The 71,067-nt window shown below is 47.5% G+C and overlaps 2 protein-coding genes and 2 pseudogenes across 2 annotated transcripts; 1 reads left to right on the top strand and 3 right to left on the bottom strand.

Annotated features, from left to right (window-relative positions):
- The first annotated feature begins 5,364 nt into the window (after window positions 1-5,364).
- On the top strand, window positions 5,365-10,149 carry LOC105602072 (protein-tyrosine sulfotransferase 2-like; annotated as a pseudogene).
- A 6,971-nt stretch (window positions 10,150-17,120) lies between these two features.
- Window positions 17,121-19,784, bottom strand: ERICH4 (glutamate rich 4). Its single transcript, XM_012190433.4, has 2 exons — window positions 19,584-19,784; window positions 17,121-17,800 (listed from the first exon to the last, which is right to left on the bottom strand). Exons 1-2 carry the CDS (start codon window positions 19,755-19,757, stop codon window positions 17,579-17,581), a joined length of 396 nt encoding a protein of 131 aa, XP_012045823.2. The 5' UTR covers window positions 19,758-19,784; the 3' UTR covers window positions 17,121-17,578.
- Window positions 19,785-25,389: 5,605 nt separating this feature from the next.
- LOC114117897 (cytochrome P450 2B4-like) lies at window positions 25,390-37,572 on the bottom strand (annotated as a pseudogene).
- Window positions 37,573-38,854: 1,282 nt separating this feature from the next.
- LOC114117992 (cytochrome P450 2B11-like) lies at window positions 38,855-55,188 on the bottom strand. The gene is made up of 9 exons (XM_027978349.3): window positions 54,996-55,188; window positions 48,018-48,180; window positions 47,721-47,870; window positions 46,256-46,416; window positions 44,659-44,835; window positions 44,044-44,185; window positions 42,321-42,508; window positions 41,870-42,011; window positions 38,855-39,910 (listed from the first exon to the last, which is right to left on the bottom strand). The coding sequence occupies exons 1-9, from the start codon at window positions 55,164-55,166 to the stop codon at window positions 39,720-39,722; spliced, it is 1,485 nt and encodes a 494-aa protein (XP_027834150.2). The 5' UTR covers window positions 55,167-55,188; the 3' UTR covers window positions 38,855-39,719.
- Window positions 55,189-71,067: the final 15,879 nt, after the last annotated feature.

The following is a 71,067-nucleotide window of genomic DNA, read 5'->3' as shown; positions in this document are numbered from 1 at the left end:
TCTATGCAGAGTACATCATGAGAAACCCTGGACTGGAAGAAACACAAGCTGGAATCAAGATTGCCGGGAGAAATATCAATAACCTCAGATATGCAGATGACACCACTCTTATGGCAGAAAGTGAAGAGGAACTAAAAAGCCTCTTGATGAAAGTGAAAGAGGAGAGTGAAAAAGTTGGCTTAAAGCTCCACATTCAGAAAACGAAGATCATGGCATCCGGTCCCATCACTTCACGGGAAATATATGGGGCAACAGTAGAGACAGTGTCAGACTTTATTTTTTTGGGCTCCAAAATCACTGCAGATGGTGACTACAGCCATGAAATTAAAAGACGCTTACTCCTTGGAAGAAAAGTTATGAGCAACCTAGATAGTATATTCAAAAGCAGAGATATCACTTTGCCGACTAAGGTCCATCTAGTCAAGGCTATGGTTTTTCCTGTGGTCATGTATGGACGTGAGAGTTGGACTGTGAAGAAGGTGAGCGCCAAAGAATTGATGTTTTTGAACTGTGGTGTTGGAGAAGACTGTTGAGAGTCCCTTGGACTGCAACGAGATTCAACCAGTCCATTCTGAAGGAGATCAACTCGGGGATTTCTTTGGAAGGAATGATGCTAAAGCTGAAGCTCCAGTACTTTGGCCACCTCATGTGAAGAGTTGATTCACTGGAAAAGACTCTGATGCTGGGAGGGATTGAGGGCAGGAGAAGAAAGGGATGACCCAGGATGAGATGGCTGGATGGCATCACGGACTCGATGGACGTGAATCTGAGTGAAGTCCAGGAGTTGGTGATGGACAGGGAGGCGTGGCGTGCTGCGATTCATGGGGTCGCAAAGAGTCGGACACGACTGAGCGACTGATCTGAACTGAACTGAATCTAGCTAAAAAATCAGCATATGTTTCATTGGGTCCCTGTCATATTTTAGTATAGCTACCTGTAGGCTTCCCTTGAGGAGTAATTGGATCCCAAGCTTCAAGGGCCACTGTTTTTAATTGTTTATGTAACAAGGGAAGGCACTGTATTTGAGCTTCTATAGTGACAAATTGTCCTGTACCAGTTAGCATTTCAAAAGTAATTTGATTTGGGGGAGCACCAGCTCAAGCATTTCTGCTAGCATCATCTCTGTTCTATATCACTAAACCACATCATCCACTGAAGATATTCTCTTGATTTAAGGAGAGCTTTTATTAAAGTTCGCCTGCTGCTGCTAAGTCGCTTCAGTCGTGTCCGACTCTGTGCGACCCCAAGAGATGGCAGCCCACCAGGCTCCCCTGTCCCTGGGATTCTCCAGGCAAGAACACTGGAGTGGGTTGCCATTTCCTCCTCCAATGCATGAAAGCGAAAAGTGAAAGTGAAGTTGCTCAGTCGTGTCCGACCCTCAGCGACCCCATGGACTGCAGCCCACCAGGCTCCCCCGTCCATGGGATTTTCCAGGCAAGAGTACTGGAGTGGGGTGCCGTTGCCTTCTCCAAACTTCGCCAATCATGGGTAATAAAATTTCCAATAGAGGATGTTATAGAATTTAGAAGTACTTTAGTAAAAGGTGAGCGTGGGCCGTACATAGTTATAGCTTTTTGAATTTGTTGCATGTGATAAAAGTTAATACCCTCATATTGAGGTATTATGTGCCCTTGAGCGTCAGGATTTCCTAAAACTGGAAAGGCGGAGAAACCATTTGCTTCAGAGACCTGTGATTGCAATGCCAGCAATTCAGAGAGCCTCTGTCGTGAAGGAGAGTGAGTAGATAGATTATTGTTATTCAGAAAGGTGTTGTTGGTTTTAATGTCAAAAGGTGTCTTAGGGGAGTTGTTGCCAGAATCATTAGGTTCTAGCAAGGGAGGGACTTTGAGATTTGTGCCCACTGGCATGGGAGGAGCGCTTGGAGCAACCAGGGCAGGGCTTGTAGGAAAATTCTGAAATATTTTTATTTTGTTCTAATTGGGCCTTTCGTAAGGTTTCATCGTCTAATTCTTATTCATGTAAAAAGTATTCTGCCTGTTGCTGAATATCAGGAGGGCTAGAATTACGTTGAAATGGCAAAATCACGGCTTCAGTGAGAGCCCATAGAGGCCAAAAATCTATTGAGATATTTTTTCCCTGTCTGGTGGCACATTCAACATTCTCTTTGGCCTGGTGCCAAATTTCTAAATCAAAACTACCTCATCAGGGAACCAAGGGTTACACTCAACTGCTGTCTGAAGGCAAGCCTCTATTTGCTGAGACAAAACTGAAAATCCCTGAAGTTTAAATAAGTGCTGAAGTAAAGTGGAAAAGTGATAGGGCTTTCCAGCCATTTGACCCATGTCTAAGTACTTACCAGCCTCATTAGGCCACGGGGTCACTCTGTCCGCATCTGCCACGTGTACCAGGTACCTGTTCTGGGCACCACTTGTTGAGGTCCTTTAATGGACCAGAACCTGGTGGTCCAGAGTCGATGATAAGAAAGAAAAAGAGAGAGAAAGAAAGAGGCTGATATTCCTTGGTTTATGCAGAAAACCAATAAAGTCCTTTGACACAGGGCTGTGTCACTCACGAAGGCACCTGGCGCCCTCTCAAGGCGGGGTGAAGGCACAGGGCACCTTCTCAAGAGGGTCTTAGAAGCCTGGGCAGAAGAGTGAGCATGACAGGTCTCTGCGCTCCAGAGAATTAGCCTGAGAGAGAGAGACAGAGAGACACGAGGATCAAAGCTCTAATGGAGCAAAGTTGTTTTATTCAACATTGTGTGGGTATTTATACTGTCTTACAAGATAGCTATTTTCAGCAGAGATAAAATCAAAACTTACAAGTTATCAAGGAAACATGAGGTCATCCATATGAAAGAGAGAGGGTTGTAAATAATCACTTTTACCGCATGGTTCATAAAAAGGAAGAGGGTCATAAATAGTTACTTTTCATGGCATGGAAAAACAAACGAAGGAAATGCATGCATTCCTAAGCCCCACCCCCACCCCGCCCAGAGTAGTTTGCTGCTCCACTTAATTCCTGAATATTCAGGAATTAATAAGGGACAGAGGATTCATGACAGATCCAAAACAGCACACAGGAAGCCTCCTGTTAAATGCTTCCTGACAGTAATAAATCTTCTTAGGTTAGATAGTATGATAATTGTTACTAGGAATAATATAGATATTTTAGTGATTGAATGGAGTTCCTAAAAATCTAGTCTACCCTAGTAAAGTGTTATCAGTCATAATTCTAGTTATTATCTGAAGGTGTTGTATGTCACAGCAGCAACCAAGCTACTTTGTCAATTGCACTGTAATCAGATTTTAAACATGCCTTTTCTTTTGTCATTATAGACACAGTTTCACTACAATGCCTTTGCAAAAATGCTTCCTCTTCAAGAAGGTATATAAAAAGAGCTTTTGGATAAATACAGGCTTCTGACTTTCAGACCATAATGCTGAACTGAGTAAGAAACTGAAAAATTCTAATGAAAAACCTGATGGCTTCATAGAAAGTTAACAAAAGGACCGAATGCACTGTTTTTATTCACAGGACTGAGTGAATATGGTTATAATTTTTGTGGTTTCTATCTGAAAATTTACTGGCTTATCATTTATAATGTTTCCTTAACTTCTTGGACTTTTATATTTGGATCAAATGCTTTTCTATCATATGCATGCTCTTATGCTACTTTTAGAAATCAATCCCAATTGTTGAGTTTCTGGCCAATTACTTGCATCTAATACGTTTGGGTTACTGTGGTAAATTTCTCCACTCCAAGGGTCTAATTGTTTGGCCCTGAGGAAATTTATCTAAAAGAAAGACTACAGTCATGCTCAGGTCACTATTGAACTTAGTAGATGAAATCCCCTCACCTGGCCAATTTATAATGCCTGCCCTGGAGGACCTGGTGAGAGTGGGCATGGACCACCTGGAGTACCTCCATGGGAAGGCCTGTCACTCATCTTCTTGGGATTCCTGCCCTGGAGGGACACCATGCTGTTGTGTGCCATGCTGGATGCCCACCCCAAGATGCAGTGCTGCCAGGAGACCCACATCATCCCACATGTGCTGGCCATGCACCAGGCCTGGTCCAAGTCTGTCAGGAAGCATTTAACAGGAGGCTTCCTGTGTGCTGTTTTGGATCTGTCTTGAATCCTCTGCCCCTTATTAATTCCTGAATATTCAGGAATTAAGAGGAGTTGGCAAACCGCTCCCGGGGCTGAGGAATGCATGCATTTCCTTCGTTAGTTTTTCCATATGGTGATAAGTAACTATTTACGACCCTCTTCCTTTCTATGAACCATACGGTAAAAGTGATTATTTACAACCCTCTGTCTTTGATATGGATTGCCTTATGATAATTTGTAAGTCTGGACTTTTGATTTTTATCTTTGATGAAAATAGCTACCTTGATGCTGGGAGGGATTGGGGGCAGGAGGAGAAGGGGAAGACAGAGGATGAGATGGCTGGATGGCATCACCAACTCGATGGACGTGAATCTGAGTGAACTCCGGGAGTTAGTGATGGACAGGGAGGCCTGGCGTGCTTCGATTCATGGGTTCGCAAAGAGTCGGACACTACTGAGCGACTGAACTGAACTGAACTGAACTGAACTGAAAACTGTATATATACCCACACTATGTTGAATAAAACAACTTTGCTCCATCAGAGCTTGGGTCCCTGTGTCTTTCTCTCTCTCTCTCTCTTCCTCTCTCTCTCTCTTTCTCTCTCTCTCTCTCAGGCTAATTCTTTGGAGTGCAGAAGCCCGCTGAGCTCACTTCCTTGCCTGGGCTTATAAGACCTTCTCGAGAAGGCACACTGTGCCTTCACCCCCTTGAGAGGGCTCCTGGTGCCTACGTGTGCGGGGGACGACCCGTGAAGGGTTAAGTCTTGGGAGCTGCTCAGCAGGTATGCAGAGCCAGGACATGTTCCTAAGCTCCCTGTCCCGCCACCCTCAAGAATTTTTAATAGCCCTTAAGGCTCCAAGATGTTTGGTTTCGGCAACATTTCATAGAAGATAGATTATCTTATTGTGTATACTTCATAGAAGATAGATTATCTGATTGTGTTCTGTATACAATGGTAAGGGTCTGGTGATTGTATCCTGAGATTAAAAACAATCTTGTAAGTGCCTTAAGTCACGTACTTTATCCTATATATACTGCAGCACAATAAAGCAAGGTATCAGCCATTTTGGTCTGATCCTCTCAACCCCATCTTTTGTCTCTCTTTTATTTTCTTGGCGGGGACGCTCCGTTCTCTCCCTGTGCAGGTGCGACTCTTGCTTGTGCTGGCCGCGGCATACGTGTAGCAGTGCAAGCTCTGTGTCAAGACCTTTATTGGTTTTCTGCATAAACCAAGGAATCTCAGTCTCTTTCTCTCTCTCTTTCTTATCATCGACTCCGGACCACCAGGTTCCGGTCCATTAAAGGACCTCAGCATAAGTCCAGCCAGGAGAAGCTGCAGTTGGACGAGGTGGGCATGACTGATGAGGTGCTGGATGTGGCCATGCAGGCCTTCAGCCTGGAGGTGATAGCCAAGCACGGCAAGCCGGTCAGCATCCTCTGCCGCAAATACCCCTCCACACTCAAGTTTTCTGTCTACCTGTTGCACCTCCTCCCTGCCGGTGGTGCAGGACAGTTGGGCCTCCACGTACTCCATGGTCACCTGCCACATCACCATTGCCAGCTTCAACCTCGGCAGCTACCACGACTACCTCACCAAGTGGAGCCAGGCCATGGAGGTGATGTATGCCCTGTGCATGGAGGTGGGCAAGGACAAGTGCCTGCCTCTGTACTAACAGCAGGTGGTGCTGCACCCTGGTGCGCCCTCTAGCTCATCCTTGACCTCCTCGCCACCATCTGGAGCAGTACTGACCTGTGTGACAAGGACTTCATCAGCAAGCCCAGCACCATTTCCCAGTCCAAGATCGAGTGATCCACAGCCCAGGTAATCACGCCTGTGGATCTGGACTCTTTCTCCAAGTGGACAGGCCACATCCCTGGAGATGTGTCCCAGGACATGGTCCAGGTCCCCCCTGCTGGCTCAGCTCAGCTATGACCCCTGCACAAACCCAACCCCATCATCATCAACAATGCACACCAGGTCTTGAAAGGGGACTGTAATCGACCAGCCATTCTGAAAGGCTGTTTTCAAATGAACAAGAATCACCTTGTTAGGAAAATTTAAATGGAGGTAGTCTTATTCAGGTTTCAGAAGTAGGGGAGCAAGCCTCTGACCAACTTCTGGCCTTTGCCTGAACCCTGCCTGAACTACATGCCTGCCCACAAGCATACCAATTGTTACCAATAAGTTAGATAAGAAAGGGAGTGAGTCTTGGGAATTTCTTAAGCCCCTGGAGACCTGGCCAGTCCCCCGGGGTCTAGGGAATCTTGTGACTTACAAGGTGAAACAAACAGCATTATAAGGTAAAGAAAAACCAGAGCTGCACTTTTGCACATCAGTTAGTGGCCTGGGATTATAAGCGGGAGCCCCCAAAGCTGCAATATGAAGTCTCACCTGTGGGTTGGATGCACCACCTGGGAACTTTTTCCCAACTGGAAACTTTTTCCCAAATTGCTGTTATTTGGGGCTTCCCAATGCTGTTCAAGTCTAGATATAGGTTTTGGCCCAATTTGGTGGTGTAAATCTCTCTCTCTTGTGGTTACATCTCTCTATTATTTCTATTTTTTTGTTTGTTTGTTTAATGACCGTATATTGAAATTGTCACATAACCCACTATTAAATATTGAAATTGTTTAGTGTGTGTGTGTGTAATGAATGATTTCTCTTGTTAAAAAAATCCTTCAAGACTAAAACAAAAGTAAAACTTTTGGCAAAATACACCTTCTCTCTCCTAGGACGCTCATGATTTCCAAATCTCTGCAAATGGTTTTGTTGCCAGAAGAGAAGAAACTGCATTCAAGTGGAAATATGACCTCTAATCCAAGAAAATTGCTTGCTATTCATCGCCAAAACAGGACTGCTAATGGGGAATGTATTTGGATATGTTTGCAAAAGATGAATCCTTGCAAACTTACCTTGAAATACTCTCTCGGGACAATCCAAGGTAAAGAACCAAGAGTTTGGAAATAGTCTGGCTTTTGTTGTTTGGTTGTGTCCAACTCTTTCTGACCTCATGAACTGCAGTACACCAGGCTTCTCTGTCCTTCACTTATCTCCCGAAGTTGGCTCAAACTTATGTCCATTGAATCAGTGATGCCATCCAACCATCTCATCCTCTGTCATCCCCTCCTCCTCCTGCCTTCAGTCTTTCCCAGCATCAGGGTCTTTTCCAATGAGTCAGTTCTTCGAATCAGGTGGCCAAAGTATTGGACCTTTAGCTTCAGCATCAGTCCTTCCAATGAATATTCAGGATTGATTTTCTTTAGGATTGACTGGTTTGATCTCCTTGCTGTCCAAGAGATTCTCAAGCGTCTTCTCCAACACCACAGTTCAAAAGCATCAATTCTTTGGCAATCAACCTTCTTTATGGTCCAACTCTCACATCTGTACATAACTATTGGAAAAAGCATAGGTTTGACTATATAGACCTTTGTCAACAAAGTGATGTCTCTGCTTTTTAATACACTGTCTAAGGTCATAGCCTTTCTTCCAAAGAGCAAGCGTCTTTTAATTTCATTTCAAACTTAGGTATTTTATATATTCCCCCTTGAGAACTTTTTTTAAAGAAATGGATTTGCCCTCCTCCTTAATTTGCAAGACCACCTTGGTAGCCTTGTTTGCTGGGACAAGGCTCACTGCCTGTGCCTCCTCTATTGACTCTTACTTTTAAAATCAAAGAATCTAAGAGTTTAATATATGAGGCTGTCTTTGATTCCTCCTTTGCTCTGATCTCGGGTGGCCTTAGCCTCCAATGGCTTGAAGTGGAGCTTCAACAGACTGAGATCCCAGAGACTGAGGACAAGTCACAGCAGTGAAAGCACTAGATCCTAGCCACTAGACCTGTGGTCAGTGACAAGAGCCCTAGCCCTTCAGGTCTGCAGAAGAGAATTTCCACCAAGACAGAAAGTAGTAAAGCAGGTAGAGTATTTATTAAGAGGAAAAAGCATAGTACTTGTGGATGGACACATGGGCAGACTCAGAAGGAGAGTCCCTGTGTTGCAACCTCACTTCAGTTCAGTTCAGTTGCTCAGTTGTGTCCGACTCTTTGGGACCCCATGGACCGCAGCACTCCAAGCCTCCCTGTCCATCACCAACTCCCAGAGTTCACTCAGACTCACGTCCATCGAGTCCGTGAAGCCATCCAACCATCTCATCCTCTGTCATCCCCTTCTCCTTCCGCCTTCAATCTTTCCCAGCATTAGGGTCTTTTCCAATCAGTCAGTTATTCGCCTCAGGTGGCCAAAGTATTGAAGTTTCAGCTTCAGCATCAGCCCTTCCAATAATATTCAGGATTCATTTCCTTTAGGATGGACTGGTTGGATCTCCTTGCAGTCCAAGGGACTCTCAAGAGTCTTCTCCAACACCACAGTTCAAAAGCATCAATTCTTCAGCACTCAGCTTTCTTTATAGTCCAACTCTCACATCCACACATGACTACTGGAAAAACCGTAGCCTTGACTAGATGGACCTTTGTTGGCAAAGTAATGTCTCTTCTTTTTAATATGCTCTCTAGGTTGGCCATAGCTTTTCTTCCAAGGAGCACACTCCCTTTAATCTCATGGCTGCAGTCACAATTTGCAGTGATTTTGGAGCCCTCAAAAATAAAGTCTGTCACTGTTTCCACTGTTTCCCCATTTATTTGCCATGAAGTGATGGGACCAGATGCCATGATCTTAGTTTTCTGAATCTTGCATTTTAAGCCAACTTTCTCATTCTTATCTTTCACTTTCAAGAGGCTCTTTGGTTCTTCTTTGCTTTTTGCCATAAAGGTGGTACCATCTGCATATCTGAGGTTATTGATATTTCTCCTAGCAATCTTGGTTATAGCTTGTGTTTCATTTAGCCCAGCATTTCTCATGATGTACTCTTCATCTGAGTTAAATAAGCAGGATAACAATATACAGCCACGACATACTCCTTTCCCTATTTGGAACCAGTCTGTTGTTCCATATCCAGTTCTAACTGTTGCTTCCTGACCTGCATATAGATTTTTCAAGAGGCAGATCAGGTGGTCTGGTATCCCTATCTCTTGAAGAATTTTCCATAGTTTGTTGTGATCCACACAGTCAAAGGCTTTTGGCAAAACAGAAGTAGATGTTTTTCTGAAACTCTCTAGTTTTTTTCAATGATCCAACGGATGTTGGCAATTTGATCTCTGGTTCCTCTGCCTTTTTAAAATCCAGCTTGTACATCAGAAAGTGCACGGTTCATGTACTGCTGAAGCCTGGCTTGGAGAATTTTGAGCATTACTTTGCTAGCGTGAAGTGAAGTCGCTCAGTCATGTCCGACTCTTTGCGACTCCATTGACTGTTGCCTACCAGGCTCCTCAGGCGACAGTCCATGGAGTTTTTTAGGCAAGAGTACTGGAGTGGGTTGCCATTTCCTTCTCCAGGGGACCTTCATGACCCAGGGACCAAACCTGGGTCTCCCGCATTGCAGGAAGACGCTTTACCATCTGAGCCACAGGGAAGATGAGTGCAATTGTGTGGTGTGTGAGGGTTGTACCCTCATGGCAGTTTGAATTACTTTCATGGGGCATTTCTTCTGAGTTTTCTTTGGCCAACCATTTTGACTTGCCTGGTTCACAGTACATATTTGCTATATCTCAGGATCCTCCCATATGTGTACACGCATCTCTTAGCCCTGATGGGTTCTACTGAAGAGACCTGTGGGTAACCTGGCCTTAGTTAACAATACTCCCGTTTGACTCCAAGGAGGCTTTTTGTACGTGTGAGGTCAGGGAGGTCTCCCAACTTTGAGAATGAGAAATATATGGTCTGCGAAGGGCCCAGCCTCCTCCCTTAATTGTCCTGCTATTCTCGTCTTGGAGCTTTGGTTCAAAGGGAATAAATCTCCAGTCACTTTACCCTGGGGTTGGGGTGGAGGAAGAGAGGGCATCTATCTCTTGCCTCAGTTCTACTCAGTTTCAGGAATTTCTAGGGTTCCAGTGGTCAGGACACAGCACTTACACTGCTGAGGACCAGGTTCAATCCCTGGTTGCAGAACTAAGTTCCTGCAAACTGCACAACTCAGCAAAACATACAGAAAAATAAATGTATTAAAAAAAAAAAAAAAGACAACAGCTTCCTCACAAGACTGTCCCCAGCCTCCTTTGAGATCCTCCTTTGAGATCCTCCCTGGATCTCAAAATCCCCAAATAGAAATTATTAGTGTGGCAAAAGGGAGAAAAGGGAATAAATTTCAAAGGACCATCAGTTCAGTTCAGTCGCTCAGTCATGTCCGACTCTTTGAGACCCCATGAATCGCAGCACGCCAGGCCTCCCTGTCTATCACCAACTCCCAGAGTTCACTCAGACTCGCGTCCATCGAGTCAATGATGCCATCCAGCCACCTCATCCTCTGTCATCCCTGTCTCCTCCTGCCCCCAATCCCTCCCAGCATCAGAGTCTTTTCCAATGAGTCAACTCTTCGCATGAGGTGGCCAAAGCACTGGAGTTTCAGCTTCAGCATCATTCCCTCCAAAGAAATCCCAGGGCTGATCTCCTTCAGAATGGACTGGTTGGATCTCTTTGCAGTCCAAGGGACTCTGAAGAGTCTTCTCCAACACCACAGTTCAAAAGCATCAATTCTTCAGTGCTCAGCCTTTTTCACAGTCCAACTCTCACATCCATACATGACCACAGGAAAAACCATAGCCTTGACTAGACAGACCTTTGTTGGCAAAGTAATGTCTCTGCTTTTCAATATGCAGAATGTGGCTAATATGTACAACCAGGAACAAAAGCAGCCTACTTCTGAGCTAGGATCTAAGGAGTCATGTGATAATGGACTACAAATCTGAACACAGGGAGTGTGTCAGCATGGCAGGGGACTTCCCAGGTGGCTCAGGGGTAAAGAATTTGCCTTCCAATGCAGGAAATGTAGGAGACACGGGTTTGATCCCTGCATCGAGAAGAACCCATGGGGAAGGAAATGACAACCCACTCCAGTATTCTGGCCTGGGAAATTCCATGGACAGAGGAGCCTGGTGGGCTACAGTCCATGGGGTCTCAAAGAGTTGAACAGGACTGAGTGACTGAGCAGGAATGAAGGTCAACATGGGGACTACAAGTAACAGTGCAGTATAATAAAATAACTTGTCAGGTCTTTGCCCCTGGTCCTGTAATTTCCCAAGTTATAGGACTGTCTTTGGTATTCAGGAGTTCCTGGACCCCTTCAGAGTTCATGCCAACACTTTGGCCCAGCTTGGGGGCCCAGTCATCCCAACGACCAACCTTGCAATTAGGAGATGAAGCTTTGGCCAGCCTGTCATCTAGGGATGGAAGTAAGGGTAGACATTGAGTTCAATATCATGGCCCGTGATTCAGTCACGCCTGCTGATGTGATAAAACTCGAATGAACAGTCTGAACACCAATGATCCGACGCGCTTGCTTCAGCATGGTTGAGGGTGATATGTCTTGCCTGACTCTATGGGGAGAGGACATGGGGGAGCTTGCATGTGGAACCTACCCTGTCTTTGACCTAGAACTCTCCCTTTTGCCGCTTCCAAATTGTGGCTCTTGCTATAATACTAATCATAAGCAGAGTATTTTCCTGAGTTCATGAGTTATTCTAGCAATATACCCAATCTGAGGAAGTCATGAGATTCTGAATTTGTAGCAACTGGGTCAGAAATGTGAGTGGAGGGCTTCCCTGGTTGTCCAGTGGTTAGGAATCTTTAAACGCATGGAAACACGGGTTCAATCCCTGGTCTGAGAAGATCCCACATGCCCAGGAACAACTAAGCCCATGTGCCACAACTACTGAAACTCATCCTCTAGAGCTCGTGCTCCCCAACAGTGAGAAGCAGGAGTGAAGAGAAGCCCCCACGTGCTGCAATTAGAAAGCCCGTGCACAGCAACAAAGACCCAGCAGAGCAAGAATAAATTTTAAAATAAAAATTAAACAAACAAACAAACTGGGACTTCCCTGGTCGGCCAGTGGTTAAGATTCTGAGCTCCCAAAGCAGGTGGCCCAGGTTCGATCCTGCATCAGGGAACTAGATCCCAAATCCCGCCACTAAGACCCAAGGCAGCCAAATAAATAAAAATTTAAAACAAGCAAATAAGAAGACAATGAAGCATGAGAGTTTCATGGCCTCAGGCACTATCCATGTCTCTGATCTCTCAGGTCTCCAATACTCCAGGCATGCTGGACCACCCAGAAGGAGGGTACATTATTATATCTGTACCTCCTTGAAAGATGCTTTATGGAGCCTCTGGTAGGACCTAATAAGAAAGAAGAAGTACAGAGTCCTAGGAGCAAGGCCATGCCTCTAGAGCAATAGGAAAACAGCTCCTGGTTTTTCTGTTTTTAAACAGGGGAACCTCGCGTGCTGCAGTTCATGGGGTAGCAGAGTCGCACACCACTGAGCAACTGAACAACAACAATTTTTCCATGGGTCAGAGTTTGGGGGGATGGTTTCTGGATGATTCAAACACATTACATTTATTGCGCACTTTATTTCTAATCTAATGCTGCTGCTGATCTGTAGGAGATATCAGTCTACATGAGCCAGAGCTTGGGGACCCCTGGGCTAGAGCATGATACAAGCCAGGGACATCTGTGACTTGCTTTCAGAATATCTCAAGCACTTGGGTTTTCATTGATTATTTTTTAGCACAGTCAAGCTTGTCATTGGAGGACTCTTTGAATTTTCAAACAAAGCCCAATGCTGCAGAAACCCTGCAGCATCTCAAAATAAAGCAATATTATAACCCAAAGAAAACAGGTGATTTCAAGGGCAGCTGAGCTAGCCTGCATGAGCCACATCCTTCACAGCCCCCAGGAGATGCACACACGTGACCTCCTGCTGGCCTATCCTGTTCTGTGACCCTCAGCTCCCTCTGAACACAAGTTCAGGCTCTCAGACTGCACTCACTGACCACAGCCAGACAGCCTTCACAGAAGTCAAATTATCAGAAGGAAATTGCTCTGGATAGGAACCAAAGGAGAAGGAAAACAATGTTATGTCCCAAATTGGTGGCCTTAATGCCTTCCGTGCTTTAGTTGCCTGAGACATGTGGAATCTCCCTGAACCTGTGTCCCCTGCATCAGCAGACAGATTGTTATCCACTGTACCACCAGAGAAGTTAAATACAACCTTCATTATGTTGAAAATTTTTATCAAAAGCTTTTTCTGCATCTCTTGAGATGATCATATGGCTTTTATTCTTTTTTTTTTTTGTCTCTTTTTTTTTTTTTTTGGCTTTTATTCTTATTGACTGATTTGCAGATATTGAAAAATTGTTGCATCTCTGGGATAAATCTCACGTGACCATGATGTAAGATATTTTGAATGTATCATTGGGTTCTGTTTGCTACTATTTTGTTGCAGATTTTTGCATCTGTGTGCATCAGTGATATTGACCTGTAACTATCTGTTTTGTGTGTGATGTCTCTTTCTGGTTGTGGTATCAGTATCTGGTTGCTGGCCTCACGGAATGTGTTCAGAAGCATTCCTCCCGCTGCAATTTTTGGGAATAGTTTCAGAAGAATAGGTATTATCTCTTCTCTAAGCGTAGACTTTTGTTTGTTGGAAGTTTTTAAATTTCTGATTCAGGGACTTCCCTGACAGTCCAGTGGTTAGGATTTTCCCTGCCAAGGGCCCAGGTTCAGTCCCTGCTGAGGGAATTAAGATCCTGCAAGCCATGAAGTGCAGCAAAAAATAATAATAAATAAATAACTGATCAATTTCAGTACAGTAAGTTCCTTACATGCAAACAAGTCCCATTCCAAGAGCATATTTATATATCTAAGTTGTTCATAATCCCAACAAATTTAGCCCAGGTACCAAACTAACATAATTGGCTAAATAGCACTGGACTGTAATAGGTCTATAATACTTTCCACACAACTAACAAATAGAAAACAAACACAAAAAATGAAGAAAACATTTTTAATCTTACAGGATGGAGCCTTGAAAAGTGCAGTAGTACAGTACAACAGCGGGCATACAGGGCCTGGCATCAAGTGAAAAAGCAAGGAGAGCTACTGTCTTTCTAGTTGGGAGAGAGGTTATTCCCAGAGAAGTGAGATGCTGCCAGATGTGAGAGTCTGTGCTCCCGCAACCCGGCCCTGACCCGTCTGTCTGTGCCTCCCCTCATCCCAGCCCTGCTCGTCTTGGCTGCTTCTATGTGTTAAGGTGTGCCCCTCAACACACCTTGCTGGGCTGAGCACTTGGAAGGGCAAACCTGGCGCTTTTGTCACTGCTGGATGTAGCTCAATAAGTGTGGCACTGAGGACAGCACCAGAAGAGGGGCTGCTGCCCACACCCACCCAAACTCCCTGAGTGTTTGATGAAGGTGACTCCCCTATAGATGTCACCTCTATGACCCAGGACATGGTCCAGAGCAACTCCCACCCCGACATCAGGAGCTACTGGTCATGCTGTTCGTTTTAAATACTGATGTTTCTATATGGTTGTGTCGGGTCTCCATTCATCATTCAGGATCTTTCATTGCTGCGCACAGACTCTCTAGTTGTGGCACGCAGGCTCCATAGCTGTAGCGCGTGGGTTTAGGTGCTCCTTGGCACGTGGGATCTTAGTTCCCCGACCAAGGATCGAACTCGAGTTCCCTGCGTTGCAAGGCGGATTCTTAACCACTGGACCACCAGGGAAGTCCCCTTGCTGTTCTTGAATAGTAAACATTCCTTCCCAAATCGCCCCCATCGGAGAGCTGTCTCCCTGGGCATCTCTTCTAAGAATGTGGACTTAGGCAGGAGTTAACAGAAGCAGCCCTACTTCTCTTCGGCAGCTATCTGCAGATACCTGCCCATCTCCTGCAGGTGGCGCTGTGACGCATTTGCATCGCGTCGGGGAACACGGATGAACCCTCGCGGCTCATCTGCTCACATCCACATTCCATTTTCAAACATCTGAAATAGTGCGGCGCAAGAGAAATACGGTGGGAGCCACTTATGTAATTTCAAGTTTTCTAGCAGTCATATTTTTAAATGTAAATAAGAAATGGGTGAATTAGCACAAGAAAAGATGCTCAACATCATTAATCATTAGGGACTGACTGCAGCCCGTCAGGCTCCTCTGTCCATGGGGATCCTCCAGGCAAGAATCCTGGAGTGGGTTGCCATGCTCTCCTCCAGCGGCCTTTCCTGGGATAGAACCTAGGTCGCCCGCATTGCAGGCAGATTCTTTACTGACTGAGCCACCAGGAAAGCCCAATCATTAGGGAAAGGCAAAGTAAACCCACAATGAGATACCACCTCACACCCACTAGGATGGCTATCGTGAAAAAAACAGAAAGAAAATAACAAGTGTTAGCAAGGGACTTCTCTGGTGGCCCAGTGGTTAAGACTCTGCACTTCCAACACAGGGGGCATAAGTTTTATCCCTGGTTGGAAACTAAGGTACCACAAGCCTCGGGGAACAGCCAAAAAATAAAGACAATAAAATAATAAAAGAATAATTAAATATTAAAAAAAAACAAGTGTTGGCACGGAGGTAGAAAGTTGGAGCCCCTGTGCACTGGTCGTAGGGATGGGGATCGTGGTCATGGGCGTGTGGATGCAAATGGCATAACCAACAGCACAGCACTTCTCAATTAACTAAACAGAATCACCCACAGCCCAACAATCCCACTTCTGAGTATATACCCAAAAGAATTTTTAAGAAAAGACTTCCCTTGTAGTCCAGCGACTAAGGTTCTGCGCTCGCAATGCAGGGAGCCTGGGTTTGAGCCTGGTCAGGGAACTAAATCTCACATGCCACAGCTAAGATTGGAACAGCCAAATATATATATATATTTAAAAAGAAAGAAAGCAGGGATTTGGACAGATATTTGTACACCCTTGTTCAGAGCAATGCTGTTCACCATCGCCACAAGGTAGAAATGACCCAAGTGCCCATTGACAAATAAACAAAATGTGGTTGTTCATACAATGAAATATTATTCAGCCTCAAAGAGAAAGGAAACTCTGATACGTGTTGCAACATGGATGAACAAACCAGTCAGGAAAAGATACATGCCGTGCGATCCCATTTACATGAGGTTCGTAGAGTAGGCAAATTCATAGAGACACAAAGCAGAGGGGTGGTTGCCAGGGGCTGGGAGAGGGCAGATGAGGAGTTGTAAAACAGGTGCATTTTCAGTTTTGCAAGATGAAAACACATTCACACCACAACGTGAATGTATTTCACACTACTGAATGGTAAACTTTAAAATATGGTTAAAATGGGGGCTTCCCTGGTGGCTCAGCGGTTAAGAATCCACCTGCCAGTGCTGGAGACACAGGTTCGGATTCCTAGTCTGGGAAGATCCCATGTGCCTCGGAGCAACTAAGCCCGTGCGCCATAGCTTCTCAGCCTGTGCTCGAGAGCCCGGGAGCCGCAACTGCTGAAGCCTGTGTGCCCTAGAGCCTGTGTGCCCTAGAGCCGGTGCTCTGCGTCAAGAACAGCCACCGCAGTAAGTCCGTGCACCACAGCTAGAGAGTAGCCCCTGCTCTCCGCAACTAGAGAAAAGCCCGTGCAACCACAAAGACCCAGCACAGCCAAAAAGAATCCATTTAATTTAAAAATACACACACAGGGCTTCCCTGGTGGCTCAGTGGTAAAGAATCTGCCTGCCAAAGCAGGAGACACGGCTTCGATCCCTCATCTGGGAGGATCCCACATGCTGCAGAGTCACTCAGCCCGTTCACCACAACTGTTCAGCCTGTGCTCCAGAGCCTGGGAACACCAGCTACTGAGCCCACATGCTGAAACTACCGAAGCACACGCGTGAGAGTCCATCCTTCAACACGAGAGAAACCTGTACACCGCAACTAGAGAGGAGCCCCCTGCTCGCTGCAACTAGAGAGAAGCCCATGCCGTAAGGAAGACCCAGCACAGCCAAAAATAAATAAATAAATATTATTAAAAAAAAATACAAACACAAAAACAACAGCTAGGAGAAAGGCACCCTGACCTCCCCTTTGGTGGTGATTTAATCACTAAGTTGTGTCTGACCCTTTAAAAATGGGTAAAAGGGTAACTTTTATGTTATGTGTCTTACCACGGTAAAAGAAATTTACAAATAAACAGGTGAAATTAGCTTTAGTCATATTTTTATTTATCCCAACATACCCCAAATATTATCATTTCAAAATAGAATTAACTTTTACAATGATTGAAATACTGAATATTCTTTTTATCAAACCCAGCTTGGAAATTCAGCGTGTGTGTTACACTTACAGCAGACCTCAGTTAGAGCTAGCCACTCTCCAAGTGCTTACTAGCCACCTGTACACATCTCCATCATATTTGCAAAGACACCAAGAGTTTCTCTGCAAACCTCCCACAGCATCTAGAAACACACACACCATTCAGGGGCCCACCCCTCAATCTCATCTCAGACACTTTCAGAGAAAGCACTTGCTCAGGGAGCACATGACCGTACCAAATTGGACATCTGCAGGTCAGTTAGACCTGCAAATCCCTCCCTTCCTGTCTTCTTACATAAATTTGTGTATCATTCACATGTCCATTGGAAGCACACTGGCAGGGCCTCAGATAGTCATCTCAAAGTCAGGGGGGCGGTGGTGGCCGGGAACTGGACTGTAGGCTCCCTCCAGTTTCCCTTTCAGCTCTCTGTCCTCCTCCTCTTCCTCGGTGTTCTCCTCTGCCTCCTCTTCCAGGAAGGCCACCAGTTCCTCCCGCAGTGCCCCCATCTCCAGTCCCAGGCTGCACAGCTGGCCCAGCAGCTGGACATCCACTCGGCGGAGGTTCCCCTGGGGTGGGAAGGGGCAGTCATGGGCGTGCCACTCCAGACGGCAAAGGGTTAGTGTGCCTCTGCCTGGAAACCTGGGTGGGAGCAGCTCCCAGCTCAAGTTCCAACACAGATTCTTTGCCTAACAAAACTTTAGTCAGGGTCCTGAACATTTTCCGGGGCCCATCAATTCTTCTTTGTATCAGTAAAATCCAGTTTTCGCAAGAATCCCCCTCCTTGTATGTTTTGGGCTTCCCTCATGGCTCAGACGGTAAAGAATCTGCTTGCAATGCAGGAGACCCCAGTTCAATTTCTGGGTCGGGAAGATTCCCTGGAGAAGGGAAAGGTAACCCACTCCAGTATTCTTGCCTGGAGAATTGAATAGACAGAGGAGCCTGGCGGGCTACAGTTCATGGGGTCGTAAAGAGTTGGATGCGACTAAGAGACTAACAACACCCTCTTCCATATCTGATCAGATTCCTTGTCCTCCCCACTCCTCCATCCCCCAGGTAATGGCTGATCACCCTGGCCTGCCTTCAGCAAGAATCCTGCTAGATCAGTTTAGCCAGACTCCCTCCTTACCCCTGAGGTTGACTCTTAGGAATTTTTCTTTTTTTTCCCCCTTTTGGCTGTGCCACTTGGCATGTGGGGTCTTAGCTACCCACCAGGGATCAAACCCAAATCCCCTGCATTGGAACCTCTCTGAGGCTTAACTACTAGACCTCCAGGGACACCCCAGCCTCTTAAGGATGTTCTATCCCCTGACCCTGCTCCTTGGCTGTCAATTCCCAATAGCCCGTGCTATATTCAAGGTTCAGCCCAATCTCTCTCCTCTACTACAAAATCCCATTACAACGGGTCTTTATACCTACAGCCTTGCCATCTTTAGCTGCTGCTGCCGCTGCTGCTAAGTCGGTTCAGTCATGTCCAACTCTGTGCGACCCCATAGATGGCAGCCCACTAGGCTCCTCTGTCCCCGGGATTCTCCAGACAAGAATACTGGAGTGGGTTGCCATTTCCTTCTCCAATGCATGAAAGTGGAAAGTGAAGGTGAAGTCGCTCAGTCATGCCTGACTCTTAGCGACCCCATGGACTGCACTCTACCAGGCTCCAATTACTTTTTCTTTAACAGTCTGGCCTACAGCATGTGGGTGGCCCCCTCACTGTGTCCCTGGACTCTGTCAGCCTGCTTCTGTCCTGTCGCCCACTGCCTTGGTCTCTCCATTTCCCTGTCCCCCGCTTTCTCCACCTCTCTGGTTCTCCCTGTGTCTTGAGTCTTAGTCTCCGTCTCTCTTATTAGGTCTCCCCCTCTTGTTATCCGTCTCCATCTCTCTGTCTCTGCTTGGCTGTCTCCCTCTCTGTCTTTCTGTCTGCCTCTATTTCTCTGCCCCTGCCTTTGACTTTCTCCCTCTCTGTCTCTCTGTCTGCCTCTATTTCTCTGCCCCTGCCTTTGACTTTCTCCCTCTCTGTCTTTCTGTCTGTCTCTATTTCTCTGCCCCTGCCTTTGACTTTCTCCATCTCTGTCTTAGATTTAATACGAGCCTGCCTTTGGCTCTCCGTCTCTGCTTTCCTTCTCTTGTCTCTCTCTCTGTCTCTGTCTCTATTACTGTCTCACTCTTCGGGTCGTTCCGTGTCTCTGTCTGTCTCCATCTCACCCTGTCTGTATCTGTCTCTGCCTCTATTTCTCTATTCCTCTCTCTCACTTTCTGTCGTTCAGTCTCTGGCACCTTTTATTTTCATCCATCCCCATTCATTTATCCACTCCCCATTCCCCCATCTCTGATTCCTCCGAACCCCTCACTCACCAGCTCCTCCCAGATCCACAGCAGACTCTCCCTGGCACCTCCAGCGCCAGCCCCTGGGGACGCGAGGGTCTGACCCACCTTCTCCACTGGGGGGACTCCCCTCAGGGCGCGCGGGGGTGGGCCCAGCCCCGGGGGCACCAGTCCAGCCTGCCTCAGCTGCTTCCAGAGCTCCATAGCCTCTGAACTGCGGCAGCCAGTAACAGGAAGTAGCAAGGTCCAGAGTGACCTAGCCCCTGGGTAGCTGGGGGCGGGAGGAGGGGAAAGGGCAGTGGAGGGAGGAGCACCCCCTGGCATCACAAAGTCCGTTCTCCACAGAGAATCAGCAGCTTCGTGTGTGTGTGTGTGTGTGTGTGTGTGTGTGTGTGTGTGTGTGTGTGTGTGTGTGTTTTAATTGAAGTGTAACATCAGGTCTGCTCACAGGGATCCAACCTCAGCCGCTCTGGCCGGAGGTCAAACTCCACCCCTCCCTGCCTCTTCTCAGATGGACCCCTCACGGGTGAGCGGCTGCCCCGCCTCTTCTTGCCCCGCCCCTCCTGGGTCCCGCCCACTGCTCCTCCCCAACGCCCCCTGCAGCCCTCTCCTCCACTTGCCTCTGTCTTCCCCTGGTTTGATGCTTGCCCGTCTTCTCCACTCTGGCCCTTGCAGGGCTTCCCAGAACCTGTGCCTGAAGAGCCAGGAGTGGCTTCCAGGAGAACGATCCCTCAGCCGGAGTTCCTTGGTGTTCAGGCTGCTGGCCCAGGCTGAGCAGCAGTTCTGCCAGCCCTGGACCTGTCCACAAACATTATCACTAGCGATTGAGGCCTCTCCATGAACTGTAGCACACCAGGCTCCTCGGTCCTCTACTACTTCCGGGAGTTTGCTGAAACTCATATCCATTGAGTTGGTGATCAATCCCTGGGTTGGGGAGATACCCTGGAAGAGGGAATGGCAACCCACTCCACTATTCCTGCCTGGAGAATTCCATGGACAGAGAAGCCAGATGGGCTAAAGTCCATGGGGGTCACAAAGAGTTGGACATGGCTGAGCAACTAACATTTCCTAATGCCAGTTACAGAATCTAGGCAGTGACTTACTGTACAAATCTTCAACTTTTCTGTATATTTTCAAATTGTCCTATTAAAATGTTAGGAAGCTATGATGCTATTGGTCTCTGTCTCTTAGTGGAGACTGTTGATTCCTTTGGGAGAGTTCACTGGTTGAGATTTTCAACCGATGGGAGTTGAGTCAGTGCTCATGACTGGTGGGAGAGTGTAACAGAGCTTGACTAAGGCTTTCCCTCCAAAGATGCTGTAAGCAATGGAAAGTAACTCAAATTCATTTAGGCAGAAACAGGAATCTATTTTTCGGAGCTCTGGGGCAGGCCACATGCTGGATTCAGGCTTTAAATGATGTCTTTGTTGTTGTTCAGCTGCTCAGTCATGTCCAACTCTTTGTGATCCCATGGACTGCAGCACGCCAGGCTTCCCTCTCCTTGACCATCTCCCAGAGTTTGCTCAACTCATGTCCATCAAGTCAGTGATGCCATCCAACCATGTCATTCTCTGTCATCCCCTTCTCCTCCTGCCTTCAATCTTTCCCAGCATCAGGGTCTTTTCCAATGAGTCAGTTCTTCGAATCAGGTGGCCAAAGCATTGGAGCTTCAGCCTCAGCATCAGTCCTTCCAATGAATATTCAGGGTTGATTTCCTTTAGGATTGACTGGTTTGATCTCCCTGCTGTTCAAAGGACTCTCGAGTCTTCTGCAGCATCACAGTTTGAAGGTATCAGTTCTTCAGCTCAGCCTTTTTTTATTGTGATGATGTCTTTAGCAGCAGTAGTAGTTTAGTCGCTAAGTCGTGTCCGACTCTTGCGACCCCATGGACAGTAGCCTGCCAGGCTCCTCTGTCCTTGGAATTCTCCAGGCAAGAATACTGGAGTGGGACTCTGGTTTTCTCAATCTCTCTGCTCTCTTTGTCTCTTTTGTTGTCTGGTATTATCCATATGGTGGTAAGAGAGTTGCTGGAAGTCTCGTCCATGGTAGATTATATCATTTTCAAAATGTTTTCTTCCCTCCCACTGGTCCTTTCCTTAGGAGAGGATTTTGTTTCCCTCTTCCCCGCTGATGAGTTTGTTGTGCAACTTGTTTTGGCCATGACTCCTGTTGGCCTTCTTTTGTACCCATAGGTTTCATGGGGTTCCGGGGACTGATCTCTCCCTTTGACCCTTCAAGGATAAGGGTGTAACGGAGCCTCTCTGTGGCTAGTTTACAGGTGTTTCACCATCCCTCATTGGATACCCCTCACTTTGCAAATAGTGCTATTATTAGATGCTCTATTATCTTACTTGTGTGTGACTTACTTTTCTGCTGGGATCCTGACTGACACAGAATTCTATTGGATAGATCTACCACAATTTTTTTTTTGAGGGGCTTCCCTGGTGCTTCAGCAGTAAAGAATCTGCCTGGCAATGCAGGAGATGTGGGTTCAATCTCTGGGTAGGGAGGATCCCCTGGAGCAGGGAATGGCAACCCACTCCAGTATTCTTGCCTGGAAAATCCCTTGGACAGAGGAGCCTGGTGGGCTACATGCAGTCCATTGAGTTGCAAAAGAGTGGACACGACTTATCGACTAAACAGCAAAACAACTGCCACCACAATTTATCGGTTGTATCTCATGCTCTGCTGCTGCTTCTAAGTCGCTTCAGTCGTGTCTGACTCTGTGTGACTCCAGAGACAGCAGCCCACCCGGCTCTGCTGTCCCTGGGATTCTCCAAGCAAGAACACTGGAGTGGGTTGCCATGTCCTTCTCCAATGCATGTAAGTGAAAAGTGAAAGGGAAGTCGCTCAGTCGTGTCTGACTCTTTGCAACCCCATGGACTGCAGCCCACCAGGCTCTTCCATCCATGGGATTTTCTCTTTTACCTTCAATTTTTCCCAGCATCAGGGTCTTTTCCAATGAGTTGGCTCTTCGAATCAGGTGGCCAAAGTATTGGAACTTCAGCATCAGTCCTTTCAATGAATGTTCAGGGTTGATTCCCTTTAGGATTGACTGGTTGGATCTCCTTGCTGCCCAGGGGACTCTCAAGAGTCTTCTCCAGCACCACAATTCAAAAGCATCAATTCTTAGGCTCTCAGCTTTCTTTATGGTCCAACTCTCACATTCGTACATGACTACTGGGAAAACCATAGCTTCGACTAGACAGACCTTTGTCGGCAAAGTGATGTCTCTACTTTTTAATATGCTGTCTAGGTTTGTCAGGAGAAGGCAATGGCACCCCACTCCGATACTCTTGCCATAGCTTCTCTACCAAAGAGCTAGTGTCTTTTAATTTCATGGCTGCAATCACCGTCCATAGTCAGCATCTAAGATCTGTTAGGACTTCCCAGGTGGTCCAGTGGCTAAGAACCCACCTGCCAATGCAGAGGACACAGGTTTGAGCCCTGGTCTCAGATGATCCCACGTGCCTTGGGGCAACTAAGGCCCTGTGCCACAACCACTGAGCGTGCACAGTCTAGAGCCTGAGCTCCACAACAAGACAAGACACCTCAACAAGCCCGCACACCACGACAGAGGAGCTCCTCGCTTGTCACAACTAGAGAAAGCAAAGCCTGGGTGCAGCAACAAAGACCTACCACATACATGAGTAAATGAACAAATAAATAGAATCTTCAAAAAGAAAATATAAATCAGACCATGGCATGCCCGTGCAAATGGAATAAAGCACAGTCAATTTCTCGCCCCCTTCTCTGACCCAGTCTCCCACACCTCTGTGCAAGCCGGTCCCAGCTCTGGGCCTTTGCACTGGCTGTTACCTCTGCCTGAAACACTTTCCCCCCAGGCCCCTGAATGGCTGTTTCCTTCTCATCCATCAGTTCAGTTCAGTTCAGTCGCTCAGTCGTGTCTGACTCTTTGCGACCCCATGAATCGCAGCACACCGGGCCTCCCTGTCCATCACCAACTCCCAGAGTTCACTCAGACTCATGTCCATCGAGTCAGTGAGGCCATCCAGCCATCTCACCCTCTGTCGTCCCCTTCTCCTCCTGCCCCCAATCCCTCCCAGCATCAGAGTCTTTTCCAATGAGTCGACTCTTTGCATGAGGTGGCCAAAGTACTGGAGTTTCAGCTTTAGCATCATTCCTTCCAAAGAAATCCCCGAGTTGATCTGCTTTAGAATGGATTGGTTGGATCTCCTTGCAGTCCAAGGGACTCTCAAGAGTCTTCTCCAACACCACAGTTCAAAAGCATCAATTCTTCAGCGCTCAGCTTTCTTCACAGTCCAACTCTCACGTCCATACATGACCACAGGAAAAACCATAGCCTTAACTAGACAGACCTTTGTTGGCAAAGTAATGTCTCTGCTTTTGAATATACTATCTAGTTTGGTCATAACTTTTCTTCCAAGGAGTAAGCGTCTTTTAATTTCATGGCTGCAGTTACCATCTGCAGTGATTTTGGAGCCCCAAAAAGTAAAGTCTGACACTGTTTCCACTCTTTCCCCATCTATTTCCCATGAAGTGATGGGACCGGATGCCATGATCTTCATTTTCTGAATGTTGAGCTTTAAGCCAACTTTTCCACTCTCCTCTTTCACTTTCATCAAGAGGCTTTTAGTTCCTCTTCACTTTCTGCCATAAGGGTGGTGTCATCTGCATATCTGAGGTTATTGATATTTCTCCTGGCAATCTTGATTCCAGCTTGTGTTTCTTCCAGCCCAGCGTTTCTCATGATGTACTCTACATCTAAGTTAAATAAGCAGGGTGACAATATACAGCCTTGACGTACTCCTTTTCCTATTTGGAACCAGTCTGTTGTTTCATGTCCAGTTCGAACTGTTGCTTCCTGACCTGAATATAGGTTTCTCAAGAGGCAGGTCAGGTGGTCTGGTATTCCCTTCTCTTTCAGAATTTTCCACAGTTTGTTGTGATCCACACAGTCAAAGGCTTTGGCATAGTCAATAAAGCAGAAATAGGTGTTTTCTGGAACTCTCTTGCTTTTTCGATGATCCAGCGGATGTTGGCAATTTGATCTCTGGTTCCTCTGCCTTTTCTAAAACCAGCTTGAACATCTGGAACTTCACGGTTCATGTACTGCTAAAGCCTGGCTTGGAGAATTTTGAGCATTATTTTACTAGCATGTGAGATGAGTGCAATTGTGTGGTAGTTTGAGCATTCTTTGGCATTGCCTTTCTTTGGGATTGGAATGAAAACTGACCTTTCCCAGTCCTGTGACCACTGCTGAGTTTTCCAAATTTACTGGCATATTGCGTGCAGCACTCTCATCCCTCACCTCCACTTAAAAGTCACCACTTCACAGAGGTCTTTATCGATGGCCCTGTGCCTCAGTCACTCCCTATTATATGGCTTGTTTTTATTTGCCTCTTATCAAACACTGTCTGCAATTATCTTGCTTATTCATTTGTTTCTTAACCATCCTCTCACTGACTGGAATGTTGGCTCCATTCCATTCCTTGGTTCCATGGTAATCTCACAACTCAGAACAGTGCCTGCCACATGGTAGGGACTCAGTAAATATTTGTAGAATGAATGAATGAGTAATTCTATCCACAAGACTTCGTAATGAATTTTCCCTTGAGATGTAGCCTTGAACTCCAAACTGAAATTGCCAACACACCACAATACTAGTCTTGAATTCTGCCTCTGTCCCTTACCTTGAAACCTCAGATCACCATCTATTCGATCTTTCTCTTCCCTGAGCCTGCTTTAAAGAAAGATGCGGGGCTCCCCTTGTGGTCAGGCTGGATGATGGGGAGACCACAGAAGGAACTTTCCACAGGAGAGAGTGAGCAGGGAAGTGAGGAGCCTGCACGTGTTAATTCTGGACAGAGAGAGAGGCTGCATGCAAGGACTCAGAGGGGATCTGAGCCTCTTCTTGCCTTCCGCCTCCCCTGCAGGGCAGGAAGCTGACCTGGAACACAGGGGGCAGTCTCCCCAGCCCATTTACCCTTGGTGTAAGGTCAACGTCCTCAGGGGCCTTGTGAGACCCCAAGGAGAAGTTCTGCAGCAAGGAGGTAAAGATGAGGAAGGGCTGGGAGCGGGCCAAACTCTCACCTAGACAGAGGCATTTTCCTGCAGGTGTAAGGGAGAGAGTGTCAATGAGGGGAGCCCTGCAGAGCACTTGGTTGCCCCACCTCGAAAATCTAAGGATATTTGCATGCTCGTTTACATAGATTTACATGCCAAGTACTTCTGATTCTATGTTGGTGATGGTTAGTTGCTAAGTTCTGTCCAACTCTTCACAACCCCACGGTCCTCTGTCCATGGGATTTTCCAGAGAAGAGTACTGGAGTGGATTTCCTCCTCCAGAGGACCTTCCTAGAGGGGTAGAGGGGAGCTGAAACCTCTGGCCCACTCTGGTGTAGGTGGGGACTTGGCTGATCAAATACTGACCTACTTCTGCTCAGTGGATGCGCAGTCCTTGCTCTAAGCTTCTGAGTATCCGCACTCTTCTGGTCATTTTGACCCTCCTCCCAGCCCCCTGGTCCTGCCCACCATCAGCAGTCAACAGAGTCAGCCTCCCAGACGCAATCCCTACACCCCAACCCATGGAGGTACTGTCTAGTCATGCTCACATCATGATTGACAGAGACTTTAAATAACAGCCTGCCCACCTTTACACCCATTTTTCTGACTCTCATGACCACTCCTCACATCGTCCTGCCACACGGGGTCAACTATCACCAATGGGTCCACCATGTAGGTGGAGCCCTGAATATCCTCGACCCACTTTAGCACAGGCTGTGTCCACTGGAGTAACCAAGAGAAGGACCAGCATGTTCCTGGGTTGAGCAAGAGTTTCATCTGCATCTTGTTGACCCGCAGTCTCGTGGGAAGGAAAGGAGCCCAGAGAGCTGCCTTGTGTGTGTGGCAAAGTTCATTACTGTTCGTCCATTAAGTATTCCCAGTACATCTCTTGGTGCATAAACTTCTCTGCCACATTGAACTTGGATGGGATTTCCTTTATCTGGTGAAATGAGGTCTAAACTTGTGCATGTCATGCATTTTCCCCTGGTTCTTCATATGTCAGGAAAGAGTCCCCATTAGCCCCCATTTCTACATGACTGTTATGGTCAGGAAAATAATAACCTTTTAATTTTAAGTTGTTGAGATGTTCAGATTACAGCCAAGCCCTGCCCTGACCTCCACAGAACATGACTTCCTACCCGGCCTTGAGCAAGTAACCTGCCCACCCAGCCAGCCTCTCCTGTTCCACTTTGACAACAGAGAATGATTCAACACTGAGACAGCAACTATTTTTTAAGTGATCAAAGGAGGAAGACAATTTGATCCTCCTGACAAGAGCTGAAAAGATTATTGAGAATACTCAGTGTAATATCTTGGTTAAAAATTTAAAAAGAATTTACTGTAAAATATGGAGGAGAAAAACATTTCCTTAGTTTGATTTAGAGTTGAGAAAAATACATGGTAGACTAGCCATAAAATATCTGGAATAGGCAATAGCCAGCATTCAGCTTCATAGAGAAAATAAAAATATTCTCCTTAAAGTTAGGACTTGGACAAGATTGCTCACTATCTGTGCTATTGCTTCACATGATTCCAGAAGGGCTAGTCCTTGATATTTTGGAAAACATGACATGTGACCTTAACATAAGAAACAATTAAGTCAGAATATCATCATTTACAGCTGCTAACATCAGTTAACTCCACTCCAGTACTCTTGCCTGGAAAATCCCATGGACGGAGGAGCCTGGAAGGCTGCAGTCCATGGGGTCGCTGAGGGTCGGACACGACTGAGCAACTTCACTTTCACTTTTCACTTTCATGCATTGGAGAAGGAAATGGCAACCCACTCCAGTGTTCTTGCCTGGAGAATCCCAGGGACGGGAGAGCCTGGTGGGCTGCTGTCTATGGGGTCGCACAGAGTCGGACATGACTGAAGCGACTTAGCAGCAGCAGCAACATCAGTTATTAGGAAAATCCAAGAGCAAAAAATGAAACATTGTTAGGTATAAAAGTAATATAGGGAATTTGTTCAATTATGACAGAAATACACACCCCAAAAGATGAGTGGATTTCTGATACACTTAGTAAAACAATTTGAAATGCCTTTAGAAAAGTGCTCTGGACTGAAGCCTGTGCTCCCAAAATTTATATGTTGCAGTCCTGATGCCCACCGCGATACTTTGAGAAGGGATCTGGGAGGTAATTAGGTTTAAATTAGTTCAGTAGGGTGGGGTCTCCCTGAGAGGAGCGTGTTCTTAGAAGAAGTGAGACCACGGTCCCGAGGCTTGCGAGTCCACAGCAAGATAGTGGCTGTGTGCAAACCCCTCACCAGAACGGGACCATGCTGGCTCCCTGATCTCAGACTTGTGGCTTCCAGAACTGTGAGAAAATAAATTTCTTTTGTTTAAACCACCCAGTCTACAGCATTTTGTTACAGCAGCCCACAGCTGAGCTGACAAAGAGGTCCTACAAACAATAGCCACAATCTTCTCCCATGTTTCTTAGGAATAAATTTAGCAAAAAATATGCAAAACCTAGTTTTAGAAAAGTTCAAGATGCCACCAGTGGTACAAGGACGAAATGAACACACTGCCTTTTATGCTGCTGCTGCTGCTTAGGACATATCAAAAATGGGCTTCAGGTGGTGCTCATGGTAAAGAATCCATCTGCCAATGCAGGAAACGTAAGAGACACCTGTTAGATCCCTGGGTTCTGGGTCGGGAAGATCTGGAGAATGACATGGCAATCCACTCTGGTCTTCTTGCCGGGAGAATCCCATGAACAGAGGAGCCTTGCAGGCTGCAGTCCATAGGGTCGCAGGAGTCAGACATGACTTAGCGACTAAAACATTACTATCAAAAATGGAGATTTGGCAAAGCATCAGAATCAAAATACAATTTTAGATTAATCCTAGTAGAATCCCAGTGGGATATTTTGGGACTTTGACAAAATAATTCTAAAATACACTCAAGAAAAATAAAATGTGTTACAAACAAAAAAAGGAAGAGTAATGTCCCCTAGAAAACACTAAAATATACATACAGGTATAATATTAATAATGCAAAGAATATTATATAGCTGAAAAAGACAGATTGGAGAGTCAGTGTGAATATGGATTATTACCAAAAAAAAAAAAGAACCCCAAAACAGAAATAGACCTGAGGAGGATAACCACTTCAAATATGATGAATTTCAAGTCAGTGGCTAAAACTGAATTATTTCATAAGTGATGAATACAGAATAACCCTAGGAATGCATATTGAATCAGGGTTAACCTAGGACTGAATATTCCTCACATTTCTGTGCCTTAAGTGTCTCATATATCTCACTCTAGTCTTGCTTGTATTTTTAAATATGAGATCAGCTAACAAGAAACAAATTAAGGAGTTTTCTTTCTTTTTCTTCCTTTCTGTTCCCTTCCTTTCCTGTTACTTTTAATTAAGTTACCTACCTATTATCTATTTACCTACCCACCACCTACCTTTGTGTGTGAGCAAATATTAATAGAACCAGTAAAGGCCTCTGTAGTACTAATAGGTCAGGTTTAGTGGTGAATTACGGACGATTTTCACCTTTACTTCATACTTCACTTTCCGTATGAAAATGAGAGAAATGTCCTTATTTAATCTTGAAAGGAGAGTTGTGAACGCCTTTCCCCATTCTCGCCGCCTGGCAGGTGCTCAGCACTGGACCCTTGGTTTGCCTGCTCTCTGCATGCAAGCATGTCTCTCTGCCTCTCACTTTATCTCCATCGCTGACTGAGTCTCCGTCTTCCTTCCCCATCATACCTCATCCCTATCCTTCCCCCTCACACTATTCTTATCTCTGAAGATGTCTTGCTTTCTCTTCCCTTTAGACTCCTCATCTTTTCCCAAACTGTTCACACAGGGCTTGGAGCTGGATCAAGAGAGGGAGTCACATACAGAGTGGGAGTGAGCAGACATTCCCATGGGGGAGAGAGAGCATGACTGACTTATGGAGAATGGAATGAAGACTTGTGACTTCTTGAACTTGCCCTGCGCATCCAGGAAGCGGCCAGGGTAGAGGGCATCTGGCTTCTCAAAGTGGCATGGGTCATGGAGGGCAGAACTCAGGATGGAGTACACAGGAATACCCTAAGAGGACGTCAAAGACAAATGGGCCCAAATGGCCATCAACAAAGAGCGGCTGAATCCTCAGCAGATAAGGAGCTTCACCTGCTGTGTGGCTCTACAGTTGGTGGCAGGAATGTTGAAACAGTTCTGCCCTATTTGGTCAATAGTGTCCCATCCCTCCAGGTATCCTCACCAACCACCCTGATTCCTCCTCCCCAAGACCCCGGGTCTTCTTTATGATCCGTCGACGGAAAGGTTCACATCTGACTCAACAGAGCCCTGTAGGAAGCTGACTCCAGGACTGGGGCCTGAATATAATCGGGTGGGTGCTGTTCATTGGGCAATTTGATACTGCTCATTGGGCAAATTGATACATTCTATCAACTTGATACACAAATATCAGGTGTATCTAGATGCACCTGATCACCTAGATATCTAGGTGATACACCTAGAAACACCAATACTCAGCAGCATAATCAAGGACGAAGATAAGAGTTAGAACATAGGCATTGACCTGGAAAACATATCTACAGAGTATGGTTATATTTCAAAATGAAAGCCACACACACAAATTGCAAATTGTATTGGTATGGACATAAAGACCAGAGGGGAAGGTGACATGAACGCTGGGCACATAAATTGCACAGTAACAGATGCAGTAGGGCCCAATCATTGTGTATATAGGTATATATAAACATATGGGTTTATATAAAGGAGAGATTAGAACACAGATTATAAAACCAGTCAGCTGTATAACAAGTTTCAATAAGTACATGGTACTTTATTCAGCAAATGTAACATTTTGTAAAGGTTAAAAAAAAAAAAAGAACAAAAGGTAGAGGACTTTTCTCTTTCTAAAATCTCCCTCCCTCCCACAAAAATCTGGAAATAAGAATTCTTCTTATAGTCACGAACCAGACATGAACCATAAGGCTGGAGGTGGCCAGCACCTTCCAAACAATATTCTCTGGCCCTTCTGGTCTCACCTTTGGGAGATAATATCCCCGGAAGTGAGTGTCCCTGATGGCAGAGTGGGGTAGGCCAAGTGGGACAGAGTCACTGGATCTCAGAATCTCACGGATGACGGCATCTGTATACGGCATATTTACTCGCTCTTCCACTGCTGGGAGACGGGGTGCACCATTACTCTGTCGATTTCTGCCTGGGCTTCCTCTGAGAATGGTTAGGGTGGGAGGAGGGTATGTCGATAAATATCCATACCAGTGGACTCAACCAAGTGACCTAAAAATGACCTGCAGCCTGATGGGAGGATCTTGTAAAGTCTTTACTAAAGATGTTAGGCTACCATTCCTTCTTAATGAAAGCATCAAAAAGGAAGTTAGAAGCTTCTTTGAGGGAAGTCTTGTGTGGTGTTTCCACTCTAGTTACAACATGAGAATAACTTGGATAAAGATGGGTGGGTGGAAATTCATTCAACACTTCAGGGTGTGTTTTTTTCTTTTCAGCTAAAAATGAGTTGCAGGTAAAACGGGTGTCATCTCTTTTTGTCCCACTCACATGCTATGTAATTTTATATATGTCACTCCCCACTCGCCTTAAATTCATTCTTGGGAAATAATGTGTGTGACCAGGTGAGAGAACCTCCAAGTCGGATCTGCAGACCATTAACTTGAATGGAAGAGCTCTTTAATTAGTTGTAAATGGGTAATATACTTCAAAAAGTCAAGTTTTTTTGTCAAGCTCAAAAACCATGTACTTTCATAGACTGGCAAAATCCATTTCAAATGCTTTGTGCTTTTATTATAAGTCCCAATAGAAGTGATTTTTTATTTTTCAGACTACTCAGGACAAAAGTTATCTGTCTTAGCCCATCAGACAACCACCTTCCCGTACGGCCTCAGGACACTCACCCCTCCATTGTCGCCACCTCCCATATGCCCAGCTCACCTGAAGACATCGGGATTTTTAAGAAGGAGTAGAAACCCATAGCTGAGAGTGGCGCTGGAGGTCTCTGTGTCAGCAATGAGCAGTGAGAGCACCGCGTTAAGGAGATTTTTCTGGTGAAACTCACTCTCAGGATCTGAGCGCTCCAAGAGACAGCGATGGGCGCTTCCTAAGGTCTCCCCTTGCAAAGATTTCACTTTTTAGGGTCTTCCTCCCTCTCTACCAGCACCATGTTCCTCTGTGCCCCTCATTCTCTTTGCTGATCTGTTTTCTCTAGCCAAGGCCAATAAGATACTAAGAGAGTGAGCTCTGGAGCCAAAGCTCTGGATTTCAAACTCAGGTCCTACCATGTACTAACTGTGTATCTTTGTGCAAGAAATAAAAATTCTATGTGCTTAGTTCATCACGTGGGTTGTCGTGATATAATGTATAATAAGCTCAATGGGCTTCCCTAGTAGCTCAGATGGTAAAAAAATCTGCCTGCAATGCAGGAGAGCCCACTTGGGTTCCTGGGTGGGGAAGATCCCCTGGAGAAGGGATAGGCTCCCCACTCCAGTATTCCTGGGCTTCCCTGGTGGCTCAGCTGGTAGAGAATCTGCCTGCGATGCTGGAGGCCTGGGTTGGGAAGATTCCCGCTGGAGGAGGGCATGGCAACCCACTCCAGTATTCTTGCCTGGAGAAGCCCCATGGACAGAGAGCCTGGTGGGCTGCAGTCCATGGAGTCACAAAGGGTTGGACACGACTGAGCCACTAAACACAGCACAGCACATGGCACATGCCCAACCAATCAGAACAGACATTGGTCTCTATCATCTGAATATAGGAGGAGCCTGACCAATCAGAACAGACTTGACTGTCAGAACTGGGGAAGAAGGGAGCTGTGTCTCAGAGAAAGCTTACTGGACACATGTTAACTGCTTAATTACCATCTCTTTAAAGGCTGCTGGGAGGAAGGCTTGGGGAGGCATAGGAAAAAACGGTGGGGGACTGTGGATCTTGGCTTTCTTCTAATCCTTAGGGAAATATTTCAACATTTAAAAAACATGTAATCACACCCAAAGATATTAGTTCAATGTCAGTACGGTTTCCATCACTCCGTTTCCCATCGCCAACACCCATCTGGGCCAGGTCTTGCCTTGTCCATTTGAAGCAGGAAGGAATCCTTGAAGTCCTTAGGGCCACTGGGATCCAGCATCTTCTGGTGCCTCTCCATGTTCTCAGTGATAAATCTTTCACCTTTTGAATCATGCTGTACAAGCACGTGCGTGTGCCAGGAAAGTGTTTTCAAGATGCCCGGGGAGATTTCAAACTCCTACAGGGTGGCAGACAAGGCCCCAGAACCCATTATACTCGCTGGACTGGTTCTGTGAGTGTTGATGTTGTGAGCTGCACATATAGCAACATCCAAAGGCTATTATTTACCCTGCAGACTTGGAGGGTGTGGCTCCCACCTGATCACACTCACACACACATACACTGACACTCACACACACACTCACACACACACACACACACACACACACACACACACACACACACAGTGTTGCATGGACCTCTGCATCCAGCCCCAGTCACTGTCTCATCTGCTGAGGTTTCTTCTCTCGAAGCCCATCCTTGTCCAAGGCCTGATTCTGACACCCAGACTGACGGATGGCTTCACCTGGGAGGCGTCAGGGCTTGGAGTGCGCACATGAAACTGATCTCTCGATGCCTTCTGCCTTTGGTGATCAGGACAGAAATCATCTGACCTCTTCCCAGGGTCTACCCACCCTGATTCCTGGCCCACCATGGAATCTTTAGCCTCACCTGGCTATAGAAGGAGCTGACAATGACAGAGCCCTCTTCATTAAATGTAGGAGCTGTAATAATTGAGGGTCCTGGTAATTAAAGTGCTCGTTGAAGACAATGGAGGAGATGGTGTTTGCAGTGATGGAGTTAAAGAGGAAGTGGGGATCCAGATGAGCCCCTGAGGAGGAGAGGTCTGTCGTGGGGGTCCCCTGCAGTGTCCTTCTAGGAGACTGACCTGACTGGTGCCAGCCTAGCTTGTTTGATGGTTTTCCTCTTTTCTTCTTTGCTTTCATTGTCCCTCTCTGTCTCCCCTTTTCTTTCTAGGAATGTCCACATCTGTGTCTCTTGTAGTTTTTCTTGCTCTCTGTCTTGGGCTGACTTTCTCTGGTCTTATCTTTGACTCTTTATTCCAGGCTCACCCCTTCTTCTCTGTTCTCTCTCCAACTCCCCATCTACCCTCATGGCCTCTCTCCTTGACCTCACTGGCATTCCATGTTCCTCTGACTCTATCTCTCTCTACCTTTGTCTTTGTATGGCTTTTTCTTGCAGCTTCTGCTCCCGGACTCACTCATTCATTCAGTGGCCTCAGCATCTCTCTGTCTCTTGTTTTCTCTCTGCCTCTGGTCTCTTGTGCTTCTGGCTGCTTTCTCTGCCTGTTTCTCTCTCTGCCTCTGCTGGTCTCACTTTGTCTCTCTCTCTACCATCTTCTGTTTTTCTGCTTATTCCTGTCTATCCCTTCTCTCTATTCCTGATCCTGTCTCTGCATCTCTCTCTCCCGCTCTCTCTCACCCCATCTCATCCCCACCTCCACCCAGCCCGCACTCACCCAGCTCCTCCACCAGACACCGAGCCCCTCCTTGATTCCTTCCTCAATACTCCGCTTCCCCATCCCAAGTCCTTCATGGTGGTCACAGAGAATTGCTGTAGAACCTTCCAAGATATTCCACTGGCAAACCCACACCCGATGGTGGGGTGTGGAGGGAAGGTTTTGAAGGCACATGGGATAGTCCCTCCCCCTCTCCCTAATCCTCACCCTCGTCCCCCACTCACCTGTTCCCTGGAAGACAGGGTCAGTGATGGCGACGTGCCCTCGGCCAGAGAACGCCACAGCCTGACCCACCAGGGCCTCCCTCATCGCCTCGTACCCCCACAGGATGACAGCGGGCCGAGACCCCAGGTAGATGGTAAAGACATCCCCGTATTTCTCTCGCAGCTGTGGGGGCAGAGTCCAGGTTTCACGCTCTGACTCAAGAGAAGGCTCTCACCTCACCCCTGCATCACACCTCCCAGCTAGCTTACCCTGCAGGCTGCAGCCCCATCAGGGAAGAGCAGAGGCTGGAACTCTGTGGTCTCCTCCGAGCCTCACATATATCACCTGACCCCCAGCATCCTCCTCTCTTGGCTTTTCCAAGAGCCCTCCCAGCTTTGCTTTTAAGAATTACAGAGACTCCCCACATCCAAGCTATGGAATCTCTCCTTCTCAACCCACACAGGACCACAGCTCAAAGTCTCAAGTCTATCAGAATCTCTCTCTCCAAAGGAAACCCTGCTACACTGTTGGTGTAGCCACCATGGTGCAGCCACCATAGAGAATAGAATGGATGTTCCTCAAAAATACTAAAAATAGTTTCCGTGTGACCCAGCCATCCCACTCCTAGGCATATGTCTGGAGAAAACCATAATTCAAAAACATACATGCACCCCAGTGCTCATCGCAGCACTGTTTACAAAAGCCAGGACATGGAAGCAACCTAAATGTCCATCGATAAAGGAGTGGATAAAAAGGTGTGGCCCATATATCCAATGGACAATCACCCAGCATGAAAGAGAATGAAGTGACGCCGTTTGCACTGACACAGATGGACGTGGGCCTGGCAAACCAAGTGAAGGAAGGCAGATGGAAAAGGCAAATATGTGGTGTCACATACGTGGAATCTAAAACAATGGTACCAGAAAGCCTATCTAGAAACAGTCATTGAGTCACAGATGTAGAAAACAAGCTTATTTACCTAGAGGGAAAGTGGGGAAGGGTAACTTGGGAGACTGGTTTGACATATACTCAGGCTAATATACAAAATAGGTAATTGATGAGAACTTACTGCATAACACAGAGAAGTCTGCTCAATTCTCTGTAATGAGCTATAGGGGGATGCAGCCTAAAAGAGAGTGGGTATATATGTGCGTGTGTGGCTGACCCACTTTGCTGCACCAGAAACCAACACGCCATCAGAAATCAACTATACTCCAATAAAAAAGTAATTAAAATTGTGAAACAGAAATGGTCACAAACACACAAAAAAACAAGCAGTAACCAAGGATAAAAGAAGGGAGGGATTACTTGGGAGACTGGGATTAACACATGTACATTAATATACATGAAATAGATAACTAATAAAAATTTACCGTAAGCACAGGGAACTCTACTCAATACTCTGCAGTGACTTATATGAGAAAAGAATCTTAGAGTGTGCGTGTGTTAGTCACTGAGTCATGTCCAGCTATTTGTGATCCCATGGACTGTAGCCCACCAGGCTCCTCTGTCTCTGGGATTTTCCAGGCAAGAATATTGGAGTGGATTGCCATTCCCTTCTCCAGGGGATCTCTCAACTCAGGGACTGAACCTGGGTCTCCCACATTGCAGACAGATTCTTCACTGTCTGAGCCATCAGGGAAGCCCATAAAAAAAGGGGATACATCTACATGTATAATTGATCCACTTTGCTAGCCAGCAGAAACTAACAAAGCATTCCAAATCAACTAGACTCCAACATACAGTGATTAGAGAAACAAGACAGGACTTCCCTGTGGTACAGTGGATAAGAATCCTCCTGCCACTGCAGGGGACACGGGTTTGATCCATGGACCGAGAGGATCCCACCAGCTACAGAGCAGCCAAGTCCATGCACCACAACCACTGAAGTCCACGTGCCCAGAGCCCGTTCCCCTCAACAATAGAAGCCCCCACAACGTGGAGCCCACACACCTCAGCTAGAGAGGAGCCCCTGCTCTCTGCAACTAGAGAGCCCACAAGCAGCCTCAAGACTCAGCTCGACCAAAAATAAAAAAATGTATTTAAAAAAAGAAGGCCTGAAGGAGCAACTCTTTCACTGCACCTTCCAAAGTCTTAATGATCATTGTCTATCCTTACTATGACTACTTTTTGAAAACCCATTTGGCACTTGTTATTAAACTGTATGGGGAACTGTGTTAAAAGTATTTTTCTTTAATAAAAGACTCTTGTACCCTAATGTTGACTGCAGCACTATTCGCAGGAAGAAACAGAAGGAACAGAAAGCAATGTACTTGTCCATTGACAGAGGCTTGGGTAAGAAGATATGGTGTATGTATACAGTGAAATATTACTTAGTCATAAAAAAAGAACAAAATAATGCCATTCGCAGCAACATGGATGGACCTAGATTATCAAACGAAGTGAAATAAGAAAGAGAACAAGTATCTTATGATGTTGTCAATATGTGGAATACAGTTTTTTTAAATGATACAAATGAGCTTATTTCCAAAACGGAAACAGAGTCACAGATGTAGAAACAAGGTTATGGTTTACTGAGGAGAAAATATAAGGCAGGGAGGCGGGACAGGATAAATTAGGAGTTTGGGGTTAACATACACACCCATCTATATATTAATATAAAACAGATAATCAACAAGGACCTCTATACAGCAGGGAACTCTACTCAATATTCTGTAATAACCTATATGGGCAAAGAATTTGAAAACAGTGAATATATGTATATGTTTAGCTGAATCACTTCTCTGTACATCTGAAACTAACACAAGAGTGTAAATCAACTATGCACCAATAAACTATTTTAATCAAAAAAGAAAAAAGGTACTTCTCTCTTCACTCAACCCATCCTCCACTCCTTCTCATAGGAATTCTGGTAGCTTCTCTATCCCATATCTAGGGCCAGATCATGGCTGGAAGAAGACAGCTCCCAAGGGAGTCTGGGGAATCCCATCCAAAGTTGACCTGCCTCCCCCAGCTCCCTTGCTAACTGGGAGCTGTTTCCCATTCACCCCACCTCTTGCTTTCCACCTCCTGGTGCCCCTTCCATCTCACCGCCTGCAATGACTTGAGTAAATCCTTGGGGTTCATTTGCAAAACGTTTCCCGGGAAGGGCAGAGGCCAGGGTCCAGCCAGAAGGCGGGCCTGGGAGGCAGGGCACCCAGAGGAGCAGGAGGCCAATGAAGAGAATGAGGCGCAGGATGGCAGAGAGAGCCATGGTCCATGCCTGCCTTCCATCCGACGTTCCTCTAAAAATTTAGGTGTCTCTGTTCTTTGTTATTTTGCCCGATGGGTGTGGAGGTTGTGCTAGGATCCTGCCTTGGCAGAACTCCTACTAATTCTCCAGAGACAGGAGAGAGCAGGGGTTGCAGAGGCCATGAGGTTTTATCATCTCAGCAGATCCCAAGCCAGCTCCCACGGGCCTCTGATGGGCTGGAGTTGTCTTGGTGGACGATGCCATTGAACAGAGAGCAGGTCCCCCATGGAAGAGGGGTGGTGCCAGCTGAAGGAACTTGTGGAGGCTGCACTTAGGGTGGGGGCCCTGCAAGGGTGGCTCTCAGACAGTTTATCAGTGAGTGGCATTGCAACATAAGAGATTAAGCTTAGCTGGCCAGCAGAAGCGGGCATCCTGTGCCCACTGGGGACAGGGCTGTGTCTGCACATATGCGAAGCGTGAGGTATAGACAAGGAGGCAGGGTCTGATGGAAGACCTAACTCCGTGTGGTCTGGGTTTAGGGGTTCATTGCTTTTTTCATTCATCCATCAGCAAATGTTGTAGATGTCTGTCACCCTCCACACACTGCCTCAGATGCTGACGGTAGAGTGTTGCTGCTGCTGCTGCTAAGTCGCTTCAGTTGTGTCCAACTCTGTGCGACCCCATAGATGGCAGCCCATCAGGCTCCCCCGTCCCTGGGATTCTCCAGGCAAGAACACTGGAGTGGGTTGCCATTTCCTTCTCCGATGCATGAAAGTGAAAAGTGAAAGTGAAGTTGCTCAGTCGTGTCCGACTCTTAGCGACCCCATGGAATGCAGCCTACCAGGCTCCCCCGCCCATGGGATTTTCCAGGGAAGAGTACTGGAGTGGGGTGCCATTGCCTTCTCCACGGTAGAGTGTTAAACAAGACAATAGGTTTTCCCTCAAGGAACAAGCATTGAGATGAAGCAGTTCTCACCTTCTGGAACGATCTCCAGTGATCTGACAATCAATGAGTCGTCTGTAAGCTGGCAGGGATCACCACCGGACCCAGGGATGTCAGGCTTCTGACGTTTATTTGCAGCTCGGGGCATTGGAGGGGGGATGTCAGGGAATCCAAGACCCCTGTATAGAGCCACACAGCTCAGCGGCCGTGGGCTGAGGTCCTTCATGGGAGGAGGGAGGCGGGAGAAGCAGGAAGATAAATAAGAAAGAGGACCACTCTGTGTAACCCATGGTCTACAACATGGATGTACCTCAAAAACACCACACTAAGTGAAAGAATCCAGACACGAAGGAACACACATTGTATGATCCGTTTATATGAAATGTGCAGAATAGCAAGTTCATGGAGACAGCAAGCATTTGGTTTCGCCAGGGGTTGAGCACAAGGGAAAATGGGGAATGACTACTAAGGGGTACCAGGTTTTCCTCTGGGTGAGGAAAATGTCTGAAACTAGATGATGGTGAATGAACCAAGTGCCACCTTGTTATACACTTGAGATTGGTTAGTTACAAGACATGAACTTCATCTTCATTTTAAACTCTATCTCAGGGACAGAAAGGAGCTGTGTGAAGAGTTTAGGTTCAAGAGCCAGGGACCCAGAGTGTGAATCTCGCTTCTCCACTCACTAGCCAGGTCACCTCAGACCATGCTGGCCATTGCATGGCCTCTGTTTACTCATCTGTACAATGGGCATGATCAATACTCACTGCATAGGGCTACTGGAAGGACTCAAGTGAGCTCATGGATGCACAGATCATGGAGCCCAAGGTGTGGAGAAAGGGAGGCTGTGGTTATTCTCAAGAGGGGAATAGTCACTTTTGTAAGCTCTGGTGCAGAGGCAGAAATGCCGAGCGATACTGAGGCAAGTTTTCATTCTTTGCCTCATTTATTTAGCCATATATATATATATATATATGCACATCACTTGTGGAATTCTATTAATAGGTGAAAGGAAAACACCTCCTTGAGTTTAGAAGAGCTGCAAAGGGATGGAAGGAGGTGAGACGCAGATGGGACTTTCCCATGGAGGTGGCATCGATGGAGGGGAGGGATGCTGGCTCACAGCACAGCCTGTCCAGAGGCAAGAAGACAGGGAGAGGGTTCAGGAACCATTCTCTACAGAGGTGGGGACGCATATGACCCTGGCATCCTTAATCGCCTTCCCTCAGCCCCTTTGACGGGGCAGGAACTGGATCTGGTATTTTGGGGGCAAGTTGCCCACCCCACTCTCCTGGGGAGTAAGGTCGATGTCCTCAGGGGCCACGGGGCTGGCCACGGAGAAGTTCTGGAGGATGGTGGTGAAGAAGAGGAATAATTCGGTGCGGGCAATGCCTTCGCCAAGACAGATACGCTTCCCTGTGAGGACAGAACAGAGGTTCACAATGCGGACACAAGGCACAGACTCTCAGGTCACGGTGTGCATCGGGGCAATGCACATACTTTGCCTTGTCACACCCCAAAGCCCAGACACCTGTGTTCATTGCAACAAAGTTGTGTGGGATTAGCCTTTAACCTGTAGTCACAGTAGACTCTTAGAGGATTTCAAAACTCTCTGAAAGCCAGTGCCAATTGTGGGCTGAATGTACCTTGCTCATTTTTTCTGGGACAGAGTTTGTAAGCTTCTGATCAATTTCCAGAGAGTTCTGTGGCCCCAGAGAATGGAAGGATGCTTGACTCTGTGTGTGTGTGTGTGTATGTGTGTGTGTGTGTGTGTGTTCATCTGCCTGCACATACAGACTGGTGCATATTTCTGACTTAATATTTTCATGTCTGTCATACCTAATATGGGAAGAATGGTACCTATCTAGTAGGGCTCTTTTGAAGATAAAGTAGTTAGTGTTTTCTAAAATTTTTAGAAGACCTGACCAGTTCAGTTCAGTTCAGTCTCTCAGTCGTGTCCAGCTCTTTGCGACCCCATGGACTGCAGCACGCCAGGCCTCCCTATCCTTTACCATCACTGAGAGTTTGCTCAAACTCATGTCCATTGAGTCAGTGATACTATCCAACCATCTCATCCTCTGTCACCCTCTTCTCCTGCCCTCAGTCTTTCCCAACATCAGGGTCTTTTCAGATGAGTCAGTTCTTCTCATCAGCTGGCCAAAGTATTGGAGCTTCAGCTTCAGCATCAGCCCTTCCAGTGAATATTCAGGGTTGATTTCCTTTAGGATTGACTGGTTTGATCTCCTTGCAGTCCAAGGGACTCTCAAGAGTCTTCTCTGGCACCAGAATTCAAAAGCATCAATTCTTCAGTGTTCAGCCTTCTTTATGGTCCATCTGTCAAATCCATACATGACTAATGAAAAGCCATAGCTTTGACTATATGGATCTTTGTCGGCAGAGTGATGTCTCTGCTTTTTAATACACAGTCTAGGTTTGTCATGGCTTCTTCCAAGGAGCAAGCATCATTTAATTTCATGGCTGCAATCATCATCTGCAGTGATTTTGGAGCCCAAGAAAATGAAATCTACCAGTTTCCACTTTCTCCCCATCTATTTGCCATGAAGTGATGGAACTGGATGCCATGATCTTCATGTTCTGAATGTTCTTTCACCCTCATCAAGTGGTTCTTTAGTTCCTCTTCACTTATCTTCTTCGCCCTTCTCTTCTGTAACCCACATCCCAGTCTTCCTGAGTTCTTTCTCAGATGAGCCATGCCATCTCCACCTTCAGGTTCTGCTCTTGCTTCTCCTTCTGAGAGAACATGCCTTCCAGTGGCTGGTTGATACTCCCTCATGATGTCATAGCTTAGAAGACACTCTTTAGGGTAAGCTTTTCCTCACCGACCCACCAGGAGTAGTCAGTATTTTCTATTTGATGTTCCCAAAGCCCCCATTAGAGTAGTTGTCATAATCATGATTCGTTACATGAATAAGAGTTGGCCTCTAAGCACTTACTTTAGTCAAGGAGTTCTAAGCCCACGGAAACATTTATTCATTTAATTATAGACTTTTCTGTAACCGTATGACCCGTGCTTATCTCCCTTGTTGGGCTGTAAACTTCCTGGGGCAGGAACTGTGTCTCTTCCTGACTTGTCTGATGCGTTATCTTCAACCTCTGATAAAATGTTTGGCTCATGGTGGTGCTCAACAGATTTGATACCTGTGTGTAGAGAGGTATAATTGTGCCCCTTACAGAGCTGCGCCTTTGGGATATGATCTTGGTTCTCAGGCCCCCTCTAGCATTGGCGTGAAGATGAGATGAGTTAATACAGGTAAAGCAACTGGCACAAATAAACTGCTCAATGAACAAAGACCTCTCTTTGATTGTCTTCAAGAGGTCACGGCACCTGCACTCCGGAATGCAGGCCCAGCTTACCTATGGAGAAGGGCATAAAAGCATCATTTTTCTTCACTGCCCCACTGGCATCCAGAAAGTGGTCAGGGTTGAAGTCATCTGGTTTCTCAAAGTAACGCGAGTCGTGGAGAGCAGAGCTCAGGATGGGATAGACTTCTGTGCCCTGAGGGAGGGTCACAAGGTTGAAAGATATCATTTCCTCCTCCAACCCACCCCTACATAAAATGAACCAAGGGTGAGTGATAAAACCAAAAAGAGGTCAAGGTTGGCAGATGAGAGAGAACCCAGGAGACTTCTGTGCCCTGAGGGAGGGTCACAAGGTTGAAAGATATCATTTCCTCCTCCAACCCACCCCTACATAAAATGAACCAAGGGTGAGTGATAAAACCAAAAAGAGGTCAAGGTTGGCAGATGAGAGAGAACCCAGGAGACCCACACAAGGGAGAGATGGGAGCCCAGTGAGGTGCTGTACCTTGGGGAGGATGTACCCTCGGAAATGAGTGTCTTTAGTGACCATGTGGGGCAAACCAATGGGGATAAGGTCCGCAAATCTCTGAATCTCATGGATAACTGCGTCCGTGTATGGCATTTGGGCTCTGTCATCCAGGGCTGGAGGGCGATCTGAGCCAATCACCTGGTCAATCTCCTTGTGGACTCTCTCTGCACAGAAGAATGGGACCAGGGAACCTCATTTATATTTCTATGCTGGAACACAGTTCAATGTTCTATGAACCTTGGCCTGTTCATTTCCAGGCCAATGAGCCCAGAAAACCTATAGGAAATGGTTAGATCATTGACACCCCTCTGAGTAACCAGCTTGTGGCAGGAGGCGAAGTGGGAAAACTGTGATTTCTCATCCGCTGGTATCTAATGAATGCTATGGATCCTCTCCCAACATACACAAGCAAACACACACACACATGTGCAGCCCAGTTTTGCTCAGAATTTCAGACTAAGAACTCAAGGCTATGAACCTATCAAAGTTCCTCCTCTAAGATGAGTAGAAAGTGAGCTAATATTTATTGTGAGTATATTATAGACAGGCACTGTGCTAGGTCCTCAGGAATATAGCTGTGAAATACACCAGTGGATTAACCCATAAACAGCTGGGTAAATAAATGAGTACATCAATCAGTAGATCGATCAGTAGATCAATTCATGAGTGGAAAGACTGGTAAATGGGAGAAGGCTAATGAGTGGATGCATTATTAACTCATCAAAGGTTAATTTATCACTAAATGATCCACAGACAGATAAATGAACTTGATGAACCAGTGACTCGTGTGAATGGCTGGGTGGCTAAATTCATGGAAGAACATGTGAACGAGTACATTTAAAGGGACAGGTGAGCAGAGGAATGAGTGGGTGGTAGGAGGGACTGAACGACAGATGTATGAATCAAGGTGAATAAATGAGTGAATTATTAAACAAACAAATGAAAAGACAGATGGATGAGGATGGAGTGAAAAACAAGCGATGGAAGGATTAAGGTCTGTAATCAATTTTAGAAAAACAGGTGGACGCATGAATGAAGGAGCAGACGACTCAGTGACAAACAGTTCGTTCAACGAATCGCTGTTTCAAATGATCAATAGATGAGCCAGTCTGTCCAAATAAAGCATGGATATATACATCCCAGATGAGTCATAGAAGAAAGAATCTGAGCGCACGGGTTGCTTGATGAGTTGAAAGGACAGATGGATAAATGATGGGTCGATCTTTAAGTGATAGGAGAAATAGTGGGAAAACAGATGAATGGATTTTTTTTTGTTTGTTTCTGCTACACTGCGCTACTTGCCAAATCTTAGTTTCCTGACCAGGGATTGAACCCAGGGCCATGGTAGTGAAAGCACTGAGTCCTAACCACTGGACCTCCAGGGAACTCCCCAGATTGACAGATTCTTCGTTCATCGATCCACCAACAGAGCTGGCTTAGTTGGGTAGATCATTCAAGACCTGCACTGCTCGGGGAACTTCCCTGGTCCAGTGGTTAAGACTGCACACTGCCACAGCTTGGGGTGCACATTCCATCCCTGGTCAGGGGTCAAGTGAGAAGAAAAACAGAAACAACCTTCAGGGCTCCTGGTATGAGAGGGGAATGCTGCCTCTCTCATTCACCAAAGACCTCTAGCCCCGTTTCTGTACCTGCAAAGGGCTCAGAACCCCTCCGCAGCGTCTGTCCCCAGCTTGCCCACCTGCAATGTGGGGGTATTTGAGCATGAGCAGGAACCCATAGCGAAGCGTGGTGCTGGTCGTCTCCGTGCCGGCAAAGAACAGCGACAGAGCAGACATGATGAGGTTCCGATGGTCGAACTGGCTGCGGGGGTCGGACTTGTCCTGCAGCCGGGTGGGTGGGGTGCCCATCAGGGGAGGCGGGGCCTGCTGCCCTCACCTCTTCTCTCCGGGCCCCTCCACCTGGTTCTGGGTCTCACACCGTCCGGCCCTTCCCCCTTTCCTCTATGCTCTGTGTGTCCACCGTCTCTCTATCTCCGTCTCAATCTCTCTTCGCTCTGTCTTGCTCTGTTTCAAACATCTCGCATCTCTTTGGTGTGTTTGTCTCCCTTCCTCTCCGTCTCTTTCTGCCTCTGTGACTCTTTTCACCAGCTGCTGCAGTTTTCCCCCTTGTCCTGTATTTCCATACCTCTGTCTCCTCCCTGCCATCTCCCCACTCTTTCCTCTCTCCCTCTGCTCCCTTACGAATCTCCCCTCCCCTCTCCCTCCCGCCACTGCTCCACTCCTTTCCCGTCCCTTCTCACTCCGCATCTTTTGTTCTCCTCCCTTCCACCCCCATTGCCTCTCCCAAATCCCACTTTTTCCATGCGGAGCAGGTAGCAGTCAATGAAATCCCGGGGGGCACTGGGGTCGAGGGTCTCACGGTGCTTCTCCACACTGCGGTCAATGAAGCCGTTGACTTCCTGCAGGTTTTTGTAGATTTGCCTGTGTGAGCCAGGAAAGTACTTCAAGAAGCTGGAGTAGAGCTCAAACAGCTGCAGGAGAGAAGGGGCTGTGAGGCCCTTCTGGGGTTGAGCTAGCCGGTCACAGGGAGGGACAGCCCTCCTGGCCCCCAGTACCTTCACAAGGGATCTCTGTTTTCCTGCCTCTCTCTGCCTCTCTGGGGTGTCTTGGTCTCCCTGTCCCTGCCTCTGTCTCCCTCCGGCCCTTACTCTGTGTCTGAGCCCCTCACTCACTGCTTGTGTGTCCCCGCTGTGTAAGAGACCTCACTTTTCTCTTTCTGCATCTCGCCCCTCTCCTTGTGTTTTCTCGTTAGTCTCTGGCCCACCTCTCTCTCTCCTTTCCACCTCTCCTCATCTCCGTGGGTCTCCTGCTCATCCACCCTCTGCCCTGTACCTGCCTACCCCAGCCGGTTTATCTGTTCTGCTCAAACCTCTCTCTGTCTCTTTCCACCTCTTGCATCATCCTTGTGTGTCAGGCATTGATAACATGATGCTTACACAGAATGAAGCTGCTGCCTATTTGGGAGCATATGTCTATTGCTTTGCCTAATGAGAAATGTAACATCTAACTTGTTGTCAACAGTTGCAAAAAATGCAGGATAATATAAATTATGCTGTGGAATTTCTCCTTCACCTGTCCTTCTAGAGATAACATGGTTAACTGTTTGGCAGATCTCCTTCCAGACTTTTCCCCTGTCTGTGGTTCTCTGTGAGAGGAGAAAATTGAAACCCCATGCTGGACTTCTACACGTACTCATCTGAACCTCCTTCCAGATTTTCCAGGCCTGACTCTCCACTAGGACGTCATGGGAATTTGTATTTTCGATATTCGTTCCTGTGACTCTGACCTGCACTCTCGGCTGAGAACAATAGCCAGGCAGACTTTTCTGAAGTTTCACTTTTTAACTTAACATACAGTAGGGGTGGGGATTCCCTGGTGGCTCAGAAGGTAAAGAATCTGCCTACAATGCCGGGGTCTGGGTTAGATCCCTGGGTCGGGAAGATCCCCTGGAGGAGAAAATGGCAACCCCTTCCAGCATTCGTGCCTGGAGAACTGCATGGACAGAGGAGCCTGGCAGGCTATAGTCCCTGGGGTCACAAAGAATCAGACACGACTGAGGACTAGCACTTTCACTTTTCACAATGGGGGTATTTCTAGGTTGACTGGGAAAGACAAACTTTATCATTTTGTTTTAAACGAGGAGCATGCTCATGTGTGTGTCTTTGATTCCTCTCTCTGTTTCTGCCTCCTCCGTCACTCCCCTTTCTTCCTCTTACTCTCTCAGTCCTGTCTCACCATCTCTCCCTTCCCCCAGGTCTCTGTGTCCCTGTGTCTCTGTCTCTGTCTGTTGTCTTTGCCCTTCTTCTGGCTGGAAGCTGCATTTCCGGTTCACAAAAGCAAATCACCCCTCTCCCCTGCCTGGATGTCCACCTGAGCTCTGCCCTCTCAGACCTGGCTGGACAAGGAGCTGATGAGCACGAAAGATTTGAATAACAACTCCAGCAGCCTCAGGAACTGAGGATCTCTGTAGTCAAAGCGTTTTCCGAAGACAATGGAGCAGATGATGTTGGCGGTGATGGAGTGGAAGTAGAAGACAGGATCCTGGAGGGCGCCTAGAGGGAAAGGGGTGGGTCGCAGGGCACAGACTTAAATGCCTGGGGACCTGTCTCTGTGTGACTCTCCTCTATCACTCAGTCACAATAAATAAATTTAAAAAACAACTGGCATCATAACAGCCAACACTCGCTAGCCTGGAAGTTGTGCCAGGCCCTATTCTAAGCACTTCACATATTATTTTATTAAATTCTCATCTCAGTCCTGTGAAGAAGGTGCAGAGCAGGTGTTCAATCAATTGCATGTGCCATTTACATAGCTCTGTTCTCCTGGTCCCTTAACTGTCCACCCTGCCCGTCCCCCTCTTTTTTGTCCACCTCTAGAGTTCTCTGGTCTTTTGGGAACTGTTCTGCACTTGATTGTTGATGTCTAGATGTGCCAACTCGCCGAAGTCGGAGGGAGGGCGGGCTGTGCGCCCAGGAGTGTCAGCTCAGTGCAGTCTCTCTCCCTGGGGCTCGCCTGTCCATCGCCTCTTGTTCCCTTGCACACCCTTTCCTGAGCCTGTCTGTCTCTCTCTAATCTTCGTGCCTCAGTTTCGCTCTGCCGTTGTTCCTTCCTGCCTCTCTGAGTCTCTTCTCTTTTTGCCTTGGTCCCTGCATCCCTGTCTCTTTCTTCCTCTCTGTGTCTCCATCTGAATCCGTCTGTCTGTTCTTTTCTTTCTTCTGAGTCCCTCCATCCTGATACCTCTATAGCTCCCTGTGGCTCTGCCTCTTCCTCCCAGACTCTCCATTTATGTCTCAAAATCTCTTAAGAAAGCATCTTGTCACCTCTATGTCTCAGACACACGTTTCTGAGGAATCCTAAAACCACTGGAAGTGCCCACTTGAATTCCTAAGAGCAGAAAACCCTGACTGCGCCCCCTTGCTCACTGCCAGTTGTTCACCTAAAGAAAGGAAAACACAATTTGTCCTTTAAAAAAAAAATGTCTGTAGTTTTCTCTTTTTCTCTCTTTACTTTCTTTTTATTGAAGTCACATTTTGGCCCTTGACAGATACAATCAAACCATGAACTGGTTCCCTTGAACACAGGCAATTGACGTGCTATTTACTGTCTGAGTCGTCTTCGCGTTCCTCTTGACACTACACTTCTGTATCTCTCCTGCCCCTGCATTTCTCACCTACCCACCTCTGCCCCGTCTCTCTGCCCCTCTCTCTGTCCCTGCTCCTCTGACGGTCTCCCAAGCTCTGTCTCCTCTCTGTCTCTACATCTCTCTCTCTGCCCACCTATACCCTCTGTCTTTGGGCTACAGTCCTCACACAGCTTCCCGTGTTTCTCTCCTGCCCACCCCCGCCCCAGGGCTCACCCTGGGATTTCCGCAGCTCCTCCATCAGACACTGAGCCTCCTCCTGAATCCGCTCCTCCACGCTCCGCTTTCCCATCCCAAAGTCCCTCATGGTGGCCAGAGAGAATCGCCGAAGGGCCTTCCAACGTTCCCCGTTGGCAAAGACAACACCTAGGGTTTAGGAGAGGCTTGGGTTGCAGAGGAATTTTCAAGGAGACTCTGGGTCCCCCTCCACCCCTTCCCTTCCCTTCCCAGCCTCACCCTCCCCAATCCCTATCCTCCATCCCTGTCCCTTCCCAGTGGCCCTGAGGCCCTTACCGTGTCCCTGGACAACTGGGTCAACAACGGCGATCTTCGCTCGGCCAGAGAAGACCTCGGCCTGGTCCACCAGGGCCTCCCGAATGGCCTCTGTCCCGCATATTATGACCACTGGCCTTGGCCCCAGGTACACCGTGAAGACATCCCCATATTTCTGTTGGAACTGCCAAGCACACCCACAGCCAGGGTTGCTATTAGTCGGTATGCACCTCTGTCGCCATCTCCACTTTTAAACCAGTAAAACACGTGTGTGTGTGTGTGTGTGTGTGTGTGTGTGTGTGTGTGTGTGAATCACTCAGTTGTTTCTGACTCTTTGCGACCCCATAGACTGTAGCCCGTCAGACTTCTCTATCCATGGAATTCTCCAGGCAAGAATACTGGAGTGGGTTGCCATGTCCTTCTCCAGGGGATCTTCCCAAACCAGGGATCGAACCTGGGTCTCCTGTATTGCAAGCAAACTCTTTACCTTCTGAGCCACCAGGGAAGCCCTAAGACACTTGTATATAGATTGGTGATTAGACACTTGCATATGGGTTGGTGACTAGACACTTGCATATAGATTTGTGATTAGACACTTGCATATAGATTGATGACTAGCCACTGCCCCAAGACCTTACACCCCAGTCTGCCTTTTTGCTTCCCAGAACCCAGCAGTTAAAAGATTAACCCATGACCCAGCCCAGTCCACACTGGTTGGCTTGGTTGGTGTCTTAAGCAGCGTGTGTGTGCTAAGTCACTTCAGTCGTGTCCAACTCTTTACGATCCTGTGGACCATAGTCCGCCAGACTCCTCTATCCATAGGATTCTCCAGGCAAGAATACTGGAGTGGGTTGCCATGCTGTCCTCCAGGGGATCTTTCTGACCCAGGGATTGAACCAACGTCTCTTACATCTCCTGCATTGACAGGTGGGTTCTTTACCACTAGCACCACCTGGAAAGCCCCCCAAGAATCACAGATGGTTAAATATTCCTATTAATAATTCCACCCAAGCCCAGGCGATATTAGTTGAGTCTGGTGAGATCTCCCTGGCATCTCAACTAAAGAATCATCCTTCTTGGAACTTCCCTGGTGGTCCACTGGCTAAGACTCTGCGCTCCCAATACAGGGGCCCATGTTCAATCCCTGCTCAGGGAACTGGATCCCATTAAGTATTTGCATGCTGCAGTGAAGAGCAGCTAAGACCTAGCACAAGCAAAATAAATAAATAAAATATTTTAAAAAAATCATCCTTCTTGTGACCCACCTTCAACCCCCATCTGCCTCCTGGCAATTTCCCCAGAGAAACTCCCACCAACTTGGGAGGCATGAAGGTAAAGTGATGGCCTTCTGGGGGTTATCATGAAATTTGAAAAGTCATAACATCAAGTCTTGCCACTGGGGCAACAGCTCAACAGTATTTATTGAAGCTGGAGGCAGGTATACTGAGTAACTCAGCCACTTCATTCCCAGAAACACACTCAACTAAAATGCATACATGTGCTCAGCAAAATAAAAAACAAGGAGGTTCATAGATGCCTTATAATAAATGCTCGCAACATAGGGAATAAACAATTAGTGATGAATTCATATTGTGGACTACTATGCAACCATGAAAAAGAACAAACCACTTCTACAACCAACAACAAGAATGAAACTCACAGATGTAATGCTGAGTGAAAGCAACTAGACCCAGAAGAGTTCATATGTCATAATTGTATTTCTATGAAATTCAGAAACAGATAACAGGAACTTATAGTGTCAGAATAATAGGAGGGTAGTGACTGGAAGTGGAGAAGGCAATGGCGCCCCACTCCAGTCCTCTTGCCTGGAAAATCCCATGGGTGGAGGAGCCTGGAAGGGTGCAGTCCATGGGGTCACGAAGAGTAGGACACGACTGAGTGACTTCACTTTCACTTTTCACTTTCATGCATTGGAGAAGGAAACGGCAACCCACTCCAGTGTTCTTGCCTGGAGAATCCCAGGGACGGGGGAGCCTAGTAGGCTGCCATCTTATGGGGTTGCACAGGGTCAGAGACGACTAAAGTGACTTAGCAGCAGCAGCAGTGACTGGAAGGGGGACTTAAGGGGGTATCTGGGCGTGAGCCAAGTTGTTACATATCTGTATGTCAACTCCATCAGTATGTTCATTTGAGAAACTTCACTGAACTGAGCACTTAGGATTTGTGTACTTTACCCTAAAGGTTAAACTTCAATTACAAATTGACTTACAGAAGAAGAAAGACCAACAGCAAATGATATCACTTGTATGTGGAAGCTGAAGTATGACGCAGTCAGGGAACTAAGATTCTGCCTGCTGCACAACGCGGCCAAAGAAATAATAATTAAATAAAGTAACATGGTGTAAAGGAATAAAAGCGACACAAATGAAACAAATAGGACACAAGTTAACATACCTAAGAACCAGAAACAGAATCGCAGACACAGAGAACAGACTGGCTGTTGTCAAGGGGGAGGACGCATGATTGGAGAGGGAGGCTGGGCAGAGCAGATGCAAGCTTTCACATATGGAAGGGATAGACAATGAAGGCCTACTGTACAGCACAGGGAACTATACTCAATATCCCAAGATAAACCATAATGGAAAAGAAGATTTTTTAAAAGGAATGCATGTATATGTAAAACTGAATCACTTTGCTGTACAGCAGAAATCAGCAAAACTTGGTAAATCAACGATACTGCAATTTCAAAAACTGATTTAAAAAGTTGACTTAAAATTATAAAACGGTTAAGTTTATTGAAAACTCTCTCACAGTGATCTCTGCAAACCCCCCTTGCTGGTCTCCCTACTTCCTTTCCTGTGCTACCCACAATCCTTTCACTGCACACCCCACCCTATCTTGAAACCAGAGCAATCTGATTAAAATGTAAATTAATTAATATCCCTAACCTGTTTCAAACCACCCAGCACTCCTACTCCCTTGAGTAAGGCCTGAAGTTTCCCCACGGTGGACAGAGCCTAAGTGATGTTGCCCATCACCCCTCTGACACCTTCACCTTCACCCACAGATCCTTTGATTGCACAGATCCAGGGTCCCTGGGGCTCCCCAAACATGCTGAGCTTGCTCCTGCTTCTGAGTTCTGGCGCTGATACCTGTCTCTCATTGATATCTTCCACAGGCATCTTTCAGGGTGTCTGATCATCGAAAAAGCAAGAGAGTTCCAGAAAAACATCTATTTCTGCTTTATTGACTATGCCAAAGCCTTTGACTGTGTGGATCACAATATGGAAAATTCTGAAAGAGATGGGAATACCAGACCACCTGACCTGCCTCTTTAGAAACCTATATGCAGGTCAGTAAGCAACAGTTCGAACTGGACATGGAACAACAGACTGGTTCCAAATAGGTAAAGGAGTCCGTCAAGGCTGTATATTGTCACCCTGCTCATTTAACTTCTATGCAGAGTACATCATGAGAAATGCTGGGCTGGAAGAAACACAAGCTGGAATCAAGATTGCCGGGAGAAATATCAATAACCTCAGATATGCAGATGACACCACCCTTATGGCAGAAAGTGAAGAGGAACTAAAAAGCCTCTTGATGAAAGTGAAAGAGGAGAGTGGAAAAGTTGGCTTAAAGCTCAACATTCAGAAAACGAAGATCATGGCATCCGGTCCCATCACTTCATGGGAAATAGATGGGGCAACAGTGGAAACAGTGTCAGACTTTATTTTTGGGGGCTCCAAAATCACTGCAGATGGTGACTGCAGCCATGAAATTAAAAGACACTTACTCCTTGGAAGAAAAGTTATGAGCAACCTAGATAGCATATTCAAAAGCAGAGACATTACTTTGCCAACAAAGGTTTGTCTAGTCAAGGCTATGGTTTTTCCTATGGTCATGTATGGATGTGAGAGTTGGACTGCCAAGAAAGCTGAGCGCTGAAGAATTGATGCTTTTGAACTGTGGTGTTGGAGAAGACTTCTTGAGAGTCCCTTGGACTGTAAGGAGATCCAACCAGTCCATTCTGAAGGAGATCAGCCCTGGGATTTCTTTGGAGGGAATGATGTTGAAGCTGAAACTCCAGTAGTTTGGCCACCTCATGCGAAGAGTTGACTCACTAGAAAAGATTCTGATGCTGGAAGAGATTGGGGGCAGGAGGAGAGGGGGATGACAGAGGATGAGATGGCTGGATGGCATCACTGACTCAATGGACGCAAGTCTGAGTGAACTCCAGGAGTTGGTGATGGACAGGGAGGTCTGGCGTGCTGCAGTTCATGGGGTCACAAAGAGTTGGACATGACTGAGCGACTAACTGAACTGAACTGATCAGCAACAAGGCAAGATGGAGCTTTTCCTTCTCCACTCATTCTAAAGTAGCTTCAAGTAACTCCTGTCACTTTTTAAAAAATATATATTTATTTTTAATTAGAGGACAATGATTTTACACCATTACGTTGGTTTCTGCCGGATGTCAACATGAATCAGTCGTAGGTCCACCTATGTCCCTTCCCTCTTGAACCTCCCTCCCCACTCCTGCCCCATCCCACTGCTCCAGGTTGTCACAGAGCCCTGGTTTGTAGCTCCCGCCACTCTTGAAAATATCACCTCGCTTTATTTTAACCATAGTTCTTACCAACCCAATATTTCCTTCTCTGTGTGTGTGCCCTGTCTAATGCCATACCATCAATGCCTAGAATGTTTCCAGGCACACAGAAGGTGCCCAGTAAGTTACCATTGAATGAATGAATAGATCGAGTATTAATGAGCACTTACTGTATACCATGCTCTACGCACTGTCTAGTCCTCACAACTCTCTTATGAGGCAGGCATTCTTATCATCACGACCTCATCTTGCTGAAGAGAAGCTAAGATTCAATGAGTAAGAGTTGAATCTGGAACACAAACCCTCATCTGTCTGACTCCAGAAGGATTTGGAAATAAATCATGACACCTACTAACCTATGACCTCTCTTTCCTTCCCTCCCTCCCTCTTTCTCTCCCAACCTCTCTCTCTCTCACCAAAGACGCAATGGGAATGGAGGATCATGGGGGATTCCCTGGTGGTCCAGTGGTTGGAATTCCAAGCTCCCACTGTAGGGGGCACGAGTTCAATCCCTGGTTGGGGAATTAAGATCCCACATGCCGCATGACACGACAGGAAAAAAAGAGGATCACGGACACACAGAAAACACTTGCAAGGACTATAGAAGAGATTTAGGGGGTTTGAAACTAGCAAAAATTTATGCAAAATGTATGTGAATATTTGCGGGGGAGGGGATCCACTGTGCCTTAAACGCCCAAAGGATTTAGTGATCCCCAAGTTGTCAGGAGACACAGGAGAAGAGGTTTCGATCCCTGGGTTGGGAAGATCCCCTGGAATAGAACATGGCAACCCACACCAGTATTCTTGCCTGGAGAATCCCATGGACAGAGCAGCCTGCCAGGCTACAGTCCATGGGGTCACGAAGAGTCAGACACGACTGAGTTTGCATGTGATAACAATAAATAAGATAACAAATTGTTAGGCAGCTTCCATCTATGAAGGAGAAGAAAAGGGCTCTGTGCTGGACTCACACATCCCCTCTGTGAAGTCCCAGGGTGTAACTACAGACCAGTGCCTTCCCCGGGCTGCCCTCACTATCTATTTCTCTAAGGTGAAGGCGACACCTCTTCTCGCCCACAAGGCGTTGTAACCAAGACCTGATGAATTCCTTCCACGATACAAATAAATCCAGCCACACAGCTCTGAGTGAAGAAACTAAGTCCAGGTATTTCCATGAAAGTCCATGGTGTTTACCCTTGCGATGAAAATGAAATAATACGCACTTGGGGCCTCCACATCTGTGATAAAACACTCTCCCTTAAAATCAAAGGGTGGTCCAGTGGTTAAAAATCCACTTTCCAATGCAGAGGACACGGGTTCGGTCCCTGGTCGGGGATCCCACATACCACAGAGGAACTAAACCAGAGGGCCGCAGCTAGAGAGCTCTCGAGCTCCGAGCCTGCGCACTCTAGAGCCCGTGCGCTCCAAGTGAAGCTGGCACACCACAGCTAGAGGAAGTCTGCACACCACAGCAAAGAGCCAGCGGAGCTCAGAAAAAAAATCAAACATGTGACAAGCCCAGGAGTCAGGAGTGTGGTCACTGCAGCGGTTGTCCGGAGGGGACAGAGGCACCTGGGGCTGCTGGAAGTTACTGTCAAGTGTTCCCTGAGCCTAACCTGTCGGGGAGTGGGCTCACGGGGGTAGATTGCATGGTGGGTGTGCTTGGTTGCTCGGTGATGTCTGACTCCTTGCAGCCCCATGGACTGTAGCTCCCCAGGCTCCTCTGTCCATGGAATTTTCCAGGCAAGACTACTGGACTGGGTTGCCATTTCCTACTCCAAGGGATATTCCCAACAGAGGATTCGAACCCACTGACAGGAAGATTCTTTACCACTGCACCACCTGGGAAGCCCATGGATTACATTATTAATACATATATAGATCATCAGTCATGAAATCGTGCCTGGAGAGCAGTGATGCAGGACCTGGTAAACACTCCAGCGTCAGCTACTCATTGCACATTAACGTTTATGATTAGTAAGAACTCGGGACCTGGCCTCCCATTCTGTTCTCCCTCCCTCCTCCTCTTTGTCTGGCGCTGGCTGGAACCAATCTTTGACAGCTTTTGTTGGCAGAGGAGAAACCTATTGATGGGTACTACCACCCCTTTTCTCCCTCTCTCCCTGTGGCAGGCAGGGACTCGGGAGAAGGGGACAGAGGAGCAGGGATTTCTACACCCCTGGCTCACACCCAGACACCTCTTCACGCCCGCCTGCCCTCTCCAGGGACAGTGCCCACACACTTCCAACTGAGCAAGGGACGCCTCTGACGGCCTGATCGCCATCCACCACACTTCAGCTCCACATCCCTTCCTCACCGAACTTCCCACAGCCCACCCCTGAGCCTGGAAGGATGCCTCACATCTACTGGTGAATGATCCCCAGGGACGGAGGCAAGCAGCCACCCTCAGATCCCGCCCACCTGAGTCTCACCCTCAGGAAGGATTTGAGCAGGCCTTTTCTGTCCATCTGCAGAAGGTTCCCCAGGAAGGGCAGAGGACGGGGGCCAGGCGGGAGGTGGCCACGGGCCTTTGGGCGGCCTCTGGCCAGGAGGATCAAGAGTCCGGTGAGCAGAGCAAAGAGAAGGAGCACGCTGAGCTCCATGGCTGAAGACTGACGGTCTTCCAAACTGCTGGGCTTCTGGCTGAGCCTTTTATACTAAGCTTGTCCCCACACCCAGTTATGTAACATCATCCATTCCCTGGCATCCTCCAAGAGTGTGAACTCAAAGAGAAGGGGCACACACCTCCTGCTCTGACAGTCAGCTGACCTGCTCCCCTGATACCTCTACAGCCCCTCCCTAGATGCTGGCAGAGACACCGCGGTAGCAATGACAAGGTCCACATGAGTCTGTTTACTTTTGTGGGTATGGAGAGCACCCGCTGTCTCCCTGCTTTAGCTATGTTAGTGGGTTTGTGTTTACACACTTCGGTGCATACCTGCTTGCGTGTGTGTGCTTGCGTGATTCTTACACATGAAAGAGGGTTTGTACTTATGTGAACATGCCCGTGTGTGTTTCTGTACATGAGTGTGAGTGTGCTTATGCATGTATCTCCACACGTGTGTGGACTTCTATGTATTTATGTGGGGTCTCACACCTGAAGGTGTGTCTGTGTTTTCGCGGAGGTGGTGGTGGGGTGGGTCTGTGTGTGTGAGTCTGTGTGTGTGTGTCTGCATCAGACAGTCTCTTCCACTACAGGGCTTGCAGACACTCAGCCTTTCTCTCTCCAGCCCGCCTTCCTTCACCCTCCCTTCTGTGAGAGCCACAGATGGGAGAGGTGGGAGGAACAAAGCAATAGGGCGAGAGACAGTTCTGGGGTCTTCAGATCTCTGATTGCCCTGAGTTTCCTCCCTGCCTCCTGCTCTGTCTTCACAGTTGCAGGACTTTTTTCCGTCCGTCGAGGATATGTGTGCGTGTCCCTCTCTCTCCTGCTATCTCTCTCTGTCTCCGTGTCTCTGTTTCACTCCTTAAACTCTGAGCTCCAGGAGCACAGAGACTGCGTGCAGTTTGATCAATGCCCACTGAGCTTGCCTGTCTCCAGCGTTTCCCTGAGCCTTTGGCAGGCTCAATTTGTATTTACCAAATATACTAATGACTGTGTCTGTGTCCACTTGTGGCCTGGGTCTGTCTTTCCACCTCTCTCTGTCTCTCCTCTTTAGAAGGAGGGTGGCAGTCTCTTTCTTGCAATGTTAGGCAAACGTCTTGAGAACCCAAAACTCTGATCCCAGCAGCTGAGTCAGACTCCTCCAATCCAGTGTCCCTTCATCTCTTGAAGAGGTGGGACCTGTACTTTCCTGACCTTGGAGAGAGGCCACCATGAACTTTCCTCAACCCAGGTCCTGGATTCTGCTGTGCTGTGTGAACTGGCACTGAACCTGGGTCCTTATTCCAGGCCCAGGAATCACTGATGGGGAGGCATGAAGTGCTTTACACAGAGGAAATCACCTGATCTTCACTCAGTTAATGGGGTGAATCACAGAGAGGTTAAGATCTTGCCCAAGGTCACACAGCCATCCTGTGGCAGCCTCAGGAGTCAAACCCAGACAGTCTAGCTCCAGAGTCTGTTCTTCCAACCATTTGACTGGGCTGCCTTGCTGAGAGAGAGGCAGAGATGCAGAGTGAGATAACAGACAGAGAGAAGCAGAACGGAAAAGAAACAGAAAGGGTGAGAGGCAGAAGAGGGCAGAACGTTCTAAGGGAAAGACGTCTCTGGGTAAGTAAGCGAGGGAAAACCATGGTTAAACAAGCTGCTTTCTTTCCTACAGGGCTTCTCAGAGCCCTTAGATTGCTAACACGAGCTGTCCATAGCTCATCGAGAGGGGAGGGGACTTGACAGGAGCTCCCAGTCTGTTTGGAGGACGCATCACAATCTCTCGGGCAAGTGTCTGCTGCTCTTTGAGCTTCAGGTTTGTGCATCAGGAAAATGTGGGTACCTACCCTGTAGGATATTTATGAGAATGAAAATGAGACCCACTGCGCAGGGGGCCTGGCCCATAGCAAGTGTTCTATGGATGCATGGTGGCCACAGAGAGAGATTTGGAGACCAAGACTGAGGAAGGCAGAGAGACAGACCCAGAAAGAGAGGCTTGAGACATGACTGAGGGGCACCCAAGACAAGGCTATGGTGAGACCTCGAAGGACACAGCACACAATTACTCATTCACTCAACAAGCAATTATTGGGTACCTACTGTGTGCCAGGCCCTGTTTTAGGCACTGCGGACACAGCAGTGAACAAAACGTGAGTATCTTCGCTCTCACAGAGCTAACATTCTAGAGGGAGGGTCAAATAACAACAAAATGGTGATACATTCAGTAAATTCACATAGGGACAGGTAGTATACAGGCATCAAGCCCTGGGCTGTCTTTCCTGGTTGTCTTATCACCTGTGCGCATTTTGTTTGATCAACATCCACCTACACTGGGTACATGGTAAGTTTGATAATCACCCCGGGAGTGTGATAAGTTTTATTGTCAGGGAAAGAGGCACAAAGGTGGAAATGGTGATACCTGAGATTGTGCGAGGACAGGCATGGCGAAGAGGCAGGCAGAGAGATAATGAGACATGACGAGGGAAACACAGAAGCCCAGGGACAGGAGGACAGAAAGACAGACATGAACATTGGAGAAATGAAGGCACTGGTTGTAGCTGTTTAGTTGCTAAGTCATGTCCAACTCTTTGCGACCCCATAGACTCTAGCCCTCCAGACTCCTCTGTCCATGGGATTCCCCAGGTAAGAACACTGGAGTGGGTTCCATTCCCCTCTCGAGGGGATCTTCCCGGCAAAGGGATCAAGCCCGTGTCTCCCGCATTGGCAGGCGGGTTCTTTACCACTGAGCCCCCAGGGAAGCTCTAAATGAAGGCACACTAGGAGACAGCGAAGGACAGATGTGTGTCCTGAGAGAACTGGTGAGGAGCTGAGGGACTCACGAGGGGCTGAAGGAGGGGCTCTGGGCTGAGGGAACCCACGAGGGGCTCGGAGAGCTAGTGAGGAGCTGGTGGAACTGGTGAGATTCTGAAGGGAAAGTCAGGGGCCACCTGAGGCAGATTGAGAGGCTCAGGGTAAGCCAAGGTGACACTCAGAATCAGAGACATAGAAACACAGAGACACGGAGAGACCCAGAAGAGAGGGCAACACCGTGCGATGAGACCCAGGGCAGCCGCAGTGACAACTGCCTGTGCAGAGACCACGACGGACAGACAGCTGGGTGCTGGTCTCTCAGGCTACCCCCCGTCGCCACAGCTGAGGGCCTGGCAGGGCCAGTGTTCACGGGGCGCCTGGGCCCAACGCCCACGGTCATCGCTGTGTGGCTACCAGGCAGTGTGAGGCCCTGCTGGAGAGGTGGGTGCCTTCACTGGGCACTTTGGGCACAGCCATCGCCCAGAGGACCCTGTGGGTCAGTGGTGAGATGGGGGCACCCGGCTCAGGGCTCACTTCACACCCAGCAGGTCCCCTGCAAGATGCAGCTCAGCCCAGGCATTAAGCGCTCAGGCCCTAGAGTCAGAGGTTGCTGTTGTTTAGTCGCTCAGTCCTGTCCAGCTCTCTACGACCCCCGGGACTGCAGCACGCCAGGCTTCCCTGTCCTTCACCATCTCCCGGAGTTTGCTCAAACTCATGTCCATTGAGTCAGTGGTGCCATCCAACCATCTCATCCTCTGTCATGCCCTTCTCCTCCCGGCTTCAGTCTTTCCCAGAATCAGGGTCTTTTCTAATGAGTTGGCTCTCCAGGTCAGGAGCCAGAGGACCCGAGTTCAAACCCCAGCCCCACCAGCACTGTCTATATGCTGGCTGGTTCTCAAACCTCTCTGTACCCCTCTTCCCTCACCTGTAAAACGGGGATAATGTCCAACCCCATCCCCAGGGATGTTGTGAGAGTTCAATCAGGTGTTACACCTATACGTGTTATACCCTGGTGGTCCAGTGGCTAAGACTCTGTGCTGCCAATGCTGGGGGGCCCAGGTTCCATCCCTGGTCAGGGAACGAGATCCCACATATCATAACTAATGATCCCCCATGCTGCAAACTAAAGATTCTGCATGCCACCACTAAGACCCAGCACAGCCAAATAAATAAAAATTTGAAATAATTTTAAAAAAAGAAAAAGCAATTTGGATAGATTCTAGCATGTAATACCCATTACACACCTGCAATCCTGCTAAAGTCAGTTGAAACATTGGGAGGTTTGCTCCAAATCCTCTTTTGCCCATTCGCACGTGAACGTGCACAATGGTTTCAGAATAGTGCTTTTAGCAGCATAAGGGTAAATCCCTTAAAGAAGCCAAGCACACGGTGTGGCTGAGCCCCTCTGCTGTTCACCTGAAATTATCTCAGCATCGTTGCTCATCGGCAGTGTGCTCCTCTTAGTCGCTCAGTCGTGTCTGACTCTTTGCGACCCCGTGGACAGTAGCCCACCAGGCTCCTCTGTCCATGGGGATTCTCCAGGGAAAAATACTGGAATGGGTTGCCATGCCCTCCTGGTTAGTCGGCTATACCCCAATACAAAATAAAGTTCAAAAGAAAAAAAAGGCAATTTTTAAGATATCTAATATTTTTTGTATACTTTTATAAAGTTTTTTTAGCATAAATAAATGTCAAACCAGAAAAAGAAGAAGTCAGCTACACAGAGTCACACATTGCACATGATTCCATTTACATGAAATACCCAGAACTGGCAAATCTGGGGACACAGAAAGCAGTTCAGCGGTTGGCAGAGACTAGGGGAGGGGAGAATGGGATGTGCCTGCCTAATATATACAGGGTTTTCCTTTGGGGTGATGAGAAGCTTCTGGAACTAGACAGTGGTATGGTTTTACAACATCGTGTGTGTACTCAATGCACTCAATTGTACTTTTAAAAATAGTAAACCTCATGTTTGCTTTACCAAGATAAAAATATTTAATTCATAAGATCCCCACAAAAATCAATTTTATTAAAAGTCAAAAACAAACCAAATGTGTGATATAGTGCATTCTTGTCAGAAACATGCTCAAAAACAAGATCTAGGCATCATCTTAGATTGGTGATGAGTCTAAATGATATTTCCAGAGCTGCAATTGAAATGTGCTGTGAAAATATCTGTGGTTTCTGGGGACTTCCCTGATGGTCCAGTGGTTAGGACTGCAGCAGGACTGCAGCAGGATTGAATGGGTTCCATTCCTGGTGGGGGAAATAAGATCCCAAATGCTGCAGGGCATGGCCAAAAAGAGAAGAAAATGTCTGGTTTCCATTAGTGACAAAGCCACTGTTACTGCTGACATGACTGCAATCTGCCTTCATAATCGGGAGAAAGGCTAAATTTCAGAATGAGCTTAGTGAAAAACATGCAATTTTGCTTTCCATCCAAGTTCCTGGAGGCCCGGAAATCTAGGGCTGCCCGGACCCCACTGAAAGACTTCCAGGTCTACAGGCTTCAAATCTAGGCCCTGGAGTCCTGTTAGCCTGGGTTTCAACACTGTCTCTGGCACATATTAGCTTTGAGAAGTGACTGTCCTCCCTAGGCCTCCATTTTGTCATCTGTAAAATGGGGAGTGTTTTTTTTTCTCATCGTTTTTAAAATTTATTTATTTTTAATGGAAGGATAATTTCTTTACAGTATTGTGTTGATTTCCGCCATACATCAACATGAATCAGCCATAGGTATACCTATGTCCCTTCCCGCTTGAACCTCCCTCCCACCTCCCACCCCCATCTCACCCCTCTAGGTTGTTGCAGAGCCCAGGTTTGGGTTCCCTGAGCCATACAGCAAATTCCCAATGGCTGTCTATTTTGCATGTGGTAGTGTGTATTCTTCCTTGCTGCTCTCTCCATTCACCCCACCCTCACCTTCCCCTTCCCACCCCCACGTCCCCAGGTCCATTTCTGTGTCTGCATCACCACTGCTGCCCTACAACAGATCCATCAGTGACCTCTTTCTAGATTCCGTATATATGCGTCAGTATGCGATGTTGGTCTTTCTGTTCCTGACTTACTTCACTCTGTGTAATAGGCTCTAAGTTCATTCATCTCATTAGAACTGACTCACATGCGTTCCATTTTATGAGTGAGTGATACTCCTAAAATGGGGCGTTTTAAAATTGTTTGTATGCACTACATGAAGAATGTGGCTACTCAATGAATCACACAGGTCACACAGCACAGTAGGAACCATGACCTGGGGTCAGGAAAGTCCACGGTGGCACCTCTCCAAGGTCAGGAAAGTGCATGTTTCACCCCTGTGTTGAAATGCACCATAAGACCAACAGGAAACAAAGGTCAGGAAGCTGAAGAGTTTGCAATGTGTAACTCCCCCGTCTCTGTAGGGCACAGATTGAATGTGTCTGGTGTTTCCAGTGCCCAGTTGGGTGTTTGGGTCATGGCAGGGGCCCAGAAGAATATTGTGACATGAATAACAATTTTCTGGGGTTTAATTGTGTCACCCCCAAAACTGATACACTGAAGTCCGACTCAATGGACATGCGTTTGAGTAAATGGGAGCTGGTGATAGACAGGGAGACCTGGTGTGCTGCAGTCCATGGAGTCGCAAAGATTCGGACATGACTGAGCGATTAAACTGAACTGAATTGAAGCCTTAACCCCCAGTACCTCAGAATGTGACCTTATTTGAAGATGCATTCATTCATTGCAAATGTAAACAACTTAAAAAGAGGTCCTTAGTGTGGGCCCCAATCTGGTTTGACTGGTGTCTTTATGAAAGGGGTAGTTCAGGACACAGACACATCCCAGGGAGAATGCCATGGGAAGATGGAAGGCAGAGATCAGGATGATGCTTCTAGAAGTCAGGGAACATCAAAGATGGCCAGCAAACCACCAGACACAGGGGGAGAGGCCTAGCATAGATTCTCTCCCATGGCTCTTGGAAGGAATCAACTCTGATGACTCCATGGTCCTTGTTACAGCCAACTTGAGTGAGTGAGTGAAGTCGCTCAGTTGTGTCCAACTCTTTGCGACCCCATGGACTGTAGCCTACCAGGCTCCTCTGTCCATGGGATTTTCCAGGCAATAGTACTGGAGTGGATTTTAAAGCGGACTGAGCAAACTAATATAGACTGGGATGACCCCAGATGGAAAGTCACATGATATATCAGTTTCCTATGGCTGATATAAAAAACAATCACAAACTCAGTGCCTTCAAATAACACAAACGTATTATCTTACAGCTTATTTATTTATTTAGCTGTATCATCTTACAGCTTTTTAATTTATTCTTATTATCTTACACATCTTCAGTTTCTAGATGCTGCATCTCTTGGTTCATGGCCCCTTCCTCAGTCTTCAAAACCAGGAGAGTAGCATCTTCTTTCTTCTCTGACCTCTGCCACTGTCCTTAAATCTTCTCTGTGTCTAATCTTTCTGCCTCTTTCCTTTTTTTTTTTCCAGGAGGACACACCACATGGCTTGCAGGATCTTCGTTTCCCAACCAGGGATAGAACCTGTGCCTCCTGCAGTGGAAGCATGGAGTCCCAACCACTGGGCCACCAGGAAATTCGCTCTGCCTCCCTCTTATAAAAACTCTTACTCTTACATTGGGTCCATCCAGATAATCCAGGTTAATCTCCCCACCTCAAGATCCATAACTTTGTCCCATCTGCAAAGCCCCCTATGCAATGAAAGATATTTTTACATATTCTCAGGTTGTAAAGATTAGGACACAGAGATCCTCGGCATGAGGTGGGGAGATACTACACAGGACTTTGCAGGCTGGGTCCGTGGGAAGTGACCCTGAGATGGACATTCGTGCGTAAGACCCCTGTTGGTTCTCATCACCAACTCAATGGACATGACTGTGAGCAAACTCCAGGAGACAGTGAAGGACAGGGGAGCCTGGCATGCTGCAGTCCACGCGGTCACGAAGTCTGCTAAGTCAGACATGACTTAGCAACTGAACAACAACAACAAATTCCTGAGGAAGGACCTGGGAGCCATGGAATGTCTTTGAGCAGGAGAGTGAGATGGTTGGATGTGTGCCTGGAAGGGATCGCGCTCTGGCTACCAAGCGGAGAGGCTGGGAGAACAGCTTGCCTCTCTTGACCTTGGCACAGATTCATCCTCCCATCCCACCTTCCTGATCTGCTGCCTGGTCTCCAGCATCATCTGCTCCATGATCTTTGACCACTGTTTGGACTCCCAGGATGAAGGCTTCCTAGGGCTGCTGGCTGAACACCTGCAGCAGGTGGACGATTTTGGGGTGAGGTATCTGCTGAGGCCACCCCAACCCCAATCGCACAGCCCTTCCTCCAAAGTCCCTTCTTTCAGTTCAAACGTCTGCCAACATAAATAAGCCTATACATGTGTTCAGCTCTTGGTTGGATACTGGAGACACACCAGGAGCCAAGATATACCTAGCTGTGTCATCATGGGGCCACAGTCCAGTGGGGTAGACAGACATGTCACCAAACCTGATAGCCCAGAGGGACCAGTACCATGACAGATTGAGCAATTATTCAGTCCATGCTCACTGAACCTGCTATCCCGTGCCAGCCTGCACGCGCCAACCTGCGGAAGACACAAGGGTGGCCCAGACAGACGTAGTGGCCCTGACCTGGCAACCTTGAACTCTTTAATCAATAGAAATTGACTAGAGACCAGAGGAGAATTTCAGGCAAGGCTTTTTGGGGGGCTTAGGCTGCAATACCAAAAAGTGAAAACAGGAAACAAGTTCCTTTGCTCTCTCCGAGGGGGTGGGGCAAGATGGTTTCTTAAACCGGGTGAGGATAGGGGCGGATAGGTGGATTGGGCAGGAGGCGTAGCTTAGGTGGTCTGCCACTCCCTCGGTGGTGCTGTGGGCGGGGCGGATCATGCGCAGTATCCTGCTTTTCCTCTGGGCACCTCAGAATTGGACGTTGGTATATGGCCTCTTTGTATCTTTTTCTTCCTAATTGCCCCAACTGCGCATGCATGTAGTTATTTTCAGCAGCTTCTACTTTTCTCGTTTTCTCTTGCTCCTGGAGATGTTCGTCCAAGAGCTAGCACTCCAGTAAAGGGTCCAAGGTCCCAGCCAATCTCACTGGGACCTGCCCTCACAGAACTCTCATCCCAGAGTGGGGGATGGAACAGTCAGCACACAGTGACATGTCGGGGGCGGGGGGGGGGGGCGGGGTGGCGGGGGGAGCTGATGCTCACGCAGCCGTGACAGCACAGAGAAACTGCTTGTCATTGTCTGGAGGTCAGGGAAGGCTTCCTGGAGGAGGTCACATCCAACGTGAAACCTCAGTGATGAACAGGACTAAACCAGCAAAAGTGAGAGGAAAGATGGGGAACAGGATTTCAGGCAAAGGGAATAGCATGTGCCAAGATATATTCTCTCCAGGGCCTCTTTCCCCCCCAAGATATATAGCCTTTTCCCTGCTTTTCTGAGCCACTTTCCTGGTCCACGCAGCTGTCTCTTTGAGGTCTTTGAGAAACAGAAGGAGCTTGTGGCTGGAGTGTTGAGGAAGCATGAGGTTTCCTTGGACCTGGCTCAGTCCCCGGGATTTCATGGATGCCTTCCTCACTCGCATGCAGCAGGTGAGACTTGGAGCAAGAGGCAGTGCATTCTGGGATCTAGTAGGAGCTGAGAGTCTTGGGGTCTGAGGGTCTCATCTTTGGATGAGACTCAAGAGACTTGGGTCCCAGATTCCCCATTCTTTCAGTTTACTGTGTGAGAGGGTACAATTCCCCCCACCTCTCTGAGCCTCTGGTTTTCCATCAGTAAAATAGAAGTTCTGATGAGGCAGCTTTTGTTCTAGCTCTGGAACTATACACAGGCTTCATTTTGGGTGTCAACTTTGTTCATCTGAGAAGGATTCTGAGGTTTAGTATCAAAGAGTTCTGTGATTGATTGGTGATGCCTGCTGTGGTCAGAGAGTCAGAAAGGAGACGTGTAATCAGGGATCTGAATAGATCTTTTAGCTATCTGAAAAGGCTCTTTTGGCTCCTCTCTAATTCCAGCATCCTGTGTTTTTGCATATAGGAGGAAAGGGACCCCCCCCCAAGCACACTCAGAATTTAGGAAGAGAATTTGCTCAGTTGTGCTCTCGACATCTTTTTTGCCAAGGTGGAGACAACCAGCACCACCCTCAGATATGGGCTCCTGGTCCTCCTGAAGTACCCACCAGTTACAGGTTAGGACCAGTCCTTTCTCTTCTGATGTTGTCAAGCTAGGTATAAGGATCAAGTTCTAATAACACCTTGCTTGGAGGCTGGGGGAGTGGGGTGGAGTGGAGTACCCAAAATTTACTTTTGGCTGCCCTGGGTCTTCCTTGCTATGCATCAGTTCAGTTCAGTCACTCAGTCGTGTCTGACCCTTTGCAACGCCATGAATTGCACCACGCCAGGCCCAGGCGGGCCGGCTGACTGAGCGCGGTCGACAGGAGCTACCCACGTCTGAGGTCAGGGGCAGCAGCCTAGAGTGCCAGGCTGCGTTGGCGCAGGAACGGCCGAGAGGAGCTACCCTGCGTCCGAGGTCAGTGACGGCTGGGAGGAGCTACCCCGAGTCCGAGGCCAGTGGCGGCTGGGAAGAGACACCCCGTGTCCTAGGTCAGGAGGGGCCGGGAGAAGTCACCTCGCGTCGAGGCCAGGGGTGGTGACCTTGAGGAGCCACCCCGAGCGCGAGGCCGGGGCCGGCGGCTGGGAGGAGCAACCTGAGGAGTGGTGGCTGCGCAGGCACAGGAGGGCCTAGAGGACGTATTCCACGTTGAAGGTCAGGAACGGTGGTGGTAAGGAGATACCCCTCGTCCAAGGTAAGGAACAGCGGCTGTGCTTTGCTGGAGCAGCCGTGAAGAGATACCCCATGCCCAAAGTAAGAGAAACCCAAGTAAGATGGTAGGTGTTGCAAGAGGGTATCAGAGGGCAGACACACTGAAGCCATACTCACAGAAAACTAGTCAATCTGATCACACTAGGACCACAGCCTTGTCTAACTCAATGAAACCAAGCCTTGTCCGCGGGGCAACCCAAGATGGGCGGGTCATGGTGGAGAGGTCTGACAGAATGTGGTCCACTGGAGAAGGGAATGGCAAGCCACTTCAGTATTCTTGCCTTGAGAACCCCATGAACAGTATGAAAAGGCAAAATGATAGGATACCAAAAGAGGAACTCCCCAGGTCATTAGGTGCCCAATATGCTACTGGAGATCAGTGGAGAAATAACTCCAGAAAGAATGAAGGGATGGAGCCAAAGCAAAAACAATACCCAGCTGTGGATGTGACTGGTGATAGAAGCAAGATCGGATGCTGTAAAGAGCAATATTGCTTAGGAACCTGGAATGTCAGGTCCATGAATCCAGGCACATTGGAAGTGGTCAAACAAGAGATGGCAAGGGTGAACGTCGACATTCTAGGAATCAGCGAACTAAAATGGACTGGAATGGGTGAATTTAACTCAGATGACCATTATATCTACTACTGTGGGCAGGAATCCCTCAGAAGAAATGGAGTAGCCATCATGGTCAACAAAAGAGTCTGAAATGCAGTACTTGGATGCAATCTGAGAAACGACAGAATGATCTCTGTTCATCTCCAAGGCAAAACGTTCAGTATCACAGTTATCCAAGTCTATGCCCCAACCAGTAACACTGAAGAAACTGAAGTTGAACGGTTTTATGAAGACCTACAAGATCTTTTAGAAGTAATACCCAAAAAAGAAGTCCTTTTCATCATAGGGGACTGGAATGCAAAAGTAGGAAGTCAAGAAACACCTGGAGTAACAGGCAAATTTGGCCTTGGAATGAGGAATGAAGCAGGGCAAAGACTAATAGAGTTTTGCCAAGAAAACTCACTGGTCATAGAAAATACCCTCTTCCAACAACACAAGAGAAGACTCTACACATGGACATCACCAGATGGTCAACACCGAAATCAGATTGATTATATTCTTTGCAGCCAAACATGGAGAAGCTCTATACAGTCAACAAAAACAAGACCGGGAGTTGACTGTGGCTCAGATCATGAACTCCTTATTGCTAAATTCATACTTAAATTGAAGAAAGTAGGGAAAACCGCTAGACCATTCAGGTATGACCTAAATTAAATCCCTTATGGTTATACAGTGGAAGTGAGAAATATATGTAAGGGTCTAGATCTGATAGAGTGCCTGATGAACTGTGGAATGAGGTTCGTGACATTGTACAGGGGACAGGGATCAAGACCATCCCCATGGAAAAGAAATGCAAAAAAGCAAAATGGCTGTCTGGGGAGGCCTTACAAATAGCTGTGAAAAGACCAGAGGTTAAAACCAAAGGAGAAAAGGAAAGACATAAGCATCTGAATGCAGAGTTCCAAAGAATAGCAAGAAGAGATAAGAAAGCCTTCTTCAGTGATCAATGCAAAGAAATAGAGGAAAACAACAGAATGGGAAAGACTAGAGATCTCTTCAAGAAAATTAGAGATACCAAGGGAACATTTCATGCAAAGATGGGCTCGATAAAGGACAGAAATGGTCTGGACCTAACAGAAGCAGAAGATATTAAGAACAGGTGGCAAGAATACACGGAAGAACTGTACAAAAAGATCTTCACAACCAAGATAATCATGATGATGTGATCACTAATCTAGGGCCAGACATCTTGGAATGTGAAGTCAAGTGGGCCTTAGAAAGCATCACTACGAACAAAGCTAGTGGAGGTGATGGCATTCCAGTTGAGCTATTTCAAATCTGAAAGATGATGCTGTGAAAGTGCTGCACTCAATATGCCAGCAAATTTGGAAAACTCAGCAGTGGCCACAGGACTGGAAAAGGTCAGTTTTCATTCCAATCCCAAAGAAAGGCAATGCCAAGGAATGCTCCCACTACCGCACAGTTGCTATGCACAGGTTTTCTCTAATTCCGGCAAGCAGGGGCTCCTTTTTCTTGCGGTGTGTGGGCTTCTCTTTGTGGTGGCTTCTTCTGTTGCAGAGCATGGGCTGTAGGTAGTAGTTGTGGTGCACAGGCTTAGTTGCCTGTATCATTTGGAATCTTCTTGGACCAGGAAAATCGAACCCGTGTCCCCTGCATTGGCAGGTGGAGTCTTCACCACTGGTCCCCCAGGGAAGACTGGGTATCCGTTTTAGAGCATGCAAGGTGACTGCCATTAATGCAATCCTGGGCTTGAAGCCTGGGAAGTTGAGGGTAGGGGTGGGTGCCCAGGATGACAAGCCTTCCCATGGTCAGGACTTCCTTTTTCCCACCCTTTTCTGAATGTAGCAGAACTCACACAGCAGGAGATTGACCGTGTAGTGGGGCCAGAGAGGTGGCCCTGCCAGGGGTACAGGGCCCAGACGCCACACACAGATGCTGTCCTCCATGAGATCCTGAGGTTTGCTGACATCCTACCTCTGGGCGTGCCCCGTGCAGTCACCCAGGACACCCAGTTCTGGAGATACCATATGCCCAAGGTACAGGCTGGGTATGGATCCTCTGGGTTCAGCTGGTGTTTCCAGCCTCCTAGGTAGAGTTGCAAGACTGGGCCTCTCAGTGTTAGGTTCCTGGATCCATCCATAGCTTGACCCTCACCCCAACCCAAAGGGGTCTGGGATTGCCAGCCCCTGATGGAACACCAAAGCACAACCGTTGAGAACTAGGCCTCTGGAGTCAACTAGAATCCCTGCACCTCCACTGCCCAGCTGTGCAATTCTGGGAAAGTGACTCAACCTCTCTGAGCCTCAGTCTCCTCTATGATCCAATGGATATAATAATACCACCATGATACTCTGTATGGTTGTGAGGATTCAGTGGATTGATGGTTCATAGTAAATGCTCAAACATGTTAGCTATTTTGGTTGTTTTTCCAACTATTGTCAAAACCAAAGCCAGAGTAGTCTAATAACTCCTCTTAAGTCATATCCCTCCTCTGCTTGGAGAGCTTCCCTGATGGCTCAGTGGGTAAAGAATCCCGCCTACAACGCAAGAGCCACAGGAGACTCGAGTTCGATCCTTGGGTCAGGAAGATCCCCTGGAGAAAGAAATGGTAGCCCACTCCAGTATTCTTGCCTGGGAAACCCCATGGACAGAGGAGCCTGGTGGACTATATTCCAAAGGGTCACAAAGAGTCGGACACAGCTGAGCGACTAATCACTCCTCTGCTTAACTACCCCGTGGCTCCCTTCTCTAAGGACAGACCAAGTGGACCCGCATCAGCCGCCCTCCAGCCCCCTCTGTGAGCTCACCTCCTGCCTTGTCTTCCTAGCTAACTCCAGCCCACCTGACCTCATTGTCCTTGCATGTTCCAGGGCTTCTCTCATTTCAGGGCTGTGCACCGGGGGAATGCCCTTCACTCAGAGACCCTCATGGCTCACTCTCTCCTCTCCTAGAACTTGCTAGAAGTCACCTTCTCCAGAAGGCCTTCCCTGGTCCTCAGATGAACAAGCACATAGTGTAGAGAGAAGTGTCTGTCTGATCTCATCCACATGGGGCATTTGCGTCAGTCACCGTGAAGGAGGGAGGAGGCTCCTGGGAAATCGTGTTTTGCCCTGGAGTTGCCTGGAGTGAGAAGTCCCAGGTCTATGCCTACTCTTGTTGCCGAAACTCAGCCTGTGTTCACCAGTGCCGAATAGAAACATGGAGACGGAATTTGGAGGGAAGTAGAAGAGAGTAGCTTCAAGCATCGTCAACCTTCTGGTTTCAGCCAGTCCAGGGTCCGTGTCCTTGTGGTTAGCGCTTTTCATCTGGGCGGCGGGTCTTCTTTTTCATTTGGGGGTGGGGGTAGGTCTTCTTCCTGTAAAAACAGAAACAACTTATGAGTGTGTGTCAGGCTTTATCTATGTCTTTCAGAGAACCAGGAGTTCGGTGACTCTTAAGTAGCTGAGTTACCATCTAAATTGTTACAGTTCCTTAGCCCAACAGCTATCCTTTGTTTCTACAGCTTCACTTTTCCCAGTCATTAACTCTTGAGTCAGTATTTTGCTTCGACAGACAAGGGCACCAGGGGCTGGAAGACAGTTTCACTGTTGTGAGCACAGTGTGTGAGGTTGGTTTCCTAGAAACAGACGGCGAGATGGAGATATGCGTGCGGGAGTCTCACCAGGGAAGCCTCCAGGGAGTGACCCCCCTGGGGCAGCGGGGCTGCAGGATGGGGAGCAAGTGGTAGTGGACTGTGACTCGGCTGCATAGAGGCCCTGGTCGGTCCCATCGGGGGCTCTGGGACTGTGGGACCCACAGAGCTGTCCCAAACCAGAGCAAGGGGCTGGCTTCATACTCCTGTATCAACAGTGGCTGGTCATGGCTTTCTGCGGGGAGGGGCTCTGACCAGGGCAAGGTAAGCTTCCTTTGTCAAAGGCAATTCTTGGAAAAGGACCAGGTCTCAGTTGTTAGCAGCAGACTTCCCAGGAGCTAGAGTTAATGCTTCAGTCCCGAAGGAGGTGTGGGCGGCCACCATAGTGTCCACTACGTGGGGCAGGACACCAGGGGAGGTCCAACCTTCTCTAAGTATGTGGAGATGAACCAACAACCATTAGATAAAGCATGCTTCCTCCTCCTTCCCTGACAGAGAGAACTCCCCAGCGATGTGAAAAGCAAAGTTTTATCTGGATAGTCTCAGACTTCCTCAAAGGAATGTGACAGTTTCAGGGAGAGCTAACCCTGGCCCCAGACCCATGCCTACCTGCTTTCCTTCCCACTTACAGCTCCATCCTACACCGCAGCCTGAGTGAGCCAAGCTCCATCCACACCCATATCCAGCCGCCCCTTTATTGAAACCCTTTGTCCCTGCTTCTCTTTTATGGTTACTTATTTGTTTTGTTTTGTCACTAAGTTGTGTCTGCCTCTTTTGTGACCCCACGGGCTGTAACCCACCAGGCTCCCCTGTCTGTGGGATTTTCCAGACAAGAATACTGTAATGGGTTGCCATTTTCTTCTCCAGGGGATCGTCCCAACCCAGGGGTCGAACCCAAGTCCTGCTTGGCAGGCAGATTCTTTGCCGCTGAACCACCTGGAAAGGTTATATGTCCCTAATAATTATCCCATCTGTTTGATGGTTAAAAAAAGAAAATGACAAATGACAAAGAACTGAAAGAACTAAGGCACAAAGGCCAACTTCATTAACATTCTAGTAA

The sequence above is a fragment of the Ovis aries genome, chromosome 14, assembly GCF_016772045.2.
Source record: "Ovis aries strain OAR_USU_Benz2616 breed Rambouillet chromosome 14, ARS-UI_Ramb_v3.0, whole genome shotgun sequence".
NCBI classification, from domain to species: Eukaryota; Metazoa; Chordata; class Mammalia; order Artiodactyla; family Bovidae; genus Ovis; species Ovis aries.
This window is presented reverse-complemented; position numbering and strand designations above follow the sequence as displayed.

Bases quoted from the DNA above. Each gene is read 5' to 3' on its own strand.
- ERICH4 (XM_012190433.4), bottom strand. From the start codon at position 19,757: ATGGAGCTCTGGAAGCAGCTGAGGCAGGCTGGACTGGTGCCCCCGGGG. The intron at 17,801-19,583 runs GTGAGTGAGGGG...TTCCCACCCCAG, and splicing joins TGTGGATCTGGGAGGAGCTG to GGGAACCTCCGCCGAGTGGA.
- LOC114117992 (XM_027978349.3), bottom strand. From the start codon at position 55,166: ATGGAGCTCAGCGTGCTCCTTCTCTTTGCTCTGCTCACCGGACTCTTG. The intron at 48,181-54,995 runs GTGAGACTCAGG...TGTGCTTGGCAG, and splicing joins TGCTCAAATCCTTCCTGAGG to TTCCAACAGAAATATGGGGA. The intron at 44,836-46,255 runs GTCTGAGAGGGC...TCTCTCCTGCAG, and splicing joins TCAGCTCCTTGTCCAGCCAG to CTGTTTGAGCTCTACTCCAG.